General features: G+C 38.0%; 1 protein-coding gene and 1 long non-coding RNA gene across 2 annotated transcripts; both read left to right on the top strand.

The window, feature by feature from the left end:
* Window positions 1–30505: 30505 nt before the first annotated feature.
* LOC117293837 (vitellogenin-2-like) lies at window positions 30506–30895 on the top strand. The gene has a single exon (XM_033776297.1). It carries the CDS (start codon window positions 30506–30508, stop codon window positions 30893–30895), a length of 390 nt encoding a protein of 129 aa, XP_033632188.1.
* A 921-nt stretch (window positions 30896–31816) lies between these two features.
* LOC117299737 lies at window positions 31817–46971 on the top strand. The gene is made up of 4 exons (XR_004520103.1): window positions 31817–31897; window positions 37363–37488; window positions 45139–45275; window positions 46532–46971. It is a non-coding gene; the product is annotated as an uncharacterized LOC117299737 (long non-coding RNA).
* The last annotated feature ends 23991 nt before the right edge of the window (window positions 46972–70962 follow it).

Below are 70962 nucleotides of genomic sequence, written 5' to 3'. Positions count from 1 at the left end.
CTCAGGGAAGAGACAACACTGGAAAGTTTGTCTCGTGTGAATGGGGCTTAGAGTCGGGTTAAAGGCAGTGGACACTATTGGTAATTACTCAAAATATTGTTCAGCATAAAACCTGTAATGGGGAAAGGTTGATGGTATATAACATTGTGAGAAACGGCTCCCTCTGAAGTGAAGTAGTTTTTGAGAAAGAAGTTTTTCCACGAATTTGATTTCGAGACCTCAGATTTAGAATTTGAGGTCTCGAAATCAAGCATCAGAAAGCACACAACTTCGTGTAACAAGGGTGTTTTTTCTTCATTATTATCTCGCAACTTCGATGACCGATTGAGCTCAAATTTTCATAGGTTTGTTTTTGTATGCATATGTTGAGATACACCAAGTGAGAAGGCCGGTCTTCGACAATTACCAATAGTGTCTACTGTCTTTAAACCTTGGGCATCATCCTTGGTTTAGTACAGACTATACCATGGTAATACCAAGAAAGTTTGTTTATGGAGTTCCATCCCTTTCTTCTTTTTGAAACAGGATGAACTGGAACTGGCATTTACAATTTCATATCAACGTTCTTTCAAACACAAAGCAAATGTTTTCTCCTTTGTCAACTAATGAAGGTTTTTTTAAAGCATTATTTGCAGCCTAATAATAGTTCCTCATTTGACATGCAACTGTGTAACAAAATTAGTTGTTATCTTTTTATCTCAATCTTTGCTATTTGATTCTATAGGTTTCAACCTTTTCCCCACATTGCCTCCAATAGTCGAACCATTTTCAGCCATGTGGATTCTGGATCGAAACTGAACTACAATACTTGGACAAAATCATCAAATTTTACACACTTACCTAAAACCTGTTTCAGTTTCTAATTATCAAAACTGATATTGACTTTTTATGATGGCTCATGGACCATTTTCAGACAAATTTCCTGTGTAGAACTCTCAGGTTACAGTGGTAAAAACTACAATAGTAAATGGATGCGGTTAAAACAGAATGTGCAAAAATTTCAACAGAAGAAAAGATACGTGCAGGACTTGGATGGGCCTTGTTGCCTACTTTCCAGAATGTAAACTATATTGTTTGCTTGTATTAATTTTATATTCTAGATAATTGGTATAGCCTTAGATGATCAAGGGTAAATTCTAATAACATTTCTTGAAGGATCAATCAATCAATCAATCAATCATAGAACATTTATTTCAACATTGTTATGATAATACATAATACATACACCATTAAGTTAACACTATTATAACAACATATTTTAAAAGACGAAATAATCATTTATAACAATATTAACTTAACGAAGCTTAGTTTAAACATTATTCACATAACAACATTGGGCAAAGGGTGAAGCAAAGCTTTTGTACCCGTACCCTTGACAGACAAACACAGACTGGCAAATGACAAACGAAAAAAGGACAATGACAGACATATAGGAGCATAATTGAGCTATTGCTAAATGACAATTTTTCCATTACAGATTAAGAATATGATTGGAGCAGTTGTGTTTTTAGTTGTTTGGTGAATGTAGATAAACTTAATGATGTTTTAAGAGGGGTGGGTAGACTATTCCAAAAATGTGTACCTCGTTGAACGAGGCCATTTTTAAACATTGACGTTCTGTTAAAACTAACATAAATGTTCTTGTTCGAGCTGCTTCTAGTGTTATAAGAATGCACATCTGAAGTGAGAGTAAAACATGAACTAAAACAGGAAGGTAACAAATTATTTATATACCTGTACATGAATTTTCCAAGGTTGAGGTTATAGAGATCATTAAAGTGTAGTAGTTTCAGTTCGGCAAACAAAGGAGAGGTATGGTCCCGATAATGAGCGTTGAAAATTATTCGAACAGCTCGTTTTTGTAAAATAAGAAGTTTATCACAGGATGAAGAGCCACCCCAAGTGAGAATTGAGTAATTTAAATATGGGAGGACTAATGAGTTGTAAAGAGTTATTAAGTTATTAAGTTATTAAGTTATTAAGTTATTAAGGATGATTTAACTATTAAAGTTGTTGCCAGAGAGGTGAGTTATTATCTAAACGTGGATGGATGGCATTCAATTGAAAATATTGAGAAAGTTTTTGCTGTTTTCTCAGCAATTAGACACATTATTCAGCTGAACCTTTCACATATGTCTTTGATTGTAACTTTCTGTATTATGTAGTGTAAATTTTTATAAATTGGCATGAAGGTGACAAAAACTTATCTATGACCCTACCTTTAAAGGCAGTGGACACTATTGGTAATTACTCAAAATAATTATTAGCATAAAACCTTTCTTGGTGACGAGTAATGGGGAGAGGTTGATAGCATAAAACATTGTGAGAAACGGCTCCCTCTGAAGAGAAAGAAGTTATTTTCCACGAATTTGATTTCAAGACCTCAGATTTAGAACTTGAGGTCTTGAAATCAACCATCTAAACGCACACAACTTCGTGTGACAGGGGTGTTTTTTCTTTCATTATTATCTCGCAAGTTCGAAGACCGATTGAGCTCAAATTTTCAAAGGTTTTTTATTTTATGCATATGTTGAGATACACCAACTGTGAAGGCTAGTCTTTGACAATTACCAATAGTGTCCACTGCCTTTAAGAAGCAGAGTCTGTTAATGCTTTTCATCTCAACTTAATACGGTCTGGACATTGAGCTTCAGAGCATGCCCGTTGATGTTGACTTAAAATTCAATCTTATAATGGTTATTCTTTTTGGGCACGTTTGAATTTTACTTACTTAGTTATGCAAAGGAACCTTTAGCTAACAATACATTCTTAAATTGCTCCCCGTTTTTTGTATCTCCTCAATACCATCTCTCTTCAGATTGTTTCCAATTATATCTCCGTCGTTTCAATGTGAACAATTATCTGTCAGAAAATTTGATCTGCAGGTATTGAAAGGAAAACACAATGTTTTACTTTGTTGCAAGTTTTTCAGAATAATGAGAGGTGTTATTCATCTGACATGACAATGGTGTCATTTCACAATGGTGTCATGTCACAATGGTGTCATTTCACAATGGTGTCATCTTTCAAAATGTTTCAAGTTCATTGTTTGTAAACAATGAATCGACAAGTTTTTTATGTTTGTGTGTTCCATTCATGAGTCAAACAATTTCCGGCAAACAAAGGTCGCCAGAAGAGCAAAGTTGTTTCCCCTGACACTCGGCTGGCATCATGTTTCTTGTCAAAAGGAATATCAGCAATTGTTTTTTTTTAATCATCTCGAGATAACGCCAAACATTCTGAGAATTTAAACTGCCCTGACTTATCCCATCGAAGGGATCATGACACTGGAAATAATTTTTCTGGCTCATTGATCACGACGGCAAACTAGCTTCCTGGCGAAAATATAAAAGTAATTTTGCTTCACCTTATACTTCATGTTGGCCATGCTCCTAAGCTTTGGAACCAACTGCCCTGTGACGTCGGAGAAGCAAAGTCTACTTCGATCTTCAAGCGGTCTCTCAAAACGTTTTTGTTTCCCCACTGAGAGCCTCTAGTATTTTTCTTTTGTTTTGTTTTCTACTTATGTTATTTTGTTTTTCTTGTGAGGCGCTGTGTTAATTGTAGAGCGCCATAACATTTTTTGTTATTATTATTATTATTATTATTATTATTAGATGTTAAATTTGCATCGGGGATAAAGAATATTAATTTTGGTTTTTACCCATACACCGATGTGTGTTAGCACTGTATACTCAGTACTTTCCCGAGTCCTGTGAAAAATTATCACAGGCATGCTACTTGGGTGGGATTCGAACCCACGACCCTTGCATATCTAGAGCAGTGTCTTACCAACTAGACTACCGAGGTTGCCTACTTGATGTTATAAGTTTTTATTTGTTATTATCGTATTATTATTTTTATGGTTTATTATATTTTTAAACTGGTCATTGCATTCTACCAGCTGAATTATAAAACGATTAAAAATATAAGGTCTACATACAAAATATAGTGCACAGTTTAAATGCACAATGATAATTCTAAACCACACACAAAATTACAATAAAATAAAAGGAATACATTTTGAAATTTACATCTGTATTGAGTTGTAATATTGACAAAGAACAAAAGTCCATTGAATTGAATTGAAATAAAAGTATTTATCAAAGATTGACGTTACATCATGGAGGTAGAACCTCGTTGATTACATCAATAAAACATAATGGCATTCCCCAACAAGTTTGAGGGACCCCTGAATCTTTCACATTTCGTTGTAAGAAGCAGTTTAATGAGATTGTAGCCTATAACACTTGTTGCATCTATACAGTAAAATCATTGTATAATGTACTTGTTTTTTTTTTGCTGAGATGCAACCTCCAAACGATATGTAAAATTTAATAGATGTTAAATTTGCTTCGGGGCTAAACAATATTCATTTTTGGTTTTACCCACATACACTGATGAGTGTTAGCACTGTATACTCAGTACTTTCCTGAGTTCTGTGGAAAATATATCACAGGCATATTACTCGGGTGGGCTTCGAACCCATGACTTTTGCAATTCTAGACGGTTTCATACCAACTAGACCACCGAGATTGCACGGTAGCAATCACAAACCTACAGAAATTACTTCATAAAGGACTGAAAGTACAAGTAGCTTGTGAATATAAGAAGGCGCTCCCATCATGTGTGTATACACCCCCGTGTCTACACTTTGATTAAAAAGTCTATACTTGAAGTTGTTCTAAGTGTGACTCAACCAGGGGCAATGTGTATTGAGTGTTTAAACACGTAGACATTGATAATTCACAGAAATTGAAGTGAATAGACTCACGAAATGTGACACGTGCATGCACCACACCCTTTTTTTTTTGCCAAGTTTGTGATCCATTCATAAAAAGAGGGCTTCTATCTGGGAACTCACTGACTTACTCTTCCCCAAAAAACGATGATGTATTATCCCATCGGAATGTCTATGCAAAGTTTTCCGCCAAATGAAATCATCGCTGACCAGATATTGGGAGTCCACAAACCACTAAACCATGACGCGCAATTCAGGTGTAGTGCCGTTGAAGTTTCCATATTCCTGATCAACCTCATTTTGACCACACCCATTGGTTAAGTACCATCGCGGGCATAGTAACCCTAACACATGAGCAATACGATCGCAATAGGCTGCATGATACCCATTTCTGTTCCACCATAGGTGTGCTAAAAACAAGCTGGCCATTCTGATCCAATAAGACCATGCCTCAGCCCCGAAAATCTATTTATCATTGTTCTACACATTCTGTTTAAAGGCAGTGGCACTATTGGTAATTGTCAAAATCCAGTCTTCTCACTTGGTGTATCTCAACATATGCATAAAACAACAAACCTGTGAAAATTTGAGCTCGATTGGTCGTCGGAGTTGCGAGATAACTATGGAAGAAAAAAACACCCTTGTCACACGAAGTTGTGTGCTTTCAGATGCTTAATTTCAAGACCTCAAATTCTAAACTTGAGGTCTCGAAATTAAATTCGTGGAAAATTACTTCTTTCTGGAAACTACTCCACTTCAGAGGGAGCCGTTTCTCACAATGTTTTATACTACCAACCTCTCCCCATTACTCATTACCAAGTGAGGTTTTATGCTGATAATTATTTTGAGTAATTACCAATAGTGTCCACTGCCTTTTTACAAGGTAATTTTGTGCGCAAAATAGTTAATGGCCTGACAGTTCAACCCTAGCCGAGTCTTTCTCAAAGGCTTAATGATAATTTTGTAGTAATGAAAACCTAGACACACCCTTGGGTTGTCACACCCTTCTTTGGGCCACTCCTTTATATTGAGATAGGAAAATGAGCTTGAATAACGCTGTTACAGATATAGACGATGTGACCTAAGTTTACATTCAAACCGCCCTCTGTATAAAAACACTGTCTACGTCATTTTTTGCCGGGCAAAAAGACACGTTTTCATGGTAAGATTGTATACACTTTCTAGCTGGCTGCCAAAACACAAAGGTTTTGCCCGGCGGTATGCACGCGAATCATGTTATTGTAATCGTGTGACGTCAGAGGTCACATCGTCTATATCACCAATCCTTTTTTACAAGAGTACTTTGAAAAAAACAAATTTGTGGCTGATATCTAAGCTAAAAAGAACTCTTTTCTAAAAATTTGCAAGAGTAAATTCATTTTTATTTGGCAGAAAATAAGAAATTAAATTACGGGAGAGTGTTATTTTAACCATGACAGTTTTGGGGTGGTTATTTCTTGAAATTGAGAAGTAAGGTTTTGAGATAAACTTTGTCATCATAACAAATCTCATACCTTTGATATTATTTTGTTTTACCCAAAGCACTGTATACTCAGTACCTTCCCTGAGTCCTGTAAAAAGAAATCCACAGACATCATACTCGGTGGAATTTGAACCCACAACCTTTGCTATTGTGGACCAGATGCCTCACCACTAGACCACCGAGATTGCCTGCTAAAGGCAGTTAGAATCCTATAGCATCTGGAACTACTTTGATTATGAATTTTGGTTTCACCCATACACCGATGCGTGTAAGAACGGTCTGTGAACAAAATCCACTGGAATATTAAGCTGGTCAGATTAGAACCCACAACCATTGCCATTGTAGAGCCTTACCCGCTAGACCACCAAGATTGCCTGGTATCTAGAAGCAGTTGGAATAATATATTATAGCTGTGGGTACTTTGAAGTTGTGAAAAGTACAGTTTTGTATGCGGATATGCTGCCATGAATATGGCTAAGATTCAAAACTAGCACTATGAAGTGTGAATCAGCATGCTATAGACCCACTTCAGGGATGGTTGCCATAAGAGATGGTTGCCGCTGCATGAAAACATGACACATTGGGTGTAATACACACAGGAGTTCCCAACATGCAGTAAAGTCCTGTCATCTAACTAACTCAATAAAGCAAACCGGAATACACCCTATGCGTTATGCAATACATGGCACTGACAAACAGAAAAAAGTACATTCACTACTGTGCCTAGACTTCTTATAACTTGCCCTAGTTCCTTTAACATCATGAGTTTCGTGTGTCAAAGAAGCTGAAAGCAGTTGGTATAACAATTGCTATAATGAATCCCCAACTTTAGCACCACATTTTTCAGAACATTGTATTTGCGAAATCAATCCTCATGGACTTTACTGAATTGGTTTGTTGAATGACCCATTAATTTTTCAAATTCCTGTTTGAATTTCTAAAACCTTTTGTCAACTTGCCAAGTCTGATGGAGTATATCCTTGAAAAGTTTTCTATGTAATTTTTTCTCCGCTCGCTCTTTTGAAAAGAGTTTAATATCACGCATGACAAGTTGTTTTCCCACTTTATTGTTCTTTGGTATGAAGTCCTGAAAATCAGAGTTTTCAATTTGAGAGTGAGTTTGTTTGGAATGATTTGGTTGACATGTTAAGTACTAAGGTAAGAGTTTATTTTTGTTTATTTAGTAATGCAGAATTTCAACTCACAGTTTATAGTTCTGGTTAATAATTTGTTTTTGTGTTCGAAATTATGTTATGTTTTTTTGTTTTTTTAAATTGAATGATCCGATTTCCAAATAAGTATAAAAATTGTCACAGGAGCAAAGAGAAGATTATTGCCTGACCAAGATTTGTTCAAGAGCAGACAGTTATCCTGAAGGGTAGAATTAACTGCTTGACCAAGATTTTATTGTCGCGAGGGCTTACAAACAATTTATTGCCTGAAGATTTGTTGAAGAGTGAACAGTTGTTCTGAGGGCAGAAAGAAAATTATTGCCTGACAAAGATTTGGTTCAAGGAAAACAATTGTCCTGAGGGCGAAAAGAAGATTATTGCCTGGCCAAGATTTTGTTGTCCTGAGGGCGGAAAGAAGATTACTGCCTGACAAAGATTTGGTTCAAGGACAAACAATTGTCCTGAGGGCGAAAAGAAGATTATTGCCTGACCAAGATTTTGTTGTCCTGAGGGCGGAAAGAAGATTACTGCCTGACCAAGATTTGTTTCAATTAGTTGTCCTGAGGACAGAAAGTAGATTAATGCCCAACTAAGATTTTGTTGTCCTTAGGGCAGAAGGAAGATTATTGCCTGACCAAGATTTTGTCCAAGAGTCAATCAAGTATCATCATCATGCCTACACAAACTTAAGATTTCTCTCGTACTACTATGGCTGTATACAGTGTGCAGTCAATTTTCCATGAACTTCCCTTGACAGGAATTAGCCCCTTCCTCCAGAGGGGACATCGACCCCCTTTACACTTGATGCATCTCAGCCTCTCCTACACCTTCACTTTAGCAGAGGCAGGATCCACCTGTCCAGATGAATGATCCCCTGTCTCCAAGAATAGATCAGCTCACTGAGTGGAGGTTAACGCTCTCTTTCCTGTGGCCCAGTATCAGCGCCCCCGACCATCCATCCACTGGTGGGTGGACCATCAGGATCTGCTACTACATCCTCTCCTCGTGTCAGTTCTGTCAGATTTGGGAGGGTTGTTGTTTACAACGGGATGAGGATCTAGTCCGGTTAAAAGTAGCCTTCGTTTAGCCCTTGAGGAGCAGTGCTACCTTGAATACCTGATAGCACAAGCGAGAAGGCTGTGAGGTGTGCCCAATCCTGGCAAAACATTTGAAGAGTAGATGATGTACTCGAAAGAAGAAGAAGGAGCCCTTGATTGAGGCCTCATCCCATACCTTTTTTATTTTTATTTGTTTAGTCTTTAGTGGGTACATGAGGGCCAACCTATTACTATTTATTTTGTTCATGAGGGTTTTTGTTTGTGTCTACGAAAATGATACAGATTACTTTCTACTTTACAGACAAAATGATATTGCTCAAAAGAGAGTAGGCCTATTTCTTTCACTGTGAAAAGGAAAGTCAGTATCCAAAAGGCATTGTTCATAACTTTGCATTTGACGCTTTTGTCGTCATTTCCCTGTTCACAGAAAAGTCTGGAATGTTTGGTTGAATGTTTGTTTTGTCTATGACAACTTTATTGAGACACCTGATTGTTTTATGTCCACTTACGTCTTAAAACAGAACACAAATGAACCCTTACTGATGAGTAGAAAATGAAGTCAACCAAATGTGACGCAACACCATGGAGGGGATCATCTGCATATCTCTTTCTAAAGTCCACAGGGATGGATTGGACAGAAAAGCAACTCATCACTCCCCCGCCCCCCTGTTGTTAGACTCAAAAGTCCATAGGGCTGGCTTGCAAAATGAGTACCCGAACATCAGTGTCTGACTGGAGAAAGGCTGTATAATTGTTACTGACTGTAGCAGTCTTGCTGATAATGCTATTTGATTGGTAGGATCACTTGTTGATCTCGAATGCTATCAATCAGCCTAGCAGACTGCCCCATGTTCCTGAATTAAAGTGACTGATGTAGCTGTATTCTTGCTGTACTTCAGCTTATGTAGACTTGTGGACAAGTTTTTAAATGTCTGTCGCTGTGACAGTGAAACGTCTCTCTCGCAACTTTCTTGCAAGACTGCTGCTCTACGTGATACTACAGCTCCCACGACTACAGGCTGTGACAGACATTTAACAATGACAGTCTGCAGCATATGACTAGCAATAACAAGTTAAGAATCGGGGCCTCAATTCAGTTACTCACCACAGGTCATTGTATGGTCTACCTCATTTGGAGATCTTTATCCTCAGGGGGGAGCCATCTTCTCCAAATGGAAAATATCAAAGGTCCCTTATCAAGAAACTAAACAATGACAACATCACTTTCTGCTGTGTTCAGATGACTCAGATCTGTGTTTGGCTTTTGCTACCTCTATAGCATTTAGCTTTAGACATTTCCTTATTTTGTGACAGTTTGAAACTTGAGTATTTAGTGACATTGTAGAGTCAAATATGGCGCTATGATTACGAGCTTGAACAACAGGAGATATTTATGAGTGAGCAATAGTAAAAAATATGAGGAACAGAAACTTTAGAAAATTGTTGACGTGAACAAACTATCATAAGGTCTGTTTTGCCACCTTGCACCCAGGCACGAATCTAGTAATAGACAGATGATTCAATATGCTTGATAGTTTCAGAAGCAAGATTTGCAAAGACTTGAAAGAGAAACATTTTATACTATGGTAGTATTGGCATGTACATGATAGATTAGTTCTTCATGTAAACAATAATGTTATAAACAGGCCAGGTGTATAAAAAAACTAAATCCTACACTCTCCAAGGTTAAATTTGGATTTTTGATCCACTCAGCTTTCTCATTAGTCCTTAGCAGAAAATAGTCTCTTAAAAAAGTTTACTTTGCCACTGTGTTTTATACCCTTCAAGTACAATTTTTGTCAAGGACGGTCGATGACGTCACATTTCAAATACAAAATGGTCTGCACATTTTTGTCTGGAGAGTTTTTCATTTTTTCCCAGAATTCTGGTGATATCCAAAGTCTTTTAATATTTAAGTGAGAAATTACCTCTTTCTCCAAACCTACGTCACATCAGAGGGAGCCTTTTCTCACAATGTTTTATACTACCAACAGCTCTCCATCGTTCATTACCAAGTAATTTTTTTACGCTAATAATTATTTTGAGGAATTACCAATGCCTTTAGATAGCCCTATGCTCAGTGTTAGTCTCTGGCCACGTCTTTATTTAAATTTAAAAAAGAAGTAGGCTAACAACAATCCAAAGCTTTTTCCAGTTCCACAAACATTTTTACACTGGAATGTATATTTTTTTTTAAGGCAAAGCTCAGGGTTATTATTCGAAAAAGGAAAATGCCCCACGTCTGGTACAATTTCATTTCAATTGATAGCCTATATGACAATGCTACACTATAATATTGTTGATCAAATTATAATTTTTTTTTTAAGTTACCTTCCTATCCAAGCTTGAAAGTTTACTTTGAAATTTAAGTTTGGTATATTTTGTGTCATAAATATTTAGTTTTTGGAATATATCCCGTCCTCAAATTCAATCTGTCTAATTCTTTCCTCATGGTCTTTGCAAAACTCCCCACCATGATTACACATTTCTGTGGAACTGGAAGTCCCCTGAACAACTGGGGCTTACATGAAGTGACATCAGCAAGTGTTTATTGGATGCTGGCTGGCTATTTATAGCAGTGTTGTTGTTAATGGACTGAAAGACCTACATTCTCATATTTGCATTCATATTTACGACCCAAGCATGGAGTTTGAAACCTTGCCAGCTACGTGCTTATAATGTTTGCTTTCGTTTTCACCCAAAGCTCTGGCTGGGCTCTCATATTTAAAGGAACACTCCCAGTAAATAATTATGTTTTCAAACAAGAATCATTAAAAAAAAAAACACCCAAATAGAAGAATATTACTGTTTTTTAAAACGGACCGGCTTGTTTTGGTTTGTTGGGGTTGTTGGGTTTTTCTTTTTCTTTTTTGGGGGGGGGGGGGGTTCTTGATGTTTTTTTTTTGGTTCACTGATGGTAATGTGGTTAAGAGAGTAATGGTTAATTGCTGGATGATTCATGGCTTTTGAACCCTAGGACAAACAAGATGCAGACAGAAACAAAACAATTATGGACTATATAAAAACTGACAAACCAACATTATTTGGAGAGGTCTAGTGGCAGTATGAATATGCATCAACTAAGTGGTGGTGTGGTGGTTTTTTATTTGAGTGTTTTCAGTAAATATTAGTAGATTTCCTGATTTCATTCAGCAAAGAAAGATTACCCAAAGGTACTTTTTGATAGATTGGAAATGGCAATTATGTTTTTCTCATATCAATCTAACAGGCCTGATACTTCACAGAGGCTTGTCTCGATGACCGCTGGTCATTGTCTTGGTGCCCTTGGTGAAATTTACAATTTCCCCATAGGGTGCCCTTCACCAAGGAGAAAATGCCTTGGTGCCCTTGCCCTTTCAAAAACGAAGCATACAGGCCTGATCTTATTTCACTACAACTACCAGCAGCGAAAAGAAGTGCAGTTGTGGTTCAAGCCTTGAAGCAGCTATCGCTATCCTGTCCCTTCATGCCACAAAAGTCACACCAGTGAAAAACACCAAGCCAGCTCATAAATCAAATGTTCCAGTATTCAGTGAAATATTTAGTTCATGTGTGTGCTTGGATTAATATTTATAAATACCACTAAGCAATTACTAAAGGGTTATTGCAGCGTATTACTTTTTATATTTTCTTTTCAAATGTCTCCTACAAAAATGATGAACTTTCTATTTGCTTGAACTAGTTATTGTTTTTTTTTAATTTGTATGTGGCACAGGCACAATCAGGGGTACACTTTTCACACTATTGTATTCCCAGGGGAGTAACTGCCCTACTTTTCACTATGTTCGCTTTACTCTCTGTCTGCCCCCCCCCCCCCTCCCCGGTCTGCCCCAGCCAGGGGAAGAGCCAACCGTGCTCTGATGTAAGGGTAAGCTGTTGACGACACTGGACACTATTGGTTATTGTTAAAGACTAATCTTGTCACTTGGTGTATCTCAACATATGCATAAAATAACAAACCTGTAAATATTTGAGCTCAATTGGTCGTCAAAGTTGCGAGATAATAACGAAAGAAAACACACCCTTGTCACACAAAGTTGTGTGCGTTTGATGGTTGAGTTCGGGACCTCAAATTCTAAATCTGAGGTCTCAAAATCAAAATCGTGGAAAAATTACTTCTTCCTCGAAAACTATGGCACTTCAGAGGTAGCCGTTTCTCACAAAGTTTATACTATCAACCTCTCCCCATTACTCGTCACCAAGTAATGTTTTATTCAAATAATTATTTTGAGTAATTACCAATAGTGTCCACTGCCTTTAAACCCTGGGATGTTCTTATAACATGCAGCTGGAAGTCTGTGGAATGGGGACCAATGAGGGAACTGTGTTAAAGTGCGCAGGGTAACCATAGGGTGAACAAACTAGCTCAGTCGTCTAGATAAGTGGTAAGACATACATTCTATTAACGTGAAGGTTGTGGGTTTAAATCCCACCCGAATAAATTGACAGTGTTTTTTTTTTTTTACACAACTCAGAACCGAGTATTCAGTGCCCTATACACATTGGTGTAAGAGTAAAAACCAAACTATATGATGTTAATTTACTTTAGATAATATAAACAAAACTGAAAGAAGAGGAGATGGAACTTGTTAGGAAAGTCTTCCATTAAAAGTCTAGGGCTACTTTGCCATCACTAGTTCATTAATATTAATAAGAATAATAACAACAGGTATTTAGAAATGCTCCCCATAGAAAACTATATCACAGCGCTTACAAAAACTGGAAATGCACAATAACACAGCAAAAACTTACCGAAAAAGCTACATACACAATGTTTGAAAAGCATGAGAAAAGCAAAAAAGCTTAAACAGGGAAGAGATGTGTTTTCAGAAGTTTTTTGAATTGGTCAGTGGATTTTGCGACTTTAATGAAAGAAGGGATGTTGTTCCATTCTGTGGATGCAGTCACAGTGAATGTGCGATCGCCAGATTTGCACATTCCTACGGGTCCTAGGAATGGTAAGCAAAAATTGGTCTCGAGAAGAGCGAAGATTAGGGCGAGATGGGTTATGAAAAGCAAAGCAATCCTTGGTATATAATGGTGTCTGGTCATGGAAGGCTTTAAAAACAAACAAAAGTACTTTGAAGGGAATTCTTTCTTGGATAGTTTTCAAACAATGAAAACTCATTATCAGGAACTTCGTGACAGCAGGGGGTAACCAATTAGCATATGTGATCAGTCCCAGTGATTAAGTGATAACAAATTTAGTCAGGGACTCCCCCCCCCCCCCAGGTCAAATGCAACTGGAGCCATAAATCAAACACGAAAAAAACAAAATTTATAAAATAAATAAATCAATCAATCATGCCTATGGGTTTTATTTTGATATCTTGCAATAACTGAACTATAAACTTGAATAGTTTTGGTGACTTGGGTTTTGGGGCAGTTTCCTAATTCTGAGTTTTCAGTTCCGTTGCTTTAGTCCATAATAATAGTAATAAAACGTGAAAAGTTTTTTATTTATTCATTTATTTTAATAGTAATTTGGACTGTTTCAAGATGACATGACGATATGTCATCATTTGATACGTATCGATCAACAGAGTACCATTCACAACGTTCTCTAAGGTCGTGGGTTCGAATCCCACCCGAGTAATATGCCTGATTCACAGAACTCTGGAAAGTACTGAGTATACAATGCTAACGCACATCGGTGCAAGGGTAACACCAAAATTAATATTCTTTATCCCTGATGCAAATTTAACATGTTTTTTCTTTTATTACTGTTATGATAATTTGTTCTGGTAATGAAGCGAAGTAGTCATCAAATTGAATGTCCCCTTAAGATTATTGTTCCATCCAACAACAGTGGGCCCCCTATGTGGTTGTACTGAAGGACACGAGCCTCCCTGACAACCAGATTGGGATTCGAACCTCTGTCTGTGCAATTCAGGTTAAAGTGTTGCACATAGAACATGTCCCCAATGTAGCCAGACTAGGATTCGAACCAACGTTTTGTAAGTTTTTAAAAAACCTGCAACTGTACAATGATTGACTTGTTGACATAAACTTTATACTCAGTTTCGTGTTGTTCTTCTTTGAATAAGACATGTGACCGGAAACCTTAAACACTATATAACATATCTGTAACAAAACAAAAAAATTGAAAAAACACCTTGCCCGAATGTGGTTCCAAGCGGTTGCAATCAAAGTTCGAGTGATCAATTCCCACAAACTAAACAAGTTCCCGAGTGGTTCATTGTGTGCTCCAGAAAAAACAGGTCACCGAAAATTGGGTGTTTACTCGTCATATTTGCAGTGTATAGTAACTTCCAAGTGAGCTTTGAACATGTACGCACGTAGCTCAATTGTAAACACTTCAGACCTATTATTATTGTTGTCATATTCAAATTGCTGCATGCCCCTCCCCCATCACCTCCCCCACTGTACAACCTCTCTTTGAGAAGACCACATGTAGTTCAGAGCCTTGGAAGGCACAAACTGGGCCCGAATTCATGATTCTGAGGAGCCAAAAGCGCAGGGTTCTGCAGTTAGCAGCGACCCATGCAGTTTGGCACAGATTACTGACTAAGAGAAAGTGTGTGGAAAATGAACGGGAATGTTATTTTTAGAAGCAAAACCAAGACACAACTTACTACACAGTTTGTGTACATTGATAAATGTGCAGTTTTGTGTATTTTTTTAATATTTATTTTTTTTTTTTGGGGGGGGGGTATGATGGAATGGAATTTCTTCATGGGATACGTTGTTTCACTTTCATCATAGGCCTTGAGAGTATGATTGAAAATGACATCTTTGGGGCATTCATTGTACCAAAGGTGTTAAAGACACAGACTATAGTTTGTATAATCCTCACACTCACAGAAATACATTGGGTTGTTTTCAATCTGACAGTTTATTTTTTAGAATACCACCACTCATGCAAAACATCCATATGTTTTCATCAAATGGCTGGCACATTTGCTTTTTAATAGATGTAATAACTGCATCAGGGATACAGCATATTATTTTGTTTTTACCTTACACCACTAAATACTTGGTGCTTTCCCAAGTAAAACTAAAACTTGTCAGTGGTTCGACGAAATGAAAATAAAGTCTTTAATAAAAAATGCATACAGAACATTATTTACCATATTTATCTGGGATCCAAAAATACAATTATACAGGTTAATAGTTTGTAATAATAATATTTGTCTTGCAGTAAAGATACTCAGTGTCAATGCAATGCTCTACCATTTTGTAATGCCCCTTGATTTTATTATACTAAGTTATTGCACATCTTTGAAGCATATAAAAACCTCTCTTCATATGTACTTACTGCTATCATAGGTTATTTATATATATCAAGATTTATAACAGCCAAGTTGTAAAGGCCCCTCAATGGTTGTTGGCTCGGTTTTAATCTTGAGAGATTTATACCTCTGGTTTTTGTTGTTGTAACTTAAGCTGCAGGGAAATGTTTGTGTACCTAAACCTGATAAAATTTCAGTTTCCTGAGGCAAGCTCATGTCGCATCTTTAAACTTGAATCCTCACTACTATTCATCACTATAAAAGTTCTGCCTTGTCATTTTTTTTTTTTTTTTTTTTAACTGTGCGTTTGTAGCAACGAGACAAAGCGGTTAAAGATTACACCAGAATTACTCAAGTTTGGTTCCGGATGTTCAGCAATCCACATGGACGCAAACACAGATAGACATCATGCTTTATCACGATAGCGCCACATTATAAATTAATCTTCTTATCGTGGAAATTACAGACACTCCGTGGACTTTGCTTCTTTTTAATCAAATGCAAACTCTTTGGAGTATATTTATATTTGTATATTCATAACTAATGTGCAATAGTCGTTAGTAATGTAGGATACGCCCCCCCGGGGTACTTGGATATTTAAAGGAGATTTGGACTTTCTGGGAAAATAATTGTCCAGTCATTCCTTCCGAAAGATTAATAGTATAGGAACCAAAATGATAGCTATGTGACTTAGTAATAGCATAGAGTAAGGACAGAGTAGTAGTTGTTGAGCAAGAGGTTGTTTTCAGCCGACGCCTTCTCAGGAAACTCTGATGGTCCCCTTCCACGCATCCTGGTCCAGCATCAGCGTCCTAAGCTCAGTTGTTTCTTGTTGTGTTGTGTCTTTAGCCGATCTACGAATGTTAGTCTCTTGCCCTTGCTCCTGTCTCCATCCAATTTTTTTCTATATTTTGGGGAAGGGCGGTTTATACGCCAGGCGGTTTATAATCCGAAAATTACGGTAGTATCAAGCGACAGGATCATAAATTTGCTACTTAATATTAAACAACATGAAGTTTTATTTAAATTTACTGTAATCTCTTAATGGAACAATGATCTTTTATTCAGTTTCCCATGCAGTTCAGGTTCTTGCCATGTTTGAGCAATGTTTCAATTCAACTCCTCCCTTGTTATGTTCAATCTTGTTGTTGAACTCTAATTTGTGAGGTCGCATTCGTTGCACCTTTCAGATTGGTGTGGTTCAAATTCTGATCCCTGAGTGGGCTGTGTTTAGATTGAGAATTGAGACTGTTGATTTCAACCCCGGCCCAGCGCTAGGATCTTTATGAATTCATAAGGTAAACATTTTATGTACCTAGACTCTTCATCCATTGAGTGGTGTAGACTGGGGAAGCTTGCCACCTGTTGATGTGTCTGGCAAATGTTTAGGAGATAGGGGCATTCCCAGGACAACCAAAAAGGAGGACTTTCTGAAGTTATAATTAACTGAGGTGTGTGGCAGCACCACGTGTAAATCTCTTTTGAGTAGTGTCTACTGGTGGTTGACAACTCCTTCTCTTGGTTGACAACCTGGGTTCTTATCACAACAAACACTACTCAAAAGAGATTTTTGCATGGCGCTGTAAAACCGCAAACCTCACCTAATTATACTCCCACCATGCAAAATTTCAAATCTTACTTATTAAAAGTGAAGTCTATCCATCAGTTAATTTGCATAAAAAGCTTTAAAGGACCTGAAACTTTTGAAAATGTAACTTTTCTCATTTGCTGTGGTGCCCTTTGCAAAGTTTCCCATAGAAGTGCCCCTTACCGGAGGAAAATTGCCTTGCCCCTTCAAGAGTGAAGTTCGGCCTGAGGGTGTGACCCTGTTTCACCTCCAGGAGTAGGTAGCAACGCGCCCCTGGTGACAGTTAATTTGGGTTGACAGTCCCAATCAGTTAAGTGTAGCCCTCACCGTGAACCACCCACATCCAACCATGTGATGTTAGGTAATTCTCATTAAAGACAGTGGACACTATTGGTAATTGTCAAAGACCAGTCTTCTCACTTGGTGTATCTCAACATATGCATGAAATAACAAACCTGTGAAAATTTGAGCACAATTGGTCATCAAAGTTGCGAGATAATAATGAAAGAAAAAACACCCTTGTCACGAGAAGTTGTGTGCTTTCAGATGCTTGATTTCGAGACCTCAAATTCTAAATCTGAGGTCTCGAAATCAAATTTGTGGAAAATTACTTCTTTCTCGAAAACTACATTACTTCAGAGGGAGCCGTTTCTCACCATGTATCAACCTCTCCCCAAGTAAGGTTTTATGCTAATAATTTTTTTGAGTAATTACCAATAGTGTCCACTGCCTTTAAACAAAATTTGAAACATCAGTTTGAGTATTATCATCGTAACAAAGTATAAAACCGTCACCATGGCTTCTAGTGGCATAAAAAAACTTGAAACGCAAAACAAAGCTGCACCATCCCTTTAATTTACACTAAGCAAATAAAGTGCCATGTCATAACAGGAAGGAAGGCCACAATATTTAATTCAGTAAAGATGTTTAATTTTTGCGTTATCTAGTTTTATTATAGAAACTGAAAGCTGACAAACAATGATCGGAAATGGCTCTAAAATGGATGCAGTGTTTTTGAATATTAATACCAGTGGTGGATGATCACAGGGAAGTGTATAAAAGCAGTAGTTGGCTTGCATGTTAATTACACTCGATGTTATCTTTGAAATTTCTGTACATTTTATTGTTGAATTATGTGGCATCCATCTTAATTATGCTCATTGATGTTTGTTTGTATGTTTGTTTGTTTGTTTGTTTGTTTGTTTGTTTGTTTGTTTGTGTGGGTGTTTGTTTGTTTGTTTGTTTGTTTGTTTGTTTGTTTGTTTGTTTGTTTGTTTGTTTGTTTGTTTGTTTGTTTGTTTGTTTGTTTGTTTGTTTGTTTGTTTGTTTGTTTGTTTGTTTGTTTGTTTGTTTGTTTCAACTATGTATTTTAGTGTCATTGACAAATAAATGTGCAATGAATTGAAATGAATTTAATTTACTTGAATTTAATTTAATTTCATTGAATTGAATTAAATCATGTCATGTTCTTTTCCACAGAATACCTTGCTCGTCCATAACCCCTGGAAGTGTAACTTTCAAATATCCTAACATATTGAAAATTTAAATTTAGTTGTGTGGTTGCTTAGAGCAACTGGTCCCCTGTTACTCTTCCTTGATATTGTGATATGTCTATCACTGTATCTAGTTTAGGGTGACCATGGTAAAACATAATTCTTTTTTAGTCGGAATTGCATAATATACTTGCATTTTGACATGCACGTATTAAAGATACTGGACACTATTGGTAATTGTGAAAGACAAGTCTTCTCACTTGGTGTATCTCAACATATGCATACAATAACAAACCTGTTAAAATTTGAGCTTACCTGGTCATCGAAGTTGCGAGATAACAATGAAAGATTTGGTTAGTCAGTCATTGTTTGTTATTTTAGCAACTTTTTACCACAAGATTATATTGTTCGGAATTTGTTGTTGTTTTTAATGCAGTATGTCTAAATTTGCACTTGATGTATCGTTTAAAGGCAGTGGACACTATTGGTAATTACTCAAAATAATTATTAGCATAAAACCTTTCTTGGTGACAAGTAATGGGGAGAGGTTGGTGGTATAAAACATTGTGAGAAACAGCTCCCTCTGAAGTGCCATAGTTTTGGAGAAAGAAGTCATTTTCCACGACTTTGATTTCGAGACCTCAAGTTTAGAACTTGAGGTCTCGAAATCAACCATCTAAACGCACACAACTTCGTGTGACAAGGGTGTTTTTTCTTTCATTATTATCTCTCAACTTTGATGACCGATTGAGCTCAAATTTTCACAGGTTTGTTATTTTATACATATGTTGAGATACACCAACTGTGAAAGCTAGCCTTTGACAATTACCAATAGTGTCCACTGCCTTTAAAAAGTTGCTTCAGATGATTGGTTATGTAAACAATTTCTCAAAGAGGTTGTTTTCAGAAAAAAAAGTTATTGTTTGAGGATTTAAACCGAAGTTTGTCTTCCCCAAAAATGACATCAAGTGTACGTCAAGTCTTTTAGTTTTTTAATGCAAGGTGTAGGACCTCTACAGATTTGTGCTTGGTGTCATGTTGTTTTTCTCTAATTGTTATTTTTTTGTAATATTTCTCAAAGTGGTTGTTTTTGCAGAAAGAAAGTTATTTTTTTAGGATTTAAACCAAAGTTTGTCTACCCCCAAAATGACATCAAGTTTAAGATGATACAGGTGTTCCCCCAGCCTGCAAATGATTATACTATTATGCTACATCATTTAGGGAGTTCCCAAAATAACCTGCTTACTGATATAAAGGAAGGAAATGCCTGGACAAGAATCAAAGGAAATTTACATTGTGTCAGTATTTAAAAAAAAAATTTTTTAAAAATGAAAAGAAGAAGCCACACACTAAGAGGAAATGTCATGTCCGGGGTCAACCGAGTTATCTTGTTTGATGTGACCTTTAATCGACTTATTCTGAACTCAGTGGGTGTATGTAAACCCATAGCCATGTTGATGTAGAATGTATGGGGTTATACTGAGCAATATTGACCTAAAAATCCAGTCAGAGCTGGACTAGAGTCCATTTTGATAGCTCATAGTGTTCTTTCATTTTCGGCAGATTTCTTTATTTTTGATAAATCTGTTATACAGTGCCCTGATGGTGTGGTTTTCCTAGACACAAAACTTAAAGAAGAACCTGCTTATTTTTACAAGCCAGAAAATGCATTTAAATATATATATTTCTTTGAAATCATGTTTGTGTTGTTTTCCCCTCATCTGTAGTAAGGTGTCATACTTTTAGTGTGAAGTAAAGTATTACTTTTATCTACCTACAAAGTTTTGATCCTTTTCTCAAATCTTGTCAACTTGTGCCATAAATAGTTCTCGTTGAAACTGGATGCTGATTACTCAACAGAGTTATGCTCACATTTCCAGAAAAACCATAACGAAAGAACAGTTCTCGAACAATGATGGTAATTAAGCAATGCTTGTTTCGCTACAAATTAATGTTGGCGCTAAAATATCAGCCTCAGTCTTCCATATTAATTCACTCTGCTTCCTGTTTCGGTTTCGCTTTAGCGTTGGCTCGCTAATGACGTCCCTGTTTCTATGGTAGCACATCATTATCCATGGTCCTGGGGTGGATGGTGGGGCAGGGTTCTCCACCTTTGGGTCATTTCACCATGAAACCAAACAGTGCAGGGACCATGTGTTTGGATTAGTCTCCCCTTGATTGTCTATAGCTATTAATCATTCCATGTCTTTACTGATTGTATGGTTTGATCATGAAGTATGGAGACATTGATACAAAACTTTCTGTCCATTTCTTATCAGGGGGTGGGGGGATTCTCAAATTACTCAGATGATGCTGCTTTAGTACCAATTACTAATATCAATATTTACTTCTCCAAAATTAATTCCTTTCCCTAATATATGATTTTCACTGGCTTGCTAAAGGTTGGATGTAATGGAAACAATATTAATAATTTGTCATCGTTTCAAAATCAGAAATATTTTTTAGCGGTATAGAGCTGTTTCTATATTTACTGCTATCATAGTTAATATGACCTAACTTGATCGAACCTTGAAACGGGTGCACAATTTTCACAACACACAAGTACAAAGTGGGCATACTACAGTCTGCTTTTCAATAGCACTAGGTTAACACATGTTCCAAATGGGTATTTTTAAGTTTCATAGAGATTAATTTCAAGTGTAGGTAAATGGCACGTCTATAGTAGAAGGGCAAGGCTGGGGCGCTGATGTTATTGTTTTGATTTTGGTTTGTTTTGATTTTTAAAAATTTTCAAGGCATATCAGGTGGTTTATTGTAGCTTACCATTGTTATGACAGGTAAATTAATGGGTAATTCTTAACGAGCCACAGGGCACTTCCACACATGAGAGGCTGAATGTGTGTGTGGCATGCTCCATGGAAACTTTTAGGAAGTCCCTTCAAGGGTTTACCCCTCCATCCTTTCTCGCAAAATGTCTTCAAAAATGAAAACATTGGAGGGGAAAGTTGTTCAGTTTGATGTGAGGGAGGTCAATGAACTGGAGGTTAGTGAACTGGTGTTAGATTAGTAGATCATTACAGGTTGTCAATGTGTAAAGTGGAAATAATAATAGAGGGGAATTGACTATCAAAAGCTACTTTGGTCCACCTAGAGAGGCCATTTTACGCCAATGGTGATTAACAATAAAGCATTAAATTTTTATGTTGACCACAAACCAGTTCATTTAGAAAGTATGCCGTTTTTGGAAATACTTTTGAGGTTTTGGTTTGTGAGAAAACGAAATGAAAATAGAGAAAGTTTATGCACATCGCTAAGGTACCCAAGAGTTTTTATTTAAAAGCGTATGTGCTAATGATGTTATATTGTGAAGTGTAATCTGATGAGTAGAGTTTCAAGCTATCTTCAGTTTTGGGTTAAAGCTCTGTGAAAACTATACCCAGGTTTGACGTCTTGCCGTCATTTTATCATCTTCGTTTGGGCTGCATTATCAAATGTAGGATGTAGCCCCGTGAATCTCTTATAGTTCTACTTTACCTGTTTATCCCTGTGTCTTGATGATCTTTTGCATTTTGTTCCTGTGAGTCAACTATACGTATTAACCTAGCGGTGCGAGCTCTACTCGACCCTGAAAAAACTTTTTCGAAGAAACAACATCTTCCATACACCTGGCCTGGCCATAGCCTCTGTTGCCCAGCGCCCCTGGTCTTGGCATAGGTGCCCTCTAAAAGTTTCCCGTTGACTTTTAGATTTTATAATGTTAGTGCCCTTTCAATATTCCAGGCCCGACATACCTCTTCTGTATTCCAAATCTGTATACTCTTCTATTGCACCTATTTTTACATCTTCTTTATATCGAGTTACATATGACATATTTTGATGAGTAGGGTAGATGGCCTTATCTTTCGCTCCAAACCAGACCTTCTTCAGAGGCATAAACAAGTACAAACAAATACATTTCCATTTATAGAAAAAAAGAGGAGAAAGGGATTAAGGGAAGGATCCAGAAAAAAACGGGAAAATTATAGCCAATCAAAGTTTCTGTTTTAGAAACAATTGGTGGCTGTGAACCAATAGGAGTAAAGTGGTGAGGACAAACTTTCTAACATTTTTATATATTGTTTTATATACTGTTATAAAAGGATTTCCCCCAGCAAATAAACAGCCAAAACCACTCATGCTAAAAATAGAAGCTTTGTACCCTGATCTTATTCAACTGTTAACTTTCACTAACTACGCGCTCATACTTTTCAAAGCTTTATGTTTACTCCCTTGTACTGTCTGCGGTTTTATAGATCATGCCTCCCTACCCAATAGAGTTCCATGTGAGTGATTCGAACTTAGGTTCCCCTGAAAGACCTTTTACAGATTTCTTTTTCTTTTTACACAATCTGCAGAAAGGAATCGTGGTTTTCACTATTAAATGAAATGGCAAGGACTTTTTCTTGTTGGGCCTTGGTGTGGTGTCATTATTTTGTGTGCCCCAATTGTACAAGTCTATTTTCCCATCTTTAAGGACCTTCCTAAGAACTTATGTTTTCCAAACAGGTGGTTATGAGCTATATTGAGCAAGCCTTCTAGATGTCCAATAAAAAAAACTTTGAGTTGATCGTAAGTAGTAAATATTGTGAAATGTGAAGAGTTTGTGTTGTCTGCTAAGAAGTAGGGCACATACCTGTGAATTCAATCCAACAATAGTGACCTCCTAGTTTTAAAAATACTAACTGCCAGGTAAGAGAACATTTAGTTTATGGTTATAATCTAGATTCGTTTTGTTGGTATAAATCGGTGTGCAATGTTGAAAACATTTCAGCAAGTTCGGAACCGTTGTTTTGTCAACGGTTTTCTGTCACGGTGGAATCATTTCCACTTCAGGAACACAGAACCTGTTTTAAACGTAAATTTTATAATAGACTGATGAAAAAAGAAAGAGATAGGATACCTTTTTGTTTTATAAACAATCCTGAAGGATCTTGAACAAGGAATCTACTACAAAATTTTGTTTGTCCAAACAGACAGATTTAAAAATTAGGCCAGCTCATTGCTCATATAAGAAACTCTTCTTAAACAATATCAGTAAGAGTCAACTAGAAATGATAAATCAATATCAGTGTTTTATATTATACTTTACTGTTTGTAAAGACACATGCCTCACACCTACCTCTAACAGTAAATACTTCTCATTATTTGTTTTGTAAATAATTTTCCAAACCTTAGTCTAAGCACTGTGGGTGGGTTCTCTTACCTTCAGGTCAGTCTCCTATGTAATCTGACCCTCCATTTGTACTTGATCTTGTTGTCCTAACCTTGCGCCTTTATCCAGGGCAGTCAATACCCACTCGGGCAAAACCGCAAGAAGTAGTGGACTGACCTTAAGACTGCTTTATTATGTTTGGGTATTTCCCGGTAATCAATGGATTTTGAGTCAACATACTATCAGTGATCATACACTACAGTGGCAATGAATGAACAAATAATATTTTTGCGAAGTGTTATTTCACAATTATATCACTGTTGGTTTTTTTTAAGGCAATGGACACCTTTGATAATATTGTCAAAGACCAGTATTAAAACTTGATGTATCCCAATATTATGCATAAAATAACAAATCTGTGCAAACTTTGACTCAACTGGTATTTCCTGGTAATCAATGGGTTTTTTATGTCAATAGTGCACTACAGTGACTAATAAAATAATATTCCTGCAAAGTGTTGTCCACAATTCTTTCACTATTTGTTTAATTCTTATTTTTGTAATAAAGTATGAACTCATAGAAACGCTTTGTCAAAACGAAACATCAGTTTTGGCCTGTATAAAAGAGATTTTCTTTTGAAACAGTTGTTGAACTTGTGTAATATCTGTTAACAGCGCTTTGATGTTGTTGCTTTACGCTTTATAAATGTTGGTTATTGGTTGTTATTATTATTGTGTGAAATGAATTATCAGCTGGTTATTTATTTCCTTACAACAATCAACTTGATTTAATTTTTCCATTTCTACAGAAATGTCTGCTTTTGTTTCTGGTAAAGTATGATTGGGATAGAAACAATTTGATCAAAGGTGTTTGAATTGCTTTGTGCTCATTCCAGCAAATTGAAATAACTTCTTCTGTAGGAAACAATTGTTGAACTTGTGTGAAATGAATCATCAGCTAGTGATTTATTTCATTACATGAATCAACTTGATTTCATTTTTCAATTTCTGCAGAAAAAGGCTGGCGCAAGTTTCACTGATTTTGTTTCTGACAAAGTATGAATGGAATAGAAACAACTTTGATCAAAGGTGTTTGATTCGTTTTGTGTTCATTCCAGCAGATTAGGCTTTGTACTCTGGGAGCGGAAGTAGCTATAGAATTTGAACTGATGTACAATATTGGAAACAATTCCTGCTGAAATACCATTGTGTTTCATGGTCAAGTTCATATTTCCAAGTATTCAGTAGTTTCTGTTAGCATTGTTCTACTTGCAGACCTGCTTTGGTAGTAACTTTAGTGGATGTGATCACCATAATTCAATTGATATGAAGTTTGTCTTAAGTCAACCATAATTGCACTATCAGTCACTTCATAAGACAAACAGAAAAAAAGACTGGCAATTTAAATTGATGTATATTGATACCTTGTAGTGGAACTCATCTCAAAAGACTTGTTGAACAACAATTGCACCACTGTGACAGGTTCACTTTCAGACATGTATTATCACTTTCTTTTTAAGTTAAAGCCATTGGACCCTTTCGGTACAGAAAAAAAACAAAAAGTTCACAGATTTACAAATAACTTACAGGGTTTACAGAAGGTAGTGGTAAAAGACTTCCCTTGAAATATTATTCCATGAAATGCTTTACTTTTTGAGAAAACAGTAAAACAATATCAATTCTCGTTAGCGAGAATTTCGGATTTATTTTAAACACATGTCATGACACGGCGAAAAGCGCGGATACACGGGTGGGTTTTCCCGTTATTTTCTCCAGACTCCGATGACCGATTGAGCCTAAATTTTCACAGGTTTGTTATTTGATATAGAAGTTGTGATACACCAAGTGTGGGCCTTGGACAATAGTGTTTACCGAAAGGGTCCAATGGCTTTAAACCACCTCATTGGACAGTAAATGGGGGAGATTTCTGTGGAGGGTGGGGGATAAGTCAGCCCCGTGTGATTTTGTGCAGGGAGTGAGTTTTTTAGAAAGGTTTTTGTGTGGAGGTGGGGTTGGGGGCCTCACACTTGCCCCTGTTTGTCCCTGAGGAATTCTGTTTTGTTAAACAAGTCATAGGTTTCCATAGTTTTCAGTATGGGGTGAGGTTTTTCCCCCAGCTGTTGAGCAAGCCCTGGATGCCAAGCTTGAAGGTGGTTGACCACACCGTTCCAATTGCGGTTCGAGGTGTGGGAAACATTGTAAAGAAGCTTCCGGAAGAAGGTTTGAATCGGATGCTGAAGACAGATGGAGTAGAAACACTCGCACAGAGTCAGACATCTAGGCCATGGGGAGGAGGAAAGGGCGGTTGGAGGCGGTTGGGTCCGCTCATACGCAAGTGATCCGTGTTATGGAAAGAAACAAAATAACACACAGATTGGTTGTTTCTGATGCCCTACAGCCGATTGCCAACTACCGTGCGTTTTGGCCAATTGGACCACACTGATTGCGGTAACGTGGTGCTATGGAAATGCAGTGAAGTGTACAACCGGTCAATGTGATGAGAATCAGCTTATTGCTTAAGAAAGTGAAACACTGGCACCAGCTATAGATTTGTATGGCACAGGACGTAAATCTATTGGGCGATAAGAATGGACTTGTGGGGCTGGGGCTGCTCTCCTTAAGTTCATTCACCCTTAATGTGGAACAATTATACCATCCCAAATCAGATCACTGAACACTGTTTCATCATTCAAAATTAACTTCAAACTCAACTTTTTCCAGTTGCTCTTTAAAGACACTGGACACTAGTGTTAATTGTCAAAGACCAGTCTTCTCACGTAGTGTAGCTCAACATATGCATACAATAACAAACCCGTGAAAATTTGAGCTCAATCGGTCGTCGAAGTTGCGAGATATTATTGTAAGAAAGAAAAAAAAACGTTTGTCCCACCATGGTCACACGAAGTTGTGTGCTTTCAGATGCTAGATTTTGAGACCTCAAATTCTAAATCTGAGGTCTCGAAATAAAATTTGTGGAAAATTACTTCTTTCTCGAAACAGAGGGAGCTGTTTCTCACAATGTTTTATATTATCAACCTCTCCCCATTACTCGTAATCAAAAAAGGTTTTATGATAATAATTATTTTGAGTAATTACCAATAGTGTCCACTGCCTTTAAATGTATTTGTTTTTCATTGCCTTTTGTTGCTGAGCACTGTGTCGCTTGATGGATTTGTGCTATACATATCCCGTTATTATTATTATTATTTTTTATTAAAGTTACCCTGTACCTGCAATCAGAAATTATTCCAAGTACGAACACCACCCCCAAACTTCATAGTTCATGCTTCTGGCCATCCTGTCCCATTTTGTCCCATTATAAAGATTTCTCCAAACTTTCAGAAAAATTGTTAGGGCCTACTGTTTAAATCATTTTCTGAGTCCTCAAAAAAAATGTGAAAACAGTACGTTATGATATACTTTTGACGATTTGGAGGTAAAACAAACTTTTTTTTTTTTAAATGGCTACTGTAATCATTTCTGAATCTCTAAAAATGTGAAAATAGTATTTCATGATAAACTTATGTAAAGTTGGAGGTAAAAACAACTTTTTAACGTCTTTATTGAAGAAAAAACACCAGGACAGTGAAATGGAAGTGACTATGGGTCATTGCCCACTCTGTGGAAGTCGAATCTCGATGAAAATCGACCATGTTTAGGTTCATTCATCTACACCGTGCCACTAAGGGTCATTCACCAAAGAGTAGCAACGATACATTTCAAATTTGGTTATGGGGAGGCAATCACCATTTACCTCCCAGTAAAGAGAAATCCAGTTCTTGTCATTATAATGCCCGGTGGCCAGGTCTAGGCCCTCATTTCAGTTCCATTCTTCTCCCAATAAACCAAACTCTTAAGCGATCAAATTTGTTTTCTTTGATGGGGATCATTTCTTTACCCGCCAGGGGTAAACGTTGAATCGGGGAGGACAACTTTTTTAGTACTAACAACTCTCTAGGTGTTGAACCATAGGGGTACAAAAGGTACCAAGGGAGACCCCTTACCTGCTCGATCAACACCTATGATTTGCATAACAACACCCATTGGTCCCTCGCCACCTCTCAAGGATGTGGGTCATTAATATTGCGACCCTTGGTCAAATCAAGCTACCCCCCCCCTTGGGCTATCCAGATTGTGGATGTAGCGTCTGAGGAGAGTTCGCTTCAAGTTTCCTTTTCTTATACTTTTTCTTAAGAAGGGAAAGCCTTGAAGAATGCGCGTGCCCTTTTAAAGCTAGTTGTCATTGAGTTCAACACCTGTGTCAGCCCACGTTTGTATCCATTCAGAAAAAAACTTCATCACAGGATGAGTTATAATGGCCTCAAGTTCTTCAATCACCCCACTTCTCCACATTCACTGGATTGTACATGAACTTTACTAATATAACCCCTACTCCTAAAACTATGAGGTTGGATAGCGGAACGAAACATAGTTCTAGGAGAAGGCAGACAACCCCTACCTATCCCTAGACTCCTTTACTTTGAGTCTTGGAAACAGTGGGTGTATTTCTTATGTCAGGATAAAGCGGATTCGTATTCATTTTGGTTTTTACCCTTACACCGATGAGTGTTAGCACTGTAGTCTCAGTACTTTCCCAAGTTCTGGGGAAAAAATCACAGGCATGTTACTCGGGTATTTAAAACTCAAAATGAATATTCTTTATCCCCGATGCAAATTGACCATCTATTAAAAGTCAGGATTTGTGTTTTATTGAAGTTCAAACTTAATCACCAATTCCAAACTTTATCATCAATTCCCTATATCAATAATTTCATTTTAGGCTTGCCCGTTTGTTTTCATTTTTATTTGAACACGGGGAATATGTGAAGCACAGCTTGGTGAAGTGTACTATCCTTCAGACCAGCAGGGAGTAGGTAACACCTGTTAAATCATTGTTAATGGACTGTCCGTTGTGGAGTGAAAAAGATTTCAAGCTTAGAAAAGAAAAAAAAGGGTTTCTTTTTCAACCGTTGGAACGCACAGCCATACAAACACCAGGTATTTATATCCCTCTTTTCAATAACCAAACAAGAATAACACTGAGCAGTGATGTAGTTCGCCAATCAGCAGAGTCGGTAACTTTGGAATGCAATTGGCTGCTTGAAATAAACAACTTTTCAAAAAGAAATTCCAACACAATTGCTGCGGTGTATTGAATGTGGAAGGAAATTGTGATGTAAAAACGGACAATACCAACACCTTTTTTTACCATTGCTTTTCTCTCTCTCTCTTTTTTTGCCGGTCAAGAGCTAATAGGCATATTGCTTGTGCAGGAGATGAATCGTAAAGTCTTTATACTGGGCGCATGGAGCGTAGAGGCAGGTGGGATTTACACGGTCTCTCAAACTCACAAAATGTGTGCCAATTTCAAAGAAATAAACACCTCTTTTTTTTCTGATGCCGTCAAATATAAATCATATTTTGCTGTAACAAAGCACATGATCAACTGTGACAATTTTTTTCTATCTTGGGAAATTTGATGTAGCCCATCCGAAAAGTGTAAACTTTCACGATCTTGAACATGGTTAGATTAAGGAGAGGAAGTGTTAGATTTAAAGTTGTACTAAAAATCCACAGATTGAGGAGGCTTCTACTGCAAAGTTTGTACTTTTGTAGGATTTGGTTACTTTCATGGACTCTATATAACTGTAATCCCCGCCTCTTTGAGTATATTAGTTCATTGCCCTCTGATCGTTAAAAAGTTCTCCTAATCTATTTGTCGCCATGCTCCATTTCCACCTCATTCATATCACAACTGTGTATGGAATTCATTATTCAAGACCCAATCCCTCTGTCAGTTAATCCAGACATGAATATTGTCCATTCTGGTTTAGCTCCAATCAAAGTTTGTCAACAGATGGTGTGTATTTCTCTCTGTTAAAAACAAACTTTTCTTTTGGTATGAGAACATTTTTTTTTTTTTTTTTTTTTGGGGGGGGGGGGGAAAGCTGCCGCTTTCTGTTCAGTGATAGATAGTTGGAAACAAACTTATGAAGTTTTTAAAAGCTTAATTCAGGCCTGATTCACGAGGGCAACAAAAGGCGATTGATTGCCTCCATGCCCCCTGGTCAATGCCTCGCAATTCCCTTGAAATGCTTTTTAAGAAGTTAATATTTCCTCATAGGGTGCCCTTTACCAAGGAGAAAATGCCTTGGTGCCTTTGCTTTGGTGCCCTTGCCTTGGTGCCCTTGCCTTGGTGCCATTGCCCTTTCAAAAATGAAGCAAAAACAAGAAATAAAATAGTGCCAAAGGGGTGATCTGCTCAATAGAAATGTGTATTACTTTGCATCAACCTGTTGTTTAGCTTGACAGCTTTACATCTATGTTATCATCTTCATCATTGTGTTCATGAATTCATCATAAGCAGCAAAACCAGCAGTAACAGTAACAGCAAAAGTAACAGCAGTAGGAACAGCAGCAGCAGCAGCAGCAGCATGAGTAACAGCAGCAGCAGTTGCAGCAGTTGCAGCAGCAGCATGAGTAACAGCAGCAGCAAAAGTAACAGCAGCAGCATGAGTAACAGCAGCAGCAAGAGTAACAGCAGCAGCAAGAGTAACAGCAGCAGCATGAGTAACAGCAGCAGCAGCAAAAGCAGCATTAACAGTAACAGCCACAGCAAAAGTAACAGCAGCAGCAGTTGCAGCAGCAGCATGAGTAACAGCAGCAGCATGAGTAACAGCAGCAGCAGCAAAAGCAGCAGTAACAGTAACAGCCACAGCAAAAGTAACAGCAGCAGCAGTTGCAGCAGCAGCATGAGTAACAGCAGCAGCATGAGTAACAGCAGCAGCAGCAAAACCAGCAGTAACAGTAACAGCCACAGCAAAAGTAACAGCAGCAGCAGTTGCAGCAGCAGCATGAGTAACAGCAGCAGCAGGAACAGCATTAGCAGCAAAACCAGCAGTAACATTAACAGCCACAGCAAAAGTAACAGCAGCAGCAGTACAGCAGCAGCATGAGTGACAGCAGCAGCAGTAGTAGCGGCGTCAGCATCCCCAAAAAGCAACAGCGTGCCTAAAAGCTGCTCTTTAAAAACCAAGCGTGTCTATTATCCTTCCCTGGCGCACACACTTTTTTCCCAAAAAAAATTGTTCTCTCCCTTCGTCCATGCACTTTTTAAAGGGACTGAGTTATACAAAAGGCGAGCAAAACTGACAATAGGGGACTTTTCTTTTGGTAGCTGTGCTCCTACCTTGCTGTACGGTTTATGAGCAAACACAACACGCTAATATCCGTGTTTGCGGTTAGGCAAATAACTATATATTATGATTTTTCATATCATGTCAGCATGACTGGCTTGCTAGTTCATTCATCCTTCCATAAAAGCAATAGTTCTGATTCACTTCTTTTCTCCAACCGAGGAAGCGGACCATTTCTTTTCACGAGGGTTTGTTCTTTCTTTTTTAGAATATACATCCAGAGGCACAAATGAAATGGGTACAAATATGATCAGCATTCATCTGCGCCAACAGAGCTTGAAGCGTGATAGTAAATATAATTCTGAAAAGACCGTAGTTAACCAAACATGGGTTGATAGGATCGAGACAAGCTCCACGGAGTCCTTTCTGCATGAGTGCCTCATTCAATGGGGAATAATATATTGTGTGTATTGGAATGCCGTGAGAAATGAAAGTAATGGCAACTGCATGCTATGGCAGCGGCGGTACCTCTCATGACATATTATTTGAATAAACAAATTCATTTTTTTAAAGTAAATTCAACTTTAAAGTAAATTCAAGTAAAAATGCATTTCCACTTTGCCTCTCAATCTGTTTTGGATGTCTTTGTTGACGTATGTGGCTATGGTAAGCTTGTCCAGACTGTTTTATGAGCTTTTCTAAACTTTTTTTTTGTTTTTTTTTTTTTGACAATCTATCGTAGGAAGAGAGTTCAACCCTCCTGTCCATTTACGACTTCAGAATTAAAGCAACAGGACAAGGCAGAGAATGTATAGTCCCACCGTAAGTCTGTTGTGAATAAAAGGCAGATCAAACTTGAAGTTTACCCACCCATGATTAGTCCGATCATGGTCTGTTAGGGTAACATGCTAATGGGACTGTGACTAGTGTTCATTGCAGTTTTTTGTCAACTTCCCCTCTCACCTTTATGTCATCTTTCCACCAGTGCTGGTGTGGTGCAAAGTTCCAAACTCCATTTTGAATGAACACCTCTGTCATCGTTGAAAAACATGCACAAACATCATGCAGACCTCCCTACCTCCCCCCCCCCCCCTTTGTGTTTTCTTGTCTGGTTAATTATCATTCACCTGTAGTCATCAATCAAAACCTTAGGTAAAAAAAAAAATCATAGTCTTAACTTGGTTAGAATTTAGAAAATCTAATCAGTCATTGGCTAATGAGTCGAGTTGATTTCGTAGGCACTGACCTGACCCTGTGTTTGATAACTTGATCAAGTCCTTAACCACAAAGTCCCTGCCCAAAGTCCAGCCTTGTATTGTTAATGCTTTTTTGACTTTTCCATTGTCAGACTTGTGGTGAACTTCACTATTGACATTGATATGTAGTGCATTATCACCATCTCTCTACCCATTAGTAAGAATCTAAAAAGATGAAGTGACTGAAAAATTCTGAACGACATTTGTTTGATTAGTCCAGGTAGGGCTCCCCCTGTCTGGCCTGAACTTTTGTGGCTGGAGTCTAGCCAGGTCACCCCGAATCATCAAGTGGACATGTCGATAACAATGGCCATTCTTTGACCATCATTGTCTGTGCTGTTTTTCTGGGAAGTTCAATGGGCGGGTGTGTTTGCTCCAGATCTAGTTGACCACAGTTTTGTTGGCTCAGTCCTACTATGGAATTTCTCACCCACAGATGCAATATTGGGCCAATTGTCCACTTATTGATCCAACATAATGGTGTGTACTTTACTTGTTGGGTATCAAAGTTCACACTTTTTTTCAGGCCATGCTTTTTTGGGGGCGAACAAGTTTTAACTGAGAAAAGTTTGAGGATATGCTCCTGTGCACAACATTTTCTGGGTAAAGCCAGTATTTGAACCAGTCTATATTTATGATTAAGCATCCCACGTTATATAATGCCCAAGGTAGTCACAGAAGTGTGTCACTCACAATGGGGTCTTTTAACAGAAGTAGGCGCATTTTCAGAAAATTATTTAAGTCCTATTTAAAATAGGACTGAAAGAACTTTGTAAACCTCCCCAACCAACCTACCGTACAAGAGGAGGGGACGAGGTGAAAATAAAATGTGTTAGGACTGTATCGCATAAATAAGGCCTGTTTTTTACCCACATAACTAACCATGTGGTGAATTACACTCATTCACAAACTTGCACGATAAAGCCAACTAGGCCTACATAGGTGATATTTTTAAGGTGAAGCCATATATCATGCCACCAGCTTGTTATTGATTAAATCAAGAGTTATGATAAATGAGTCTATTCATCCATACAAAAGCCCATCATAAAAAAGGCTCACAATCTTCTCATCTGTGTGATGGAACAGACCTCCATGGATGGATCAAATTAAAATAGTGTTTGCTCATCAAGACAACTGACCGATTGAAGACTTACATCCGAAACCCATAGAGAAAGGACCACTGAGCAAGACCCAACCTAATTGAGACTCTATCCTGTCTGAAGAATGTGTTTTAAAAGGGGATCTTTGATCATTAGTGTAGAATTAAAGATTAGCCACTGTGAGATAGCTCTAATCCTTCTTTCGAGCTGTACAATGATACCCCTAAAGCATGCTTAACTAAAGGTTCTTACCCCTAGCCTGCTAAACTAAAGGTTCTTACCCCTAGCATGCTGAACTAAAGGTTCTTACCCCTAGCATGCTGAACTAAAGGCTCTTACCCCTAGCATGCTGAACTAAAGGTTCTTACCCCTAGCCTGCTAAACTAAAGGTTCTTACCCCTAGCATGCTGAACTAAAGGTTCTTACCCCTAGCATGCTGAACTAAAGGTTCTTACCCCTAGCCTGCTAAACTAAAGGTTCTTACCCCTAGCATGCTGAACTAAAGGTTCTTACCCCTAGCATGCTGAACTAAAGGTTCTTACCCCTAGCATGCTGAACTAAAGGTTCTTACCCCTAGCATGCTGAACTAAAGGTTCTTACCCCTAGCATGCTGAACTAAAGGTTCTTACCCCTAGCATGCTGAACTAAAGGCTCTTACCCCTAGCATGCTGAACTAAAGGTTCTTACCCCTAGCATACTGAACTAAAGGTTCATACCCCTAGCATGCTGAACTAAAGGTTCATATACCCCTAGCATGCTGAACTAAAGGTTCTTACCCCTAGCATGCTGAACTAAAGGTTCTTACCCCTAGCATGCTGAACTAAAGGTTCTTACCCCTAGCATGCTGAACTAAAGGTTCTTACCCCTAGCATGCTGAACTAAAGGTTCTTACCCCTAGCATGCTGAACTAAAGGCTCTTACCCCTAGCATGCTGAACTAAAGGTTCTTACCCCTAGCATACTGAACTAAAGGTTCATACCCCTAGCATGCTGAACTAAAGGTTCATATACCCCTAGCATGCTGAACTAAAGGTTCTTACCCCTAGCATGCTGAACTAAAGGTTCTTACCCCTAGCATGCTGAACTAAAGGTTCTTACCCCTAGCATGCTGAACTAAAGGTTCTTACCCCTAGCATGCTGAACTAAAGGTTCTTACCCCTAGCATGCTGAACTAAAGGCTCTTACCCCTAGCATGCTGAACTAAAGGTTCTTACCCCTAGCATACTGAACTAAAGGTTCATACCCCTAGCATGCTGAACTAAAGGTTCATATACCCCTAGCATGCTGAACTAAAGGTTCTTACCCCTAGCATGCTGAACTAAAGGTTCTTACCCCTAGCATACTGAACTAAAGGTTCTTACCCCTAGCATGCTGAACTGAAGGTTCTTACCCCTAGCATGCTGAACTAAAGGTTCTTACCCCTAGCATACTGAACTAAAGGTTCATACCCCTAGCATGCTGAACTAAAGGTTCTTACCCCTAGCCTGCTAAACTAAAGGCTCTTACCCCTAGCATACTGAACTAAAGGTTCTTACCCCTAGCATGCTGAACTAAAGGTTCTTACCCCTAGCATGCTGAACTAAAGGTTCTTACCCCTAGCATGCTAAACTAAACGTTCTTACCCCTAGCATGCTGAACTAAAGGTTCTTACCCCTAGCATGCTAAACTAAAGGTTCTTACCCCTAGCATGCTGAACTAAAGGCTCTTACCCCTAGCATGCTGAACTAAAGGTTCTTACCCCTAGCCTGCTAAACTAAACGTTCTTACCCCTAGCATGCTGAACTAAAGGTTCATACCCCTAGCATACTGAACTAAAGGTTCTTACCCCTAGCATGCTGAACTAAAGGTTCTTACCCCTAGCATGCTGAACTAAAAGTTCTTACCCCTAGCATGCTGAACTAAAGGTTCTTACCCCTAGCATGCTGAACTAAACGTTCTTACCCCTAGCATGCTGAACTAAAGGTTCTTACCCCTAGCATGCTGAACTGAAGGTTCTTACCCCTAGCATGCTGAACTAAAGGTTCTTACCCCTAGCATGCTGAACTAAAGGTTCATACCCCTAGTGACTGAACTAAAAGGTTCTTACCCCTAGCATGCTTAACTAAAGGTTCTTAACCCTAGCATGCTGACTAAAGGTTCTTACCCCTAGCATGCTGAACTAAAGGTTCTTACCCCTAGCATGCTGAACTAAAGGTTCATACCCCTAGCATGCTGAACTAAAGGTTCTTACCCCTAGCATGCTGAACTAAAGGTTCATACCCCTAGCATGCTGAACTAAAGGTTCTTACCCCTAGCATACTAAACTAAAGGTTCTTACCCCTAGCATACTGAACTAAAGGTTCATACCCCTAGCATGCTGAACTAAAGATTCTTACCCCTAGCATGCTGAACTAAAGGTTCATACCCCTAGCATACTGAACTAAAGGTTCATACCCCTAGGATGCTGAACTAAAGATTCTTACCCCTAGCATGCTGAACTAAAGGTTCTTACCCCTAGCATGCTGAACTAAAGGTTCTTACCCCTAGCATGCTGAACTAAAGGTTCTTACCCCTAGCATGCTGAACTAAAGGCTCTTACCCCTAGCCTGCTAAACTAAAGGTTCTTACCCCTAGCATGCTGAACTAAAGGTTCTTACCCCTAGCATGCTGAACTAAAGGTTCTTACCCCTAGCATGCTGAACTAAAGGCTCTTACCCCTAGCCTGCTAAACTAAAGGTTCATACCCCTAGCATGCTGAACTAAAGGTTCTTACCCCTAGCCTGCTAAACTAAACGTTCTTACCCCTAGCATGCTGAACTAAAGGTTCTTACCCCTAGCATGCTGAACTAAAGGTTCTTACCCCTAGCATGCTGAACTAAAGGCTCTTACCCCTAGCATGCTAAACTAAAGGTTCTTACCCCTAGCCTGCTAAACTAAACGTTCTTACCCCTAGCATGCTGAACTAAAGGTTCTTACCCCTAGCATACTAAACTAAAGGTTCTTACCCCTAGCATGCTGAACTAAAGGTTCTTACCCCTAGCATGCTGAACTAAAGGTTCATACCCTAGCATGCTGAACTAAAGGTTCTTACCCCTAGCATACTGAACTAAAGGTTCTTACCCCTAGCATGCTGAACTAAAGGTTCTTACCCCTAGCATGCTGAACTAAAGGTTCTTACCCCTAGCATACTGAACTAAAGGTTCATACCCCTAGCATGCTGAACTAAAGATTCTTATCCCTAGCATGCTGAACTAAAGGTTCTTACCCCTAGCATGCTGAACTAAAAGTTCTTACCCCTAGCATGCTGAACTAAAGGTTCTTACCCCTAGCATGCTGGACTAAAGGTTCTTACCCCTAGCATGCTGAACTAAAGTTTCTGCTATGGTATTGGTATTCTCATTTCGAAAGGAGAGTTCTAGTTGGCCGAAGGTTCTGCTTTGGTGTTGGCATTCTCAGTTTGAGAGGAGGGTTCTAATTGGGTAAAAGTGTACCCCAAAGGGAGTAGCCTTGAGCAAGATGTTTGATTTACAAACCCTATGACCCCCACCGTCTTATTGGGTCAGCAATTCAACTGGTCATCTTCATACTGCATTGTTTTGAATTTGAGAATTCATCTATAAAAAAAAAGAGTATTTACAGTAACTTACTTTGCAGTAACTTACTTATCAGCCTCATGGGTTTAATAAATGTGTCCTGACTGGGACTCAGTCTCTCAAACAGGTCATTGGTCAGTTTCCAATTACAGAAACCTTTCAATCTGGGACTCGCACCTTTAGTAACCTAGTCCAGTGTCATTTTCTAGATGCCACAGAATAAAAGTTTCCCTTTTTCCATCTAAATTTGATTACTTGATAAGGCAACAATATAAGTCAGGATAATTGATTGATTAGGCAGTTTCCTGCTTGGTCCTTGAATTTATTGGTTTGACCATGGTCTCTTTCTTTCTTCTCCAGATACAAATACCTAGCTGTAAGGGGTTTTGAACCAATCTTGGCCGACTGCAGATCAGAGCTCAAAGAGTCATCAGAAGAATTGTATCAAACAGAAATCTATTAAGTCTTCAGAAATAGTAGCCTGAGGTAAGAACTTTTTCTATGCAACAACAAAATAAACTCATTGTGTGGGTAGGTGTTATTTTTCATGTATGTTTACAACTTTGAGTGTGATTCAGTTTCCATGATCTATGATTGAGCGCATAGCTCAACTGTCCAAAAAGCAAAATACTAATCAAAGTCATGTAAGTAGGATTTGAAACTGTATACATGGTGCAAATACGATATGGAAAGATTTGCGGTAACACCATGTAATGACTATCTCTAAATGAGTTGGGGTGGTTTTAAAAAGAACCATTGGTTTCAACTCGACGTTTCGATCAGTATGCTCTGATCGTTTTCTGGCGAAACCAAAGTCAAGTAAACAATTGTTGCGAAAATACAAACGCATTTTTTTATATAATAGTCTTAAAGATAACCAATCTCAGGGGATCTAAAAAAATATCAGTACTGATAATTGTTAATGCTATTTATCTTAGTTGTTATTTTCACTGTCAACAAAATCATGCCACACAGTGACATTGTGATTTAGCCTTCGTAATGAGGTACAGTCGAACCTTAATCCTCATTACAGTTAAGTTGATTAAACAAACAACGCCACTTTTTGGTGTGTTTGGGGTGGGGGGGGGTTCAGTGTTCTGCCTTCCTGTTAATGGGATATCAAAAAGTTAGATAACATGGATGAAAGGTAATCAAGTCAACAGTGTGATGGCTGTATGTGGGTTAATGACTTTGTTTCTGGCCATGTAGGCACGTAGTCTCAGTGAAAATTGTTTGGAGCAATCATACAGACACTTTGATAAAGACCATTTAAAAGTATAGGCTGTCCCCACCACCCACCTCGAAAAGTTTTTAATTTCTGGTTGTTATCTTAATTATCTTAAAGGCAGTGGACACTGTTGGTAATTACTCTAAATAGTTATTTGCATAAAACCTTAATTGGTAACAAGTAATGGGGAGAGGTTGATAGTATAAAACATTGTGAGAAACGGCTCCCTCTGAAGCGGAGTAGTTTTCGAGATAGAAGTAATTTTCCACGAATTTGATTTCGAGACCTCGGATTTAGAGTTTGAGGTCTCGAAATCAGGCATCTGCCAAGCACACAACAAGTTTTCATAGAATATTAATTTTGGTTTTTACCCATACACCGATGTGTGTTAGCACTGTATACTCAGTACTTTCGCGATTCCTGTGAAAAAATATCACAGGCATGTTACTCGGGTGGGATTCGAACCCACGACCCTTGCAATTCTAGAGCAGTGTCTTACCAACTAGACTACCGAGGTTGCCCGGCAGCTAGAGGCAGTTCGAATCCTATGTTTTTGGCAGCGGGTACCGCAACGATATAATAGATGTTAAATTTGCATCGGGGATAAAGAATATTAATTTTGGTTTTTACCCATACACCGATGTGTGTTAGCACTGTATACTCAGTACTTTCCCGATTCCTGTGAAAAAATATCACAGGCATGTTACTCGGGTGGGATTCGAACCCACGACCCTTGCAATTCTAGAGCAGTGTCTTACCAACTAGACTACCGAGGTTGCCCGGCAGCTAGAGGCAGTTCGAATCCTATGTTTTTGGCAGCGGGTACCGCAACGATATAATAGATGTTAAATTTGCATCGGGGATAAAGAATATTAATTTTGGTTTTTACCCATACACCGATGTGTGTTAGCACTGTATACTCAGTACTTTCCCGAGTCCTGTGAAAAAATATCACAGGCATGTTACTCGGGTGGGATTCGAACCCACGACCCTTGCAATTCTAGAGCAGTGTCTTACCAACTAGACTACCGAGGTTGCCCGGCAGCTAGAGGCAGTTCGAATCCTATGTTTTTGGCAGCGGGTACCGCAACGATATAATAGATGTTAAATTTGCATCGGGGATAAAGAATATTAATTTTGGTTTTTACCCATACACCGATGTGTGTTAGCACTGTATACTCAGTACTTTCCCGAGTCCTGTGAAAAAATATCACAGGCATGTTACTCGGGTGGGATTCGAACCCACGACCCTTGCAATTCTAGAGCAGGGTCTTACCAACTAGACTACCGAGGTTGCCCGGCAGCTAGAGGCAGTTCGAATCCTATGTTTTTGGCAGCGGGTACCGCAACGATATAATAGATGTTAAATTTGCATCGGGGATAAAGAATATTAATTTTGGTTTTTACCCATACACCGATGTGTGTAGCACTGTATACTCAGTACTTTCCCGAGTCCTGTGAAAAAATATCACAGGCATGTTACTCGGGTGGGATTCGAACCCACGACCCTTGCAATTCTAGAGCAGTGTCTTACCAACTAGACTACCGAGGTTGCCCGGCAGCTGCCAAAAACATAGGATTCGAACTGCCTCTAGCTGCCGGGCAACCTCGGTAGTCTAGTTGGTAAGACACTGCTCTAGAATTGCAAGGGTCGTGGGTTCGAATCCCACCCGAGTAACATGCCTGTGATATTTTTTCACAGGACTCGGGAAAGTACTGAGTATACAGTGCTAACACACATCGGTGTATGGGTAAAAACCAAAATTAATATTCTTTATCCCCGATGCAAATTTAACATCTATTATAAAGTTTTCATAGGTTTGTCGTTTTATGCATATGTTGAGATACACCAGTGAGAAGACTGGTTTTAGACAATTACCAATAGTGTCCACTGGCTTTAAGAAGCACCCTTTGTGGAGTTATATTGAAAGTAAACATGTTTAGTGTAGGTTAAATTAGACTTTTTGACTTCTTTTGTCGGCCTATGTACCGAACTTGATGATTTGTTCAAGATACCAAAACAAAGGCCAGTCTTTTCCTCCCACTCTACTTTCTTATGAGAGTGAAATTTTAACTCTTTTACATAAAAGAGTGAAAATTTCTCTCTCTTTTCCGAGTGGTGTAAGTTTCGCTCTTTTGAGAGTGAAAGTCAATCTGTGTCATGGCTCTTTGCAAGCGTGGTATGGCGGACAAAACTAGTAGTTTTTCACTCTTTTACATTAAGAGAGTACCCTGTCATTGCTTTTGTTTTTTACTGTACTCGTTGTTTACGATTTCTACTGAAAGTTGTCGGTAAACAAACACAGTTTTTTTAGTATCAAAAGAGGAACCTCAAATGCATACCACACACATCATAAAAGAAGCTGATAATCCTTCAACCAGTCTAAAAACAAGCCGCTATAATAATAGCCACAAATAGACAACTCGGAAGTATACCACAATCTGGGACAAAATTAGCCTTTTATGGAAAATCTGGTGTTAAATCTGATTCTTGGCAAAGCCCTATTCTATGAAAGTCTTTGTTGTATTAGAGTGCTTTCTTATTATGTGGCTCTTGTGGCTTTGGACTTGAGTTGTGGTTTCTTGTGTGCTTTGCATTATACAAAAGCAACAACTTTGGGAGCAATCACTCCTTCCAATGAAGGAAAGAAAATCTTTTGTATTGACTTGTTTTCGTTGTAATTTTTTGCATGGAGACGTTATTAGAAAACAAGAAAGTTTTGATTTTGTTGTTGGTAGTTTATTGATTTGGGGTCATGTACAGTTCTTTCCTTTAACACTGGTGAACTGAGAGGCTTTTTCTACTTTTTTTGTGGGGGGGGGCAATGTTTGTAGACCTAAAGATTGTATTGCTATTTGGGTTGACAAAATAAAGTTATATGTAACTGATAAAGAAGTTTTACTTTTTTTACCAGTAATATGACATTATATTTATTATGAAAGGTGCAATGATATCAAACCTCATAATTGCTGCCAGTGTGAGCACAGAGCTGGAAACAGCAACATTACATATCTTTGATTCTGCATACTCTTGTTGATCAAATTAAAACTGATAGTTGTGGCCTAAGTTGGTAGTGGTAGTTTTGGAAAGGAAATCACATGCCGTATTAATAACCAATATGTACAATGATTATTTCACTTTGGAATTAGTTGTCATTTCCTTGCTGTACTTTGGACACAGGTTCAAGTAATTTCATTTTTTGTAGAAAATCTGTCAGTGCATCTAAGAATAAATGTAGCAGTTTGCCATAAGCAGACTGACTCTAGTCTAGTGTTTACTTCCCACAATGCATCATATCCCCTTATAACATAGCCCCGCATTCTCATAATTAAAACCTATCTTCTTACATTACAGTAAAAACAAAAACAGATCAGGGGTCTTTTGAACAACTTCTCAAGCTTAGCCTATAATTCCAATTCTTAAGTCCATACAAGTTCAAACTCAAATCTCATCTCAAACTGACATACCCTCCATGTTGTGATTCATAATCATTGAGTAAATCTTTTGAAAACTTTATTTTATTTTATTTGGGGTCCTAAACGTCAACAAGTCATTAAGTCCTAACTAAGTGGGTTGCAGATCATTGATACACAGTCTCAAGTGTAGTCATAAGTCCATGTTTAAAGTCTACAATGTCAAGTTCCATGCTGTATTTTGAGTTTAAATCACTGAGTAAACTTTTGCTAAATCTTTTTTCTTAAAAATGTACATTAAGCCTGCAAAGGTTTCAGGTGTGTGTACATAATGTAACAACAATAACATAATTTGTTTTTACATTTTGCTGATAGCACAGAAATGTTCACTACGTGGATCTCAAAGAACAACATTAAAACTTCACTAATTAAAAACAGTGTAAAATATTTGTTGACAATCAGAATTTTTATGTTTTACCAAGTGTTTATTTGCAGAGTTTTCTTCTCTATGAAAAAAATGCAAAATTGTACTAGTGGGCAGGTGAAGGAAATGTTTTAGGGAGTTGTACCTTTGAAGATACAAGCCTTGAATTTAATTGGGCACACATTTGGGATACTTCATGAGAAAGATGAATGGATATTTGTCAAGGGAAGCTACTTCTTCAGAACATTTTAGCTTATTTTAGAAAGGGAGAACCAGGTTTTATGACATCCTTTATATAATTGTCCATGGGAAAAACTTTTGTCGAATAAAACAAGTAATGGCAGCCATTTTAACAACTTTGAAAATTCTTTTATAGACCCTATTCTACTTCTACTTGATATACTTCTTTCGAAGGACAAACTTGCCATGGACCTGTAGCCAAGTATCTTTCTTCCACCATATCCACCCCTCCTAACTTTACAATCCCCTTTAATCTGTCACAATGGCCTTGCCTTGGATTTCATAGAGGGCCCTCATTATGTCAATGGACTCAACTACTTGATGGAATAGGGTAGAACAATCGGGTCAAGGCTGGAGGGTTAATAATAATACTAATGGGGAGTATAGCAAAAAAAGTGAGTCAGTTGGCCCCTCAAACTTTCTTTCTGGTAAATATGGACCCATGGGTCTGTTAGTCATGTTGTGTATCCTGTTTCCTCTGGATGTTTCTGCACGTATTATTACTACTCTGTGTGTCCGTCCTGACTCACCAAACTCTGCAGTGTAAGCAGCAATGGGTACAAAGACCATTTCCCTGACAGCACGGATCTTTGAAGTTATTCACTGGGTCACATGGCAGTTTACAATAATTATGGTCCCCCCTAACTTTGGCTGAGTGTTTATTTTGTCTGAGAGGGCTGAGTTGAAGATGACTGGTAGGAACTGGGAAAGGAGGATTTGAAAATTTGATTACTTGGACTGTGATGACTGGAAGGATATGAAAATAAAACACAGTGTCAGTCCATGGTCAGTCATCTTGGACTTCATAAAGTTAAATGGGATTTTATCAAGAGTCTCCTCCATGTGTCATGGACCCCCTTGCCTTGCACTCCAATCCATGTCTGTAAGGGTCACAGCAAATTGAGACTCAATAAAAAATATTGTCATGTTTCTGATAAGTGATGCCTCATCTCTTATCCTTCTTGCATAGAGCCTATTAATACAATTTGGTTGTGTCTTTAGTCTACTAGGTCAGAACTTTGACATAAAAGTGAAGTAACTACTTGAAAGTATGCTCATGAATTATCTCGTTTCATTGTGGCAATGGACTTGTGAAGTTTGGTTAATCCATCATAAGAAGCGTACAATGTATGATTTGGAATCCTGGGAAGCAGACTTGTTAACACACGCAATTTCTTTTACTCAATTTTGGGGTTCACAATATTCGAAGAGTGTCCCTGTGTTTACATTGACCAGAAGCAATATGTAAAAGATCTTGTTTCTTGTCTGGAAAGTTCCTTTCCTTTTGGATCATGGGTGGCAGTACGGTTCCACTTCTACCACGCATATATCTCAAAATGTTCAAACCCCACCCAGCGAAAGCACCAAGCTGGCTTTCCACAGGTATCACAGAACCTTCCAGTTTCTCACAAAATATACGGGACCTAGACATGTCAACATGTTCTATTCCCCAATCTATAAATGAATGAATTGGAAATAAATTGCACACACCAGGTGCAGTGCAAAACATTTCCCCCTAGTCACCCTCCCCAAGACCCCAGGTATTATAGAACCCAGCATACCTGACATCACTGCTATAATTTGTTCCTCTGTTCAATACCTTTCGCTATGCCTGGATGAATTTGCAAATAAGCAAAGCTTGCTGCCCTTCCAATCTTTTGTTGGGCTCGGTGCATGGGACCAAACTTTTTTTAATGACGATTCAACAACAACAAATTGTCTACGTGCTTTTCTGGATAGAAAGCCAGCGTTTTTCCCCTAAGGTTTTTCTTTTGATGGACTCTTCGTCATTTTTTTTAAAGGGGTTGTTTAAATAGGGTTTCAGGGTAGGTGAGGAAGTCTTTAAAAAAGGGGGCTTTTTATTAGATGGACAGCAGTGATCATGACATCACATAATCACTTTATATCCTGTTTTTGGGAGGATGGTTTTTAGGATGGGTGAAGGAAATTCATCAAATTCAATAGATCAAAATTTTATTTGCTGGTGCCACATCATATGAATTGGACAGAGTTCAAAGATTACAAAATAGTGCAGCTCGTTTTATATGATGTTCCACACCCCTGAGAGAACGCATTAGTTATACCCCCATCACTTAGGGAAATTCATTGGCTACCGATGAGAGAGCGAATTAATTTTAAGATTGCACTTCTTGTTTTAAAATGCTTGAACAAAACTACTCCTCGATATATTTCCACTTAATAACCGTCACATTACACTCCTCCAATACTTCTTCAGTTCATCACTCGCTTGAATGTTCCCAGTGCAAAAAAAGTTCTGGGTCAAAAAGCTTTCATAAAAGCTGGGCCAATGATTTGGAACAATCTTTCTATAACCAGTCATAAGGGAATCTTTAACTTCATCTACACTTTATTAAGTTCTAAAGATTCACCTTTTTTATGTTAATTGCTTTTTTGTGCACTATGATCTTGATGGAATAGCGCCTATACATTTTAATTGTTATGTATTGTATGTACAATTGTAGGCTCATTTTACCAATACCACTATAACAGGTATGGGATGGTTATGACTTAAATACAAAATCTGAGCTTTGTTAACCTTTCTCATTACCTTTAGGGACTTTACCCAAGTTTGGACCCATTTACTTTTTAATTTCTGCTATTCCCTTTAAATATTTCCCCTTGTCTAAATTCCCCCCTAAATTACACATTCTTCCTTCTTGATTACACAACCCAGTATATGCCCCCAAGCAGGGTTTTTTTCTTTGTGACCGATATATTAAATCATTTGTGTGAAGTTTTTTGGTGTTCCGGATGGTTGACTGTTTCTGTTTAACTTATTTCCGTATGCCTCAATTCATTGAACATCCAGGTACACAAATACCGCTTGGAAAGATGGAGGCATGGCTTCATCGTTCAGAGAATTCAACTAAATGTAAAAAAAGAAAATGCTTTGAGAAGTGAGGTCAACATGAACCACACCATGAGAGAATCCCTTTGGACAATAAGGTTATTATCATCATTAGGCGTACTTTAGTGGTGAAGTAGGCCTAGCTAGACAGAAATCGTACCCCCTCCCCCCTAAAAAAAAGCTTACCACGCCACAAGGTTGTTCTCTCTATAGGCTAGGTACATTTACAAAAGTAAATGGGCCCAATTTCATAAAGCCTGTAAGCTCAAAAAAGTGCTAAGCACAGAATAATCTTTCAGAAACTGGGTACCAGCCAAAATTCCATAAAGTTTACTTAGTTGAAACTGGTACCCCACTCAACTTTTGGCAAAGAAATTTGCTAAGCGGTATTTTCTGCTTTAATCGTTATGAAATTGAGCACTGGTTAAAACTTGATGTTTTGCTCTAAAAACAGAGTACTTAAGTAATTATCACACATCAAAATTGATATTTTGAAAGCTTACTGATGATTGTAGAGTTATATCAATCCCAAAAATTATTTTTATCTGAAATGCTGTCAAGGCCAGGGAAAGAGTCTTGTTTGAAGGCCACAAATTGCCTGATTCTTGCACCATGCTTGCACATGCACAAAGCACCCACCATCAAAATGTTTTCTGCAAAATGTGACCTAAACTGTACTTTCCCTAATAACTCAAGTATGGAGGACATGATAGCAAACACAGATTACTTGCTTAATGTTCTTTTGCCTTTGATTTATTTGTCAAGGAATTTCTTTTTAAATCAGTCTTTAACAGTTGATTCATCTGCAAAATGTTTCTGATTCAAGATAAAAGTGTGAAGCTTTTAAAACAAATTCTGTGTGGAAATATTCTACATGAAACATTGAAACTCATGTATTGATTTTCTATAAAAAGCTTTAAACAAATTTTTTTTTTTTTTTTTTTTTTTTTGAAAACTGGAGGGTTTTCCTTAGATTATGCTTAAGTTTAAAATAAAAATGACACATGTTCAGTTTTTGGAACTAATTATTTTATTTGAATAAAAAACAAATCTGGGAAGTGTTTTCTCAAGTGAGTGAACTTGCTACACAAACTATTGTTAAAATGAGTAAGGAAAACAAAGTTTTGATAGTTCCTGCATGAAAAGACACCCAGTCAAAGTGACACTTTCACAAATCTCTTTGCACTGTTTTTGGTATATGAGATATTTCTACCTCTGTGATTTGAATTACAAACAGCCTAATTCTACAAGTACATCATGCATTGTGAAAGTTTAATGCTTTGAAACACAATGAGTGTTGTCCCTTCTCGTTTTGTCTTACAAATTTTGGTTTTTCCCTTTTTCTGTTTTCCAGGATTGTGAGGAAATCAGATGAAGAGGGGGGGGGGAGAGAGTGTGTAACATCGAGGGGGAAAACCCATTACCACTGGCACATAACAGGCTCTCTATACATCGACAGGTGGTAAGAATGCCCTGTTGTAAATTATGGTACAGTCAAGGATTTCCACAACACACCTGGGAGTCCGGGTTATTCCATTTAGCAGGGGAGATTTCGTTGATCAACTGCTGAGGGGAAAACAATGGAAAGTAGACAGCAACTTGTGCAAGATTGGGTTTCCAAAAGAACTGTGACCTGTGGGGTTTTGGTCAGATGTTTTTTCACTAGTGCTGGATTTCAGATTAGTTTTATGCTTCAGATGTTCAATAAAGTTTGCCAAACCACTTTTGTGTCACAGATGTTTTACTTCTTTCTGTCTGTCCAGTTGTATCTATTACTTTGGAAGGAGCGTTTCCTTGCTCTCTAAATAATAATAATAATAATAAGACTTGTAATGCGCACATATCCACCCTGCTGGGTGTTCAAGGCGCATGGAATTAGTGCATATAAATTATACCAGGGACATTATAAATCAAGATTACTACTATGTAGCACTGATTTGTGAATACCTTAAATACATTGAGAAAATTGTTCCTATGTATCAGGACCCGATTACGAAAAGCTATTAAGAAGAAAAATGTCTTTGCCATGTAAGAGATTTGCTGGAGTTAATGGCTGGCATTCTTTTCTGTGGGTTATTGGTTTTTGTGTTTGCAAGCACTATAATGGAACTGGGCCTGTAGAGGTGTCGTGACCGAGCAGTTAAGAGCACCAAATTCAAACTCTGGTGGTCCCGTGTGTTGTGTTAGAATCCAGTGCACTTATCAAAAAGAGAAGGGGTTTGATCAAAAAGAGAAGGGGTTTGCCGTGGTGCTCCTGGCTAGATTGGCAGCATATTGGGCCAACGCACCTTCTTGTAAACCATTAGGAGTAGGTCTCATAATGTAAACTTTGTCCAACTCACCGTGCAGTGGACAGTTGGCGCTTTGTATCTTTTGGGAAAAGGCGCGTTATAAATATGATTATTATTGTAAAGATAGTTGCAGCATCTTTTGCTTTACTCAAACGGTAGTGCAAAGGTGCCGTGTTGTCTTGTGTCTTGATTACAGAGAGTCTGTGGCCAGACATTGAATTGTTACTGCATATAGGCATACGCGATGGTGATGTGAGTGTGACGTAGTGTACTTGAGCTCACAGTAACCAGGTGAAAGTTCATGTTTCCTCACCCAGCCTCAGCAAGCTATGATCACGACGATGCAGCCCTTTTATGCGTGTCATTTTCTGCCATTCTTGTCAATACCTGCAATCGTAAAAAAAATCTCACTTCCGTGCGCTAGCAACAATAAAAATCATGAAAATCATGGAGTCCTACCTGCTTTTTATGAGTGAGAGTACAAGTTGAAGTTTGAAAGGAAATCCTCAAAAATGATAAATCAATCATATCAGTTTCTGTTGAAAGAAAACATAAAGCGCTATACATGATGGATGTTTTTCCCCTTATACTTTAGTGTGAAACACATTGATGGAAGCAGCCTTTATGAACCTGTGGTGCATGTTGCGATTATTGTGTGTATACCATAACTCAATGGTGTAACTGAACTGGAATGAAATCCAGCTGGGTTTATTGTTGGTACTTTCAGATCCACAATGTTTTCTTAACAAAACAATTTGAAAGTTTGAAACTTTTGGTAAACAGGACTTCATGTGTCGTTTTTTTTTTTAAGTTTGCAAAAAGATTGCTAGTGCCAGTTTCTTTAATGTTTTCACCCAACAAGAATATTAATTTGTTTAACTCGGCACCAGTTTTCAGACTAAAAACAAGATGTTCAGTTCCAATTTGTTGCTACAACTACAACTCACCTCTCCCAACAACCCACAACTTCCCTTTAAACAAATTTGAACCCACACCCCCTTCCAAGAACCCCGCCCCTTCACACATCCCAACCCCCTTCCAACAACACCACTCCTTCCAACAACCCGCACCCCTTCCAAGAACCCCACCCCTTCACACATCCCAACCCCCTACCAACAACACCACTCCTTCCAACAACCCGCACCCCTTCCAACAACCCCACCCCTTCCAACAACCCCACCCCTTCATGCATCCCAACCCCCTCCCAATAATCCCACCATTTTTTGCATCCCTAACCAAATCCAACAACACCACCTCTTCCAACAACCACCCCATTCCAACGACCCCACCCTTTCACACATCCCAACCCCCTAACAACAACACCACCCCTACACACATCTCAACCCCCCTTCAAACAGCCCCACCCCTTAATGCATCCCAACCTCCTCCCAACAACACCACCTTTTCCAACAACCCGCACCCTTCCAACATTCCCACCCCTTCATGCATCCCAACCCCCTTCCAACAACACCACCCCTTCCAACAACCACACCCCCTTCCAACAACCCACCCCTTCACACATCCCAACCCCCTTCCAACAACACCACCTCTTCCCCAACCCCCTTCCAACAACACCACCTTTTCCAACAACCCGCACCCTTCCAAAAACCCCACCCCTTCATGCATCCCAACCCCCTTCCAACAACCACACCCCCTTCCAATAACCCCACCCCTTCATGCATCCCAACCCCCTTCCAACAACACCATCCCTTCCAACAACCCACACCCCCTCCCAACAACCCCACCCCTTCACACATCCAACAACACCACCTCTTCCCCAACCCCCTTCCAACAACACCACCTCTTCCAACAACCCACACCCCCTTCTAACAACCCCACCCCTTCATGCATCCCAACCCCCTTCCAACAACCCGTACCCCTTTTCAACAACCCCACCCCTTCATGCATTCCTATACTCCATCCAATTTGACCCCATGCCTGACCCTAACTTACCCCTTTCTGTACAAGTTAAATGATGATGTACATGTACATTTACAGTCACTCAGAAGCAACCCACAATCATCATGGTAAATTTGTTTTTGGAAAGCCCTAAGACTTCCCCAATGAGGGCATTAGGCTTACACACTGTACAACCATAATCCAGCGCTAAGCTATCTTTACGATTGCTTGATGCTGAGCTAATCCTACCTCCATGCTGTCAATAAATCTCTACATTTAAAGCTTCTCCTGGCAACAACAGTCTAAGTTTGAAGCTGTAAAACAGGAAACTCGCTTACAATTTTATTTACTAACCTAAAATTAGTAGGGGACAATTCATAAACAACGAGTCGTAGCATTTTTAGGAAAATTACTATGCTTTCCAGATTTTTGATATCAAGTAATTTCCTACATCATTGGTTTTGTATTCTTATCAAGTATTGATATTTTTAAAAAATTGTTGAATAAATATGAAATATTAAAGGGGCTTGTACCTATAATTGGGTAGGTTTTATAAATTACAAGAGTAGCTTTCTCAAAATATTTCTCATGACATGATTTGATTTGTGTAATAATAATAAAAGAGTGTTTTTATAGCGCCTTGTGCCAGGCCCAAGTCGCTTTCCACTAAAAAAACAATATTTTAAAAACAACACTAAAGGCAGTCTAAAAACCATTGATTATAAATTGATTGTGTTTTCTTCCTCCATGTAACCAGGGTACTTTCTGGCAGGCAAGATACTGCTACACTGGTCATTTCAAGAAAAGTTTATTTTTGTTTTTATCATGACCTCATGACTAATCAAGAAAAAGAAAATACTATCAAAAAAATATGCACTGATATTTGCCCGTTTCTTTATATTGATTCTTACTATTTATCTTGTTGGGTGCCAAATCGTATTTGCACTGCAGGGAGTCTTAGTCTTTGACTCTTTTGATGTAATACAGAAAAATAAAACATTTCTGAAAAAAAAAAAAAATTAATAATAATAATAATAATGTGTATTATATTTGATACCATTATTAACCGTCATATTAGTAATCATTAGCAAACCATCGTCCCAGCCCCCTTCACATTATATTTTAGTCAAATAGAAAATCCTGGCTTAGTTATTTTAAGGTCAAACCCCAGACCTTGGCAGGCAGTAATTTCCAGGAAAGGTGTATCCAACAGTCTTCACAAAGCCTTGGCAAGATTAGACCGGTTCTGTCCGGTCAGGTGCAGTACAAACAAGATCGAACAAGAGTTGTCAGAAATGCTGTTTGGTTAATCATGGAGGTAGAAATAGAATATAACGCGGGTATTGAGTTTAAAAGAATTTCTTCGATCGGCTCATTTTGGGTGATTGCAGGTTATAGTTCAACATGTAGACACATATTGGGACCAGTAAAGCGATGGTTCATCCGGACAACATAGGCCTACCGATACCGATGTTTAGTGCATAGTAATAAAAAGTGTGTTATGTGGTTAGGTACTATTTCTACCTCCAGAAATGGTATGATTAACAAAATCAGCAAGGTATAGTGTTACTGTTAGCACTTTTAAAATACTAACTAAAAAAGAACTGCATGAGCTTTTTGCATCCGATGAAGTGTTAGTTGCTACGAAAACTCCTATACCAGCCTACCATAGTGCATGTAAGGTATACCCACCTTGCTTGTTTAAACCATGGAGGTAGAACCTCCATGGTTTAATGTACAATGTACACAGTAGGCCTTCCATTGAGCTCTATGGCCTTTCTATGTATTAGGCTTACCAGTCAGCATGGATAGGCTGCATTTAGAGGTAGGCCTATCTCCTTAGTTTTAAAGGCAGTGGACACTATTGGTAATTCCTCAAAATAATTATTGGCATAAAACCTTCCTTGGTGACGAGTAATTGGGAGAGGTTGATGATATAAAACATTGTGAGAAACGGCTCCCTCTGAAGGGCCATAGTTTTCGAGAAAGAAGTAATTTTCCACAAATTTGATTTCGAGACCTCAAGTTTAGAAACTTGAGGTCTCGAAATCAACCATCTAAACGCACACAACTTCGTGTGACAAGGGTTATTTTTCTTTCATTATTATCTCGCAACTTCGATGACCGATTGAGCTCAAATTTTCACATGTTTGTTATTTTATGCATATGTTAAGATACACCTACTGTGAAGGCTAGTCTTTGACAATTACCAATAGTGTCCACTGCCTTTAAAGCCAGTGGACACTATTGGTAATTGTCAAAGACCAGTCTTCTCACTTGCTGTCAACATATGCATAAAATAACAAACCTGTACACATTTGAGCTCGATTGGTCGTCGGAGTTGCGAGATAACTACGAAAGAAAAAAACACCCTTGACACACGAAGTTGTGTGCTTTCAGATGCTTGATTTCGGGACCTCAAATTCTAAACTTGAGGTCTCGAAATCAAATTCGTGGAAAATTACTTCTTTCTCGAAAACTACTCCACTTCAGAGGCAGCCGTTTCTCACAATGTTTTATACTACCAACCTCTCCCCATTACTCATTACCAAGTAAGGTTTTATGCTAGTAATTATTTTGAGTAATTACCAATAGTGTCCACTGCCTTTAAGGTACCTTCTACCAGATATTTGTATTGATCTCGATACAACCAAATCTGCAAAATAACATCAATTCCCGTGTCATGCTTTCAGTGAGTTGCAAATTGCATTTAATACCTAATAACTGCCTCATTAAAGTCCAGACAAACGCCCTACTGCACGGACAGACACCATCAGCGAAGACAGCACACCTGACTATAGTGTCAACGTCGTGTGGCGTCCACAAGTGACATTTTGGGATATCACATCACAAACCGCAACTAACCATATAAGGGGGGGGGCCTTCGTGGAAAAAAAACCAAGGTCATCGTTTTTTGGCGTTAATTCGTATTACGAATTAACGCATTACGAATTACCTTCAAGTTAACCTTGAGAAGCAGAGATCATTATTTGATTGTTTAATCTAGTCTTGGTATGGTTGGTTTTTGGATCAGGTTGTATACGTTTGAAGGACATTGTTATTATTCGGTGAATTATTGTAAATGACTGACATGTTTTTAGAAAATTATCTCACGGATCGATCGAGCAATCAAACCCTAGATTTACAGACCTTATCGGGTAGGTTAAAACTTTCACGGTCAAAAAGGATGCATAAATATTGCCGAGTCCTTTTAAGCAACAAAACTGTAATAATTGTATAAATTTAAAGGTAAGGTCAAACTTCGGCACTGACTCCGGAAAAATTTGAAAACTTGTATCCAAAAAAACCTTCTCTTTATTATGGTATAATGCTACTATGCATCCTATGAGAAAATTATTTCGTCTTGAGTTTTTGGTTGATTGAATCTCAAGATTTCCTGTAGTAAACTTTTGGAAATTGAAATGTCCATTGTGTCCGTTTGTGAATGATGCGATCAGAGATGCGGTTGGTGCCCGTTGTCACCTCTCCAAAACATGGATGAATTCGACGTTCTCGATGAAAACGCCGTGACAATTTGTTGCCAAATCAGCAAAACGTTGACCATGTTTCATATTTTTGTGTATTTTATCAACTTTAATGCATTTTTGAGAATCACTGAGATTTGTTTTTAAGGTATTGCGCCGTGGGCCCACAGTGTGTTTATGAATCCATCGATTATATTTTTGGACGCGGAAAAAAAAGTAGTTTACTGCATGCTGTGTTACTGTTAGAAACCATGGTATATCTATGGTACATACAAGTGCATCAAAAAATGTATAACCTGTGAGCATGTGGTACACCACTCATGTTCCACTGAGCCATGAACAAGCATGGGGAAGAAAAGCAAGCGTCTTCGTAGCACAACAAGTGATTGGTTCTCGTCCAATAAAATTCACAATCGTTTACCGTAGTAAGCTAAACTGGGTTAGACACTTTCGTCGCATCAATTTTGTTTTGACTATTTATGTTGAATTTAAAGCGTAATTTTAATAAAGTTATTTTTCGAATTAGTAAATATTATTCACCGCTATGCAGCAGGGCGGTCAGTGTTGACTGCAATGTTTGTGTCCGTTGTTTATGAGGCATCGGCTAGTGTGACAGATCAATACTTGAGTCTCAAATGCTTTCATTTTCGATTGAGTTGTGTACATCTTTTATCCGTTAGAAACTAAATTATGAGGACGCCTGAAGCCTTTATCAGATTCCAGTTTGTTGGGAAAGTTACCTTTTTACCAAACCTTCTTCAAAAGGTGCCGTTTCTAACTTTTTGTTTAATATCAATCGCGCCACTTCAGTCACGTTTATACCACGTATAGTTGTTATGGTTTAAATAATTGGAGTAATTACCAAAGGAATACCCTCCCTTGAACCACGGAGCCATAGAGCAAGGTAAACACGACAGCAAATTCAATGTCAGTAACCGCTAAGCCGTCGTTCGGCCCGTGGTTGCTAACTACTTTTTTTTTCAAACACAGCTGGTTCGTTTCATCAAGTCCCCAGCGACGAAGTACAGTTTTAAGAGGCGCAGTCGCGAGTTGCAACAACCCGCAGCACCCTCGGGTCACGGACATGTACAACCGTTTCCAAGAAGACGCTGACGTCATAAGAGTTTAGTGACGCGTAGTTTTCTTCTTGTTGGGGTGCGATAAGAATCTGTGTGTGCCTCTGCCTGCTAATTTGGTGCGGCTCCGTGAGTTCCTTTAACCCGATTAGGAAAGGGGGTTTGTCTTCAAGTATCAATGTACTAACCACAAACCGCAAAAAAAAAAACTTTTATAAGATGTTGGTGCGTTTTTTAAAATTCTTCATGAATGTATTTGTTTGTGTTACTTGGCCTTGATAGGTGAGATTTTGTAAGGATTGTGTTGGGGTTTTTTCTCTCCGTTGGGGTTTTTTTTATAGAGGAAGAAGGTGTTTTGTTTTGGTGTTTTTTAACACCCTTGTTTTTGCATATAAAAAAAACGTTTATTCAAAAACAAATTGACACCAAGATTCTAAGAGTTAGGCGTACTTGAATTTGTTGTGTGTCTCATTTCTTGCTCTGAACGTTAAAGAATCTGGACACTATTGGTATAAATTGTCAAAGACCAGTCTTCCCACTTAGTGTATTTCAACAAATGCATAACAAAACAAACCTGTGAAAATGTGAACTCAATTGGTCTTCGAAGACGCGACATTAATAAAGGAAGAAAAACACCCCTGTCACACGAAGTTTTGTGCTATCCTATGCTTGACTTCGGGACCTCAAATTCTAAATTTGAGGTCTCCAAATCAAATTCGTGGAAAATTACTTCCATCTCGAAAACCATTACATGTATAAACTTTGAAAAAAAATTATCTCGCAACTTCGACGACCAATTGAGCTCACATTTTCACAGGTTTGTTATTTTATGCATAGCTTATGATACTCCCAAGTGAGAAAACTGGTCTTTGACAATTACCAATAGTGACCAGTGTCTTTAATCATTGCATTCAAAGAAGAAATGATAAAACCCTGTCCATACCTGTGCGTCTATATTCGTTTTCTTCTCCACGCGTAAGTTTTCCTTAGAAATTCTCTTTTTGTAAAAGTTTGTCTATAATTTATTTGCAAATTTTCCATGTCTTGTTTGTTAGTTAAGTACATGGCGTTTGTATTTAAAATCTTGAAAAGTCAAGAAAAAGCTGTTTTTTGTATGGTTCTTTTTAACTCATTAGATCTGGGTGGGTGTGTTTTTTATTAGGTGTTCGGAGCAGAGAGCTCCGAACACCTTTTGTTATTGTTCGGTTTTCCCCCATTGTTTTCTTTTATAAAACGAGGAGCTGAATCACCTATAAAATTTAATATAATAAAGCAATTATGTATTATTTTATTTAATAGTTGTATTTATTTGTCATATAAATTACGCAGGTCCGGTTTTGATCTAAAGCGAAGGCCATCTCCTCTAGCAGTTTTAATGACTTCAAAGTATTTATTGGTTTAGTGTAAAAACTTTTTAAATTTGAACGTTGTAGACCTTTTGATTGTTTTTTATTCAGATTAATTAATCAACAACTTATGTATTTATTTATTTATGTCTTTATTTATTCATAATTATGTTTCAAGTGAAAAGGTGTAACCAGCTTGTATGGACAATGAACTCAAATGAATGAATGGAACTAAAAACCTTTCCACATTCCTCGATAATACCTTCTTTGCGCCCAATCATACCTTATTATTCATTTGGCATTAGCTTTTTACGCATCACTAGTTTTGAAAGTGACAAAAGTCTTTCCTTGAAACCAGTGTAAAGGCATCACTCCTGTTTTAATCCTCTACCACCAGCCAGTCTAATAAACCATTGTGTGTTTAAAGCCCATCTCTTTTGTGTTTGGTTGTGGCAGACTCAAAAATACACGCAACAACAAACCATATTGTTATCCCTATTGGAGGGTAGTTATCGAACGTGTTCGATCACACGTTGATCCCTGAGCATCCATGTTCTGAGTAGCCTTGGAAAAAAACAACTTTTTGACGGTGACTTGTTTTTAATCTGCTAGACGAGACGAACTTGATAAGATCCTTGCATAAATTTACGTAAATTTTGTTGGGGGTGTTAACACTAAAGCTCTTGTACTCATTCAAGAATAACCAGTAATCAGGAAAGCTAGCGATGTTGTTTTCGATGCGCTAATCCAGATCACAGTGCGAAAGGAGGAAACTTATTATGGTTTATTGATTAAAATATTGATGTCTGACAAAATGAGCACACTGGTGGACTATAAGGAAGGGTTTAATAGATGGAAAGGGAGGGTTTGTTAGACCTTTCTCTTTTTGGATGGGACGGTATACTGTATAACCAGTATTTTAAGAAGGATGACGGGCAGTAGGCCTAAATTGATGACGGTTGTTGGATGGGGAAGGTTTGTAAGAATGTAGACCTCCCGCTCAAAAAAAGCGTTGGGGATATCATTTTGTGTTTTTTCCCCCCACTTTTTGTTTTTTTATTGTTTTTGTTGGAGTGATTTACGAGAATATCAACCCCATTTTTACCCCTCGAATGGGTAGCGTTGCCTCTCGTTCAGATGTGAAGCAGTTATTTTAAAATCAATGCAGAACCTATAGCTACACATGCGCGGCAAATTTACCAAAAGCATGATATTCTACCTATTTAAGTCTGTTTTTTGTGGTTTTTTTCCCCATGGAAAACTTCAGAAAAAATGTAATTAAATAGCATGCAAAGTCTTGTATTGTGTGTATTTGTAGCTCAGCCCTTGTACTCGATAACATGTTTCTATTCCCCCCCCAAAAAAAAAAAATGAAAATATCATGCTGTTTAACGATGCATGTGTTTTGTTAGATTTGTAAAAGCATGGATGTCTACTTATATGTTGGTATAGGTGTAATAGCTGAGCTTTTAGTTTTGTCATGAAAGCTTAGTAGTAAATAGTAAATAGATCTGACGTGTAACCTTAGTCTAACAATGAGTGACCTTGCTGTATACATTGTACATTCCAGGGCATTTCTGGCAGGCAAGCTACTACGCTTGATACACTGGGGTGTATACTACCATTGATACACTGGGGTGTATAATACATTTTGTGTCCCAATTTCCACTTAATTTCAAGAGAAAGTTAATGGATTTGCTAACCGTGAAATTCTTGGCAATGTGCTATAGGCGTACAGCTCTTTAAAGCGCAAATTCCGCGGGTAGCAAAGTTTTGAAATTGGACCTTATGGTCAGTTTGCACAACTTTTGGTATTGCTGATGGGGTTTTTGTTGTTGACAAAAAAAACAGCATAAGTTCTTGTTTGTTGGTTTTCATCTTTCCCCATGTGTCTTTCTTCTAATATGGTTAGCCCTCACCATGCCCTATAAAATGCAAATGGTTAAATTTAGACCCCAGCCTATTGTGTGTGTTGATGGTTCTTGTGTGGTTCCCATCAAGTGATTATGTTGTGTGGTTTTAAGACTACTTACAACCCGCGTTTTAATCGTATCATCCTCACTGCAAACGGGAGACGCTCTGAGACTGAAAAGCTCCTCTTTTCATGTCCGAGGACGAAAAACAAAATTGTTCTGAATCGGAACTCCGACGAGAATAGGACGCAGGACAATGGCCGCAGTTCGCTGAAGGTTTTAGCTCGGGTGTACAGCCTCGAATTAGCGTCATTAAAAGTAAGGCACATAGGGTTATTACAGGTGTACCAAGGTCACGCCAATTTGAAATGACCACGTTTGAATTATTCAAGATAGGTTTCGCGTACAAGATGTACATCGAAACTGTAAAGAAGAAAGGAAACAGCAACAGAAAACAAACAACACTAGACCAAACAAACTAAATAAAACCAAACACACTAACAAAATCTTCTTTTCCGGGTCATACCGAGATAGCTGCTTTTGAGGGCATATGATTTACAATGGGCAAATTGACGTTTTAATTATAATATAATATAAAGAAAGGTAACAAACAACATCAGCAAACACACATCAATAATCAAATACACACAAACAACATTTAGGGACTGCCCAAAATTTCAAACATTTTTTTCTTCTTTCAGAAAACAAGTATTTTAGTAAAAATGTTGGTTTGCTGTTTAAGCATGGGGTATGAATAGAGTGACACATCATTTGGTAGTATGTGTGGACACGTGCGTATGCGTTGACCAGCATTATTTAGACTTTCCCAGATCGCCTATATCATGGTTGTAAAAAGGCGTTTCAAGCCGCTGGATCACGCCCTTTGAACTGTCAACCAGCACATTTTCGAAAATCTTCTAAAAATATACATGTTTGACTATTATTGCTTTGATGTGCTTTTATATCTTATAATGTGTAAATTGAGTTTCATTGTATTGCTTAGTTCGGTCTGTGATCTATTGGTAATTATCAGAAGTATCAGAAGCATGGTATTAGTAAACGAGACGGTTTGATTGTGATCATGAACCAAAATGATACCGAAGTTGTTTTTAAGCATGTTATCTGTGTGTGCACTTTAAGTGTTTTGGGATAATTTGAAAATCAATTCTGAATGTTTTCCCTCAGCGAAAAAAAACCCGCGTTTTCCACTAATGTATTAATTTCAATTCCTATTGGATAACTGGAAACTTAATTACTGACAATCAATTCATATTCAGCCGGAGTTCCTTTTTTTTTCTTCTTCTAATAGTTGCTCATGTTTTCGTTGACTTCTCAACTTGTGAACCATTGTATAATCTTGACTGAATGAACCCGGCTGAGGGATATCCGTGTACGTGTTGAGTCGGGAACCAGACACTGGTGTGCGTTTCTGAGAACAAGTCGTTAACGCTGGAAATGGTTCTGTCTTAACAGGTATAGACCTTGGGCCCAGGGTATTTGAACTTAGATTTCTGCCTATAATTTTTATATTCTCCGTCCATGGTACAATTGAACTTTCATGCAAAGATGCATAATGACTGGAAAATAAACTTTGTATGAACTATTGAGAACATAATAAATGGCATTAACAAGAACAGCTAATGTATATTTAAACAGCAAATGTATTAAAATATGTGCTATAATATTTGTATAATAGTAGAACAGAGTTTCCTGACGAGGCAAATATTAATTGTTCAAATACAACTAAAACGTTTTGCTGGTACCCATCATAATGGTTTGTTATAATATCAGCACATAGTCCAACATCAGCATTTATAATGGCGTTTTGAAAAATCATCAAATTACTACGCTAACAAATCTACCTCAAGGTTGCAATGAGATTTTCTAAACTTCGTCCAAATCTTTTACAATATATTATAAACAGAAAAACAGCAGTCGGAGAATTTCACTTTTTACCAAACATTCAATCAAGATATGATCGAATGGGGAAACGAATTCGGTTAGTTACCGAATGAGTTTTAACTTTTCTGTGCATTTTCATAACTGTCCATTTTGGGGATTTGGGGCATTGTATCAATGTATGTTTGGTTTGCGCTAACCATGTGTGTCTACTTGCTAGGTAGAGTATGTTCTTTTGAGAACTTGTCTTCCAGAACTTGTCATGCATAAAGCAAAACAAGTGACAATGTATACAGAAGGAATTCTGACCACAACTTATTTCCAAGCGAGAGTTTCTGTTGTTTTCTGTCGAACCCTTTCAAGAGTGTGGATCAATGGTATTGTCTCCATTCATAGTGACGTCACCCGATACCGTGACGTTTGTTTCTCCATCGTGACGTATTGACATGTCTATACATCCACAGTGTTTGTGTAGTAAAAGCGGTGACTGGCCATCGTTGGTAGCGCTCAGAGCGGCAGCTGCACGGTCGTGTTATCAATGCCTAAATACAGAATATGATGTCATGGATGACCAATCGCAGTGAGGTACTGAGCATGTACTGATATAGTTCAGAAGTTAAGAAGAAAGAGTTTGTGAAATGTGCATTGTTTGCCCGTTATCCGATTAATATGATTTGAGTGATATCACTTCTTATAATATACTGCAGGATGTTGAGTCAAACTTTCATATGATAACAATGATTAAAATGATTGTTTAACCCCTGTTTTTTTCTGTGTGCTTCCTGCCCCCATTTCTTGTGCTTATCTTACACTTTAGTACACCTGTTTGATGTGTGTGTTGTGTTTTGTTGTGTTGTGTTGTGTTGTGTTGTGTTGTGATCTAAGCCTTCGAGGAAAAAGGTTCAAACGTCAGGCATTTAACAATTATTTTTGCATTTATACCGGGGTAACCAGATAATGTTGGTTGGTCAGCAGTTTGCTAAAGTTTAACATTTTGTTCAGACTCGAATAAGTTAATGGTCGCGTGATCATGATGTGATGTTTGCCACGAACTCCCAAATAAATGGAGCCCATTTTGTTAACTTGAACAAATAAAAAACATATTACTGATAGTCATGGACATTTTGGCCCTGCGTATAAAATATGTGCTTGTGGAGCGTTGCCACGCATGCAATTTATATATAGTCAATCATAGGCCGCCTAACTCAACCAAACGTGCTAATAAGGGATTATAAATACTTGCAGTCAAAGTTGTTCAAGGATAGGCCTACCTATTAACAATTAGTTGGCGGTGTACAGAGCGCAGGACCTCCTAGCTCGATTGCTCTCATTGCCTTCACAGCTTGGTATACAGCCACATCGTGATGTGTTTATACAAAGAAATCTTAAGACCTTCCCCAGTTAGATTACATCTTTTCTAGGATACCAAGGGCCAACCATTTGCCGGGGTGACATAGAAACTGGTTATTTAGCTCGGATTTCGCATCCGTTTGTCCAATTGCTGAATAATGTTGAAATAAATGACCCATGTGACGCGGTACTGGGTCAAATTCGGATCTAAATATTTGTGTGAGAAATTACCACTTTCTCAATGACTACGTAACTTCAGAGAGAGTCGTTTCTCACAATGTTTTTATTATCAAAAGCTCTCCATTACTCGTTATACAAAATGATACTTTTGATGCTAATATTGATAAATATATAATAATTTTGAGTTAAATATTACCACACGTCTCCAGAGGTCTCCAGGTATGTACAAAGGTGCCCCGAGTGACAGTCGTAAATTCTGAACTGCAAAGTTGACCTGATGTGTATGAAAGCCTACGTACAATAGACACAAATTTATTATCTTTTGAGAATCAGACAATGCGAATACTAGGAAAAGGGAAGCTGTGAAAAAAAGGGGAAACGAAACTCAAAATAACTTTATCTGGTAGTTCCGGTTTTAGCATGCTCATTTTACAGCACTCTACTTCCGTACATGAGCGCCTATATTACTGTATGTATGAAATCACAGACATCCGTGTGTGTTTTGGCTGAATTAAATTTCGTCGAACCGATTCTGTACGGAGTGACATTCTATGCCAATCGCTTCCCAGAATTGTGTAATTTTTAAGGAAGTATTCCATCCTTTTTCCTGTTGCTGTGGGTATTTTTAGATTCAGTTCCGTGTCGTCGGGAAAAGGGGTCGAGGTCTAAAGGAACAACTTCATACGAGGAAACCTTGATGTGTGAATCAAATAGAGGGGTTAATAAAAGGTTGACGACGCTCCGAAAATTTGGCAATAAAATCTTATGGTGGTAAGGTGAACAGCATATTTGGATTATAGTAAAATTTATTTTAAGAAACACTTTCCTATTTGAAGTACTGCGGGTCCTGTATTTATGTAGATTTCATTTCGGCTTTGCTGCAACCGTGTTTTTAGACCCACTGCACTGGCCGCACTCTTTGATGAACCTTTCATATTGTTTTACATCAAGGATGGCGGTCATTGACGTCATGAATAAAACGCTAGTTATAAAAGGCTGTATGGTTTTACTATATTAGTGGATACCAGAATTAAGTATTAACATTTACGAACTGTTGATGATTAGCCGAAAGAGATATTACACCGTAGTTATATCTTATAACTTCAAGATTGATAACGACAAATAATTTAACCAGAAAAGTGACGTCATATCGTATGATAAAGGTTTTCATAACTCTGACCAAAGGTTTATCCATTATAAACCGCTTTGTGATCTGGATGATTACTTTTTTGTGGGATATCATTATTTCTCCCTATATAGTTGAACATGTATAGGCCTACCCATCTTACATGAGATTGTTTACCTTTTAATTATGAATCTGGCAACCCAATCAGGAGTATAGTTTGACAAAGCATGCGTGGTATCGCTTTATCAATCAACCTTTCCAGAGGAATGTTTGACGCAGACAACCAAATTGGAAACGCAGATATTTCTAATTAATGTATCATGAGAAATGCTGGAACTTACATTTGATATTGTTCACTTGAGCGTGGGAATGGATCACAAGACATTTCTGTGGTCAGAAAACAAAATGTGCAAGTAATTGAAATAATTTGTCAATTAGAAGAATCGCTGGATGTGGGAGGATCAGTGTGTCGCTGAGTGAGCAGATGTACATTTGCTTGGATTCAATCATCCATTAGTTTCGATTCTCATTTTAATTGTGGATTCTCATTTTGATTATACGAAAGAATCATTATAGCCATGTAAGTTGTAAGTACTAAATGACTCCCATGTTTAAGCCTGTGCTAAAAGAGTGTGCAAAACATTTAGTAGGATTGGACATATCAAATAACAGATTGGTTAAAGCCAGTGGACACTATTGGTAAATGTCAAAGACCAGTCTTCTCACTTGCTGTATCTCAACATATGCATAAAATAACAAACCTGTGAAAGTTTGAGCTCGATTGGTCGTAGGAGTTGCGAGATAACTATGAAAGAAAGAAAAACATCTGCCACACGACGTTGTGTGCTTTCAGATGCTTGATTTTGAGACCTCAAATTCTTAACTTGAGGTCTCGAAATCAAATTCGTGGAAAATTACTTCTTTCTCGAAAACTACTCCACTTCAGAGGGAGCCGTTTCTCACAATGTTTTATACTACCAACCTCTCCCCATTACTCATTACCAAGTAAGGTTTTATGCTCATAATTATTTTGAGTAATTACCAACAGTGTCCACTGCCTTTAAACTATATTGTTTAAACATGTTCATGGAAAAACAAATTCATTTGAAATATGTTTGCTTAAAACGCTTTAGTTTTTGAGAACATTTTGTCAATTTTTATTTTAGATCTTGCAAGTTCAACACTCAAAGTTTTAATATCTACACTGAATGAATATATTAAGGAATTTTCACCCTCCTACCTCATGGCTCAATGGTGACCGATTAAGCCTTAATTGTTCAGGTTTGTTGATTCATGGGCCACTTTTAAAAAAAATGAACACTGTCCTCAAACAATAACCTATGTTCTTTTTGCATATGGCTCATTGTCTGACAATGGAGACACCAGGTGGCTTTATGAGGTATTTGATTATACAGGAGCCAAATTCTTAAATTAATAGATGCTTTTGGTTTTGTGGTTTGACTATTGTTATTTTGCTTTGTGACTATTAATAAAAAAAAAATAGTTGTGGCAGTGGATCTGAGGTTTTTGCGGCCAAATTTATCATCATTCCTGAATGCCAACACGTAAACATCTTTGATATAACGCAAGAATTACGCAAGGGTTGTAAATGAGAAACCACTCCCCTCTCAAAATAGTTGTCATCGTTTCAATTAAAGATGCTATGTCAGATTTTTGGCCGATTTGACCCCAACATTTTGATTTAAAATTCAATAGGTATTTTGATGGGGGTCAAGAAAGTTACAAGCTTTCATTTGAGCCATTGCTCGAAAAAGTCTGCCAATTATTAGTAGCAGTGAAATAAAGTGCTCAAAATTAGTTTTGGTCGGGATCCCGACAATATATTACGTGACTAATTCTTATGTGTTTTATAAGAAACGTTTTAAATTTTTGTCATGGTTCCTGACCATTAAAAGTAAAAGTTAAACTATTTTTCGTTAGAGCGGGTAATACTTTTTGAAATACCATTCACTCAAAAAAGTCTATTGTTTAATGTTTGGGGCCAAAATCTGACATGGCATCTTTAAATAAGTTGGTATTCATGCTGTCTTCGTCAGCACTTTTGTATTTGTTGTCAAACTTTTCAGAACAGTGACGTTGTATGAATGTTTGTTTATGTCCAGAACAAATTGCCCCGTGCACTTTTTAACAATACAATCAACGTACCGGTTTTCGCTACGCACTACTACAACACGCAAACTGCGGTGTGACGATGGCCACGGCATTACCTCATGGTCTATTCTTAACACAAGTCATTGACAAATTCGGCTTCTTATTTCTATTGACTGGGAACCGTGACGTCACGTTTAAACTTGTGTACGTGTGCGGGGTTTGATTGTTCGTACGACGTGCGGAGGAAAGATTTCAATAGAGTTTTGAGAGGGGTACATTTCGTATGGGTTTTTTTTAAATGAGAAATAAGAACTAGCTGTTGCAAACAACTTACCGACTAAAACGGACCAAAATGCAAACAATCACAATAGTTAACTGCCTGCGTTTCGAGCTTATATAACAGTGTCTTTCTCGGGAAAACTTTATCTTTTAGTTTTCTATTGATTATATAATGATACTCATAAATACCTCGGACAGTTTCGCTATTCCTATTGGTGGAGAGCGCGTCACGTGGGTGTGTATAAACCTTTGTTTATGACCATGCACCTGTTCTTATAAGACAGTTTCTTCATTTCTAATGGTCGGTGGTCGGGAGCAACGGCTGAAACAGCCACATCACGCGATACGCGCGACGCGCACAGCAATCATTGAACAATTATAATGTTTGCATTTATTTTACTTTTTGACCAAAAAGTGTTGATGTTTTTGGTCAAAATGTATTTATGAATGGGAATGAAAGTGTGTTGAATCGGTTTTCAACTAGTGGTTTAAACCCGCCGAGGCCTGGTTCTTGATAATTTACCTCGACTTCGTCTCGGTAAAATTATCAATAACCAGGCCTCGTTGGGATTAAACCACTAGTTGAAAACCTCTTCACCACAAATCCATGAGTCGTTTACTTGTTATTGTTTACACATGAAACTTTTCATTTTTTGAGCATATGCCTACGTATTATCTTTTAGTTTTCTATGGATTAGTCAATGATCTTTACGTCCGTTTGCAATAGACTTCTCCCATGGTAGACATTATGTTTTACTTCTGTGCGTTTCCAGCTGATTTATATACGATTGGTGATCAGATACCCTCGTTCATATCATCAGAAATAACGTCTCTTTTTAATTTTACAAAATTTGGCCTATTGTTGACATGGAAACTTTCATACTTTGAGCCTATAGGCCCAAGTATAGTTTGTACTTATATTGTATGCCCGTTCAGTTTTACTTGTTCGTTTTTTGTTCTGTCATTATATTTTGACGTGGGTTTCCGCTGAGATTGAGAACAATCATTCTCCACGGAAAACCCAACGCCGAGACAAAGCCCCGATGGTGAAGGGTCAATAAAGTCATTAAGTCCGCCTCACCAGTCACAATTTCACGGTCAAACTAGACAACGACTTCCTGGAAGTTAAACTGCCAAAGAAAAGTTTTGCCTAGACCGTAGAGAGTGCCTGTGGGCATGACGCTTTAAATTTTATTATCTTTATACGATGGTCCGCTATCTGGGTCGTTTCCTCTTTACTTTTCTCCTGTTTCATGCCTTTGCTATTAGTGCTTGTTTTCCTGTAACACTTGGCATGTTAGCGTCCAAGACGGCACCTTGATTTTTTTAGCCAATTATTTTCGGCGATTCCGGGAATGTCCAAAGCCCGATCGAGAGGCCCGGAGTTGGGTGTCCTAAGGGCTGGGCGGGGCGGACTGGAAAGTTGACTCATATTCAGTTCTTTCTCTTGTATATGCTTGACACGATACAGAGGCAAAATCGTCAAGTGTTTACGCCGCAGACTAAAGAAAATATGGTATTCATGCCCCTTTATAGCGATGAATAATCCGTTTACAAACAAAACTGATGACTATAGGCCTATAGCATGTATGTTTGCGAGACAACCTTTTTTTTTAATTAAAGGAGTGTTGCGTTAGTGGGAATGGGTACATCACGCCCGTCTTTTGTCGGGATTTTTTTCCAATAAAATTAAAAAATCCTGGAACTTTCCATCAACCTGAGTCAGAATCATCAGGTGGTAGCGTTTCAATGGAAAACCGGGGACCAGGGAAAGTGTATCGATTGCGTATAGATCTGAATTAGCAACAGTGGTCAATTATTATGACTTCCACTATATTAATTTTGGTTTTACCCATATAAATAGGCCTACACCGATGTGTGTTTAGCACTGAACTCAGTATAGCCTAAACTCAGTATATAATTCCACGAGTTTTGTGACAAAATTTGGTCTGCTAGTTTTTCAAGACCATTTCTTCAAGAATATGTTTCGAACTAGAAGGAAATGTTATCATGAGAATTTGTATGGCGTGTCAGATTTTGATTTCTTATTTTGATAATCAATCCTAAATCACATTCTTGGAGTTCATATTATTGAATTTCAAGTAACTTCATGTAAACAGGTTTTCATTGAGGTCCTTGCCTTGGATTAAAGGTTTATACGTAGGACCATGGAGGTAGAATGGTAGGACTGACGTTCAAGACCCTGGTGTTTGTTTACCTTTTGTTGTTGAAGGTCTTCCTTAAGAAACACCAGAAGACAACGGAGGAATATTGGTGTCCTCGTATCCAATAAAAGGACGGCACACTCATGATGAGAATCGGATATTCGTTTCGTAGTGTCTACAAAATGTGACCTTTTGCATTAGCTCCCGGGATATGAGAACATTTCAGAGTTTGATATGAAGCACAATAAACTTCGTTTAAAAGATACGTGTTGTACGACCCCAAAATAATTATGTGTATAGGTCCCTCATGTACTGAACAAAATAATTTCCACCTAAAAACGTTACCAATGACGTTGGTGTTGCCAGTGGCAGAATTGTTGATGTCATGTCTGTGTTGTCGTTGTCGTTGTCGTTGTCGTCGTCGTCGACTGTGGTATTGTTGCGGTTGTTTGTTTAGAGGTTATCTTTGTTTGGAGTCATTTGTACTGTTGGTGTTTTTGTATTGACTCTGTCGTTGACTCTCATTGTTTTGAAAAAAGGGTAATTAGTTGTCAATTTTTTTCATTTTTTTTTCAGGCTTGAAGCCTTCTATTTAAAGGTTTTTTCCCCTTCATTATCCTCTTCGTATTCGATGATCAATTGAGTAAAACAAATATTTTAAGCATACAAATGTTGGGATACACCAAGTGAGATTATTGACAATTTATACCATAGGTGTTCAAAGTTCCTTCAATGTTCAAACCATTCTTAAACCAAGAAAAAAACTATGTGACTGCACAATGCAATGAGCTGTTTAGCTCAGTGAGTGATAGATGATGCAGTTTGAAGTACATACTTTCTTTGATCTTATTTTTAAACACGTGACAACAATTCGACCTCCCGCAGTTTGTTTGTCAATGACGTGAAGGCAAATTTTGAGAATCTGGTGTGAGGGAGTTTCCCTTGACGATAAGCGTATTGAAGAAGGACCGCTAAGACACCGGATCTGTCGTGTCCACATAAATGATTGCACTGGTCAAACCTGACTATCGACAAATGCTGTCTCTTGAATAAGGTTACGTAACTCCTGTGATCATGTGTGTGAACAAGATAGTAAACTACTGTAGATATCAAACTGTCAAGTTGCATCCCTAATTATTCAGGATTCTTGTCAATCACATGATGTGAACATGATTTTGAGGAAAATTGCACTTCTTTTATCCCATATTGAGAGTAAACACTGCTTTGAATTGTAATAGTGTTTGATATACAATAAATGAATTCGTAAGGATTGGGTAACATAACTTCAAAAAGACTGTTATGGTCGGAACGTCAGACACCAATAGCTATATATTGTTTTGCGCATAGAGCAAGCGTTTGCATTTGTACTACGGTCATTTTGGATGGTCAGTTTCCAACAGCTCGGTCGTTTAACTTTGTACAACCTGTGCACGATCGGTATCTTTTTAGCTATTTAGACGGATTGTTAATTATTATAGTCGATAATTTAATGACGTGACTGATCGAGTGTTTACAAACAGATTTATTGAAACCCCGCTGAAAAAAATAATATGTCCACATTTTAACGTCGCCAACTTGCAATATAAAATCTTCATTTAAACTTTTGGTTTGTTCATAACCATGCCTCGCGTGCGTGGCTTTATTTCTCATGTACTTAACATGTTTGTATGAGCTGATTGTGGATATTTAAACATGTTATAAAGTAGCGTGTTTAGTCGATATACCATTTTTTGTATTTCCAAATATTGCATGACATGAGGTGGTTTGGACAACCTGAGTCACCGGACGGAACAGGTGTCAAGGCCAGAGTTCATACTGATTGCGCAACTTTCTACGTGCACGAGAGATTGTCGGTGTTTCGGTATCAGATCCTGCTGATAAGGTCGAGTTGACTACACAGTGGTGCAATGGTCGGGTGACTTCTCGCTCTATGGATGGGTCGACTCCGATAAGGACGGGTTGACTATACAGTGATGCAACGGTCAGGTGACGTCTCGCTTAGAGTGGTCGACTCCGATAAGGACGAGTTGACTGCGCAGTGATGCAAGGTTCAAGTGATTTCTCGCTCTATCGGGTGGGACGACTCCGATAAGGACGAGTGGACTCATACACAGTGATGCAATGGTCAGGTGATTTCTCGCTCTATGGGTCGACTTGTGAAGCTTATTGTCATCGCACTGTCAATGAATTGAATGACGAGAACGCCCCAATGCTGACAATACATGACGTTCTATATTTAGCATTATTGTTGTTTCTTGTGTATTTGGTTTAAAAGTTTTCACCACAATATTAACCTTCAATTATGGTGCACCCCTTCATGGCGATCCGCCTCTCCCACTTGACCCTCCCCATATTTACGGTGTAGTCACATATTAATCTTGTTGAAGACTTTTCTGTTTCCGAGACATTCAGATTTCGAGGTTTTACAAAAAAAAGTTAAGACCAACAAATTTGTTTAATAAATCTACCACAAAGTATGCTGTATATGCTATTTCAAATGCTGTTGAGGTTCACGTGACCCCCCCCCCCCCCCCCACACACACAAATCAGACCATGGAGGAAGGTATGGTTTACCATAGAAGGAAAGTATACCTGTGTTTTTTTGTTTAATTGTTCAAAGACGCTTCTTTGATTGATTCAATTTGTAAGGGTCAACAAATGTCATTTTTAGCAAACATTTTTACCAAACATTTTTTCCAAACATTTCCCTAAATGTTATGTACAACAAGAAGCATACACAATTATACACAATTGGACATCTTGGCGGCATGTAGCCGAACCATTTAACAAGATTGCCCTTTTGCACAATTTTTCATCCACATATATAATTAAAAATGATGTACATCTTTATTCAAGTATTATAATATACTTATCCCACCTGTTATGAGCTGCAACTTCACGTCAAGTTCCTAAGCCCCCCTTGTTTGTGTTATGATTAATCCTTCCAATTAGCATGTAGGGATATAGGTTCATCTCTCGGATTACTCCCAACGATTCCTTGTTTAATTTAATGACAATGTTCCGGAGTTGTGTCATCAGGTTGAATGCACTTTAGATCCGAGAAAAGCAGGATCAGTCAGATTGAATCACGGAACGTTCATGTCTGTGATTGAATGCCGTTAAACTTTAAAGTTTTACGGTTGCACAAAGTTAAGAAACTGTGGGAACTTGACTTGTATCGGCATCTCAGTGCAAACAGCTTGGGTGTTTGTGACAAATAGATACCGAAGAAAGAATCAACATTAACATCATAGGGTGTTAAAATAACACCATTGTAATTTTTTAACAGAAGTAAGTGTTATTTTAACATCTTTGTGTAAATGTTGATTATTATTATTATTATTTTACTGTATCTATGTTTGACAACACTCATGGTGCATGTTTTTGGTGAGTGAGTTTGGAGCTATTTTGTTGGTGTTTTAGTTAATCCAAGTAGCTCAACGATAACTCCATACATGACATAAAAATAAGAAGAAGAAGCACACCGAGGCCTGTTTTTCAACCTGTGTGTTATATGACATCGTCACGTTAGACACTACACATACCATGGTAAGACAGACGCTGGGCTCAAAAATATGAAGGAAGTTTTCCCCACGGTCTTTGGCAGTGTCCGTGTTCGCGCGAAAAGTGGACGTGAAGTCATCAGAATATTCAACCAAATTTGACGTTTTGAAACCTGGCCTTCGCGTAGATATTTATCAATTCCTTGTGTATGCATGCCTATAGAGCACACGATGTTGAACTTTTATGTTGTGGTGTGGGGGACACACATCATAGATTACGCAGCGTTCAATTAAATTTATAAATTAAAATTCGTTGATAAGATAGGTCGTTTTTGAAACTTTTTTATATTTTGTTTAAAAGTTGTGCATCAATAATATGGTGGGGGGTGTTCATTTGAAACCTCCATAATCTCATTTATCTTGTTGTTTACGTGAATAAAGGAACAAGTTGCCGTGTAGACGAGTTGGTCTATACAAAGCATTTGTAACCGTTTGTTATAAGATGCATGTTCAGAAAGAGGTTTTAAAAGCAGAATACAATTAATGATCCACACAAATGTGCCTCGATATTGCGTGGTTTCCTTTTACCCTGTCGACTAACACGGTCGGCCATTTATGAAATTCAATTCGCAAAGTACAACGAAATTAACCACGTTCAACTTCGCAAAGTACAACGAAAACCACGCAATTTCGTGGCATGTTTGTGTGGATTATTGTATTCTACTTTTCCAACATCTTTCTAACCATATGCATTTCATAACAAACGGTTTCACACGCTTTTCAAAGACCAACTCGACCGATCCAAGGCAACGTGTTCCTATTAAGGATTTTGTTTAACTGTTGGCCTATAAAGATTGGTCTTTTCTGAAACTTTTTTCCTATTTGTCGAAAATGTGCGTATGTTTTTTTGGTTTCATTTGAAACACGCACAATCTTATATCTTGTTGTTTACGTGATTAGGGATGTTCGATGAGGTAGGCCTAGTTTTGAGTTATAGAAGACAGTGTAACCTTTGAATGAGCAGTTTATCATTGATAATACACCATTAATATTTCAGTTTTTGTACCGTGGCGAACACTTATCATGACTATTGGAATTTGGAACTCGTAATCAGCATTGCGTCAAACGAGATCACAGACAATGTGATATCGATAAAAAAGT

The sequence above is a fragment of the Asterias rubens genome, chromosome 1 (genome assembly GCF_902459465.1).
Source record: "Asterias rubens chromosome 1, eAstRub1.3, whole genome shotgun sequence".
Lineage (NCBI taxonomy): Eukaryota > Metazoa > Echinodermata > Asteroidea > Forcipulatida > Asteriidae > Asterias > Asterias rubens.
This window is presented reverse-complemented; position numbering and strand designations above follow the sequence as displayed.

What these genes read in the sequence shown, in the direction of transcription:
- LOC117293837 (XM_033776297.1), top strand. Translation starts at nt 30,506, where the DNA reads ATGAGTAACAGCAGCAGCAGCAAAAGCAGCATTAACAGTAACAGCCAC.